Source organism: Ustilaginoidea virens, chromosome 1, assembly GCF_000687475.1.
Source record: "Ustilaginoidea virens chromosome 1, complete sequence".
NCBI classification, from domain to species: Eukaryota; Fungi; Ascomycota; class Sordariomycetes; order Hypocreales; family Clavicipitaceae; genus Ustilaginoidea; species Ustilaginoidea virens.
This window is the reverse complement of record NC_057316.1, coordinates 1,121,099-1,192,457: the sequence shown is the minus strand read 5'-3', so window position 1 is coordinate 1,192,457 and position 71,359 is coordinate 1,121,099. Positions and strand designations below refer to the sequence as shown.

Genomic DNA, 71,359 nt, shown 5'->3' with positions numbered 1-71,359 from the left:
TCTCATTTTTAAGGTATCTTCCCATGTCCCACATGGACGCTCTAGAGGCCTATGTGAGAGCCATGGCTCCTACGCAATTGAACCCGCAAACCACGCTACACACCTCCTTACAAGCTATTCAATCTACGATACAAGCAATCCTGACATCGCTATCAAGGCCTGCCACGCTAATCGGGCATATTAGGGCCGCTAAAAGGGAGGTTGACAGGAATGACGGCTCAGTCGGCCGCTCATCCAGGTGGCCCTTAGGTCTACTGGATGAAACGAGACAGAGGTTGCAAGATGGGAAAGAGAAGAGGGCCAGGAAATCCCGCGAAGAAGCAGAATATCTGGCAAAAGAGCTAAGGTATACCCAGCAGACAGTTGCTGGAGAACTTGCGGGATGGCAGGATATGCATGATAAAATGAGCCGACGGGCAATCAGAGAATTCGCGCGGGGTATGGTAATTCAGGAACGCATGAGACTTGAAGGTATGGCTCGGGCACTTCGAAAGGTCAGATCCAAAGAAAGAGAAGCCTGATTATGCTGCTCCGGCGAGCACATCATCATTTACGGAGGTGGGGAGAGGGGGTGGAGAGAGGGCAATGCAAGAACGTGAGATAGTAACCTGCCTATCCAGCGGGGGAGTAAGAAAAGGCCAGAACTCGTTCACCGTTGCTACATAGCAAGTCAGGGGCATAATTAAAAAGACAATTGATTTACTTTTTTTTATTGAATTTAAAAAAGAGTTCAAAGAAGTTATTTTCCACGTATATAGACGTTCACACAAGTACAAATATGCACTTTTTGAGGAATCTGGTTCTAGTGGGATTAAAATTCGTTAGATCGTGACAGAGAGTCTCGGCTTTAAATCAGTTGACTCGTCAAGTCTCATCACCGGCGTAAGATGATCAGCTGCGACACCCACAGACATGGTCAAATCTGTATGCCGCCGTACCTGACTCCCCTCTTGCCCAGCTCCTTTCTTCCGATGGCGTCCTCGGGCCATACCCATCCACGACTCCGCTTTGCCTCACGCTTCTCAGCTAGTTGCGGTTGCGGCATCCAAGGATCGCGAGGTTTTGCCTTTCGTCGGGTACCTTCAGCAGGAGCTCCAATCTCAGTCTTCCAGTGAGCGTGACCAGCCGGAGCGTCATCGCCAGCCAGTTGGCATAAACCCCATAGCGCCAGACAGGCTGTCAATGCTGACTCCGAAGACCCGATGCCGTCGATATCTTTGGGAGAAAAAATCACGGATAACTGAACAGATGTAATCTCGAGATCGCCAAAAAAGGGCGTGGACTCTGTTCCGCAACGAACCAGAACCAGTTCAATTTCGGTCATGATAAACCCATATCGACAGCTATGCTCGCGCATAGCCTGGTGCAAAGCAGCAAGACCACGAAGATATTCCACGCGCTTGATATTACTCTCTACTCTCATTCCAGTGTTGAAGCGGTCAAAGCAACGAACGAGCCCGACAACGCGAGCTAGGGGCTTTCCGCCGAAGATGGTAGTGGCACTGCTTGTTTCTCCCGCCGCATTAGCAATGAAGAGCAGGTCTTTGATGCTGTTGGCCGATTTGGAAGGGACGAAAAATTGTAGAGGGCGGGTCGACGAGACGGCAAGAGCTGAATTGAGCTTCGGGAGATAATATGATGCGTATATATCATGGAGACATGCCTCTGTTTCTGGATTGCGAGCGGACATGTGTGGCTGTGGTAGGACCGAGGCGGAGACTGGAGTCGTGAGCAAAGCGGACACCCCCGGCAGCGCAAATATGGATTTGGCGGTGAAGGAGTTCCATGATCTAATGTTGCGAATGTCCCACCAGAAATTCTTGACGCTGGAATCTCTCATCGGGAAGGAGATGGTGCGGACGAGAGTCGCGGCGGTGTTGTACTGGGTCAAGTAGGCGATGAGAGTGGTGGAAGGGGTCGCTGTTGCAACGGGTACAGGGGATCTGGCAAGGCTCAAGGGTGATTGGGCTCGAGCAACGTAGGACGGGAAAGGAAAGTCTGGTGGTGGCGTGGGGGTGCACATTGTTGGGGGCGTAGATGACGCCGCCATCAGTGGCAGTTGACGATACGTGGGATAGCCATACTTGCGAATAACGGGAGCATCAAGGCTGAAGCGGTTTGACGCTCTGCGGGAAGCTGTCATTACTTCATGATCTGCGGTCATGATTCCCGAGTTGCTGCAGTTGTTCCAGTTCAACGTACTGAAATTAACAGGCGAGGACAGAAGAGGGGCCGGATTGGACATGGACGACGAGTTCTCTTCAGAGGAGCCACCAGTGGGGAAGGATGACAAGTGAGCGTAGGCCATGTTGAGAGTCTCTGGATTGGTATAGCTTCTGGCATGGCCACCTGGGCGGAACGACCTTGCGGAAGATGCTCTGACAGGAGTTGTGTTCCTGGACCGGCTATGCTTCTTCATAGAAATAGAAGCCTGACCAAGTTGGCAGTCGTCAATATTTTGATCCTGCGAGCGAATCTTTGGTAACAAAGCGGGTCCATGATGGCGAATAGGAGGGCTAACTCGAGGCGGCGTCGTCAAGCGTGTAGATACAGAGTCGGGTGTTGACTCTACAGTCGAAACAACAGAGTAAACTGAGGACGCCTTTGACGAAGAACGTACATGGCGGCGGATATGTGGCAAGTCCAAGAAGGATGGATCAAAGTTACAGAGTGAATCCGGTACGAAATCCTGTTGACATGGCGATGGCGGCGTGGAAGGAGAGAGAAAGGTGAAGTCAAAGGAGAGGTCTGCTTCCAGACTGTATGGCGGATTAGCGACTCTCCAATCAGCCAGTCCAGAGTAGCAATCAAACTTACGTAGACATGGTTTATGGAAATCCCCCGAGGCCAAACAAAGAATACGTGTCAAGGAGAGAGTATTGTTAGTTGGGCGAGCAAGAGTCCAGCTCCAGCAAGCCAGTCAGTCAGTACAGAACGGTGTGATGGGGAAAAGTCGAGGTATTATCGACCGGAGATGAAGCAGAATGAAGGGACAGCTTAGAAAACAAGAAGTAGGCTCTCAAGTCAAAACAAGCTGCGCCCAGCGCTTCAGATTTTGCCCAGGGGAAGATGCGCTTGAAAGTATAGACAAGAAACCAATGCAGAAACGATGGGTCAAGTGCAAGGCCAATATAGCGCGGGCTTGCCGCAGGAGGACGCACTAGGGATCGAAAGGTTGACTAGGAAGACGAGATGAATGTCATGCACAAAAAAGAAAAGCAAAGAATAGGAAAGGAAAGAAAAGAGAAAAATGGAATAGGGAAACAACAGAGGTTGGTTTGCGGGATGAGGTTGGCTTCTTATCCCCCGCAATAGCTCAGCGGAGAAACAGGCAGTTGTGGTTTCCAAAGGTCGAGCAGGGGTGCAGGTATACATTGTGTAGTCTAATCCGTGATCGGGGACAGAACAAAAAAAAAAAAAAAAAAAAAAAAAAAAAAGAAGCAGGGTTCGCAATATCCGCATACATACGTATCGCGGATATGTTGTGAAGCTGTCTCCGCCACGCTAACGCGAGTAAGACGGTGATTGAACACGAGCAGCTTCCTTGTATCTCGCGTCCACACGTGTGCAGAAGACAAGCGCGTTTAGCCAAACTGACGATGAATACGGCGCGACGTGCTTTGGCTGCTTTTGGCCCAAGGTGGCGGCGGCATGGTATAAGTCGGAAAGATCTGAAACTAAGCCACGGACCATGCGCCGCGCGGTGAGATGCATTTGCGCTGCGCGTTGACGGTGCCACGATGGGAGACGTGAAGCGAAAGGGATAGAGGGCGTGTCTGCATTACTGCATGCAAAGAAACAAACTGGCTATGCATGCGGGGGAAGTGCCGAAGATCGGGAAAGGAAAGGCTTCTTGATTGGTGTCTGTCGGATTGATGACGATGATTGACGGCCGAGGGTTGGTTGTGGTCGATGCGAGGCCGAAAGGGGTCAACCGTAGGGCCGCGGGCGAGCTTGGACCTGTGGAGCAGCGTCGTTTTGAGGTCAAGCAGGTTGCTGCAGGCGCCGGTCTTCTGATTGGCCAGTCCGTGGCGCGACTGGTTTTAGGTGCCGTCGTCTAGTCCTGGCGAGCCCTGATTTGTCGACACGGCGCTCTGCTCAAGTCAGACGTGATTCGTGAACAGGGCGTGACGCGCGCGTCCATGTTCCGCTGCGCCTTCTCCTGGGCCATGCCGCCCACCCTTTCGCGCTTCACGCACCGCCAACCGCGTCGAACAAAGTCGGGGGGGTTGTGGGGGGGGGGGGGGCTGGGGGCCGGAGGGGCGAGTTACGAACTCCCCTCTCCATCTCTTGTGCACGCACTGTCTGCGTCGTCGTCACCTTGGTCCATCTTGACGCCACGACGACGTGAATGAGGCACCTGCCTCGCCTAAGCCAAGTGCAACGTTATGCTGCTAACCCGCAGGTTGCAGGAGCTTTAGGAAGGCCCATGCCGGCGGCTACGTAGGTACTTAACATGGAAACAATCGAGGTGTCGCATGGAATATGGGGGTCCTCAGCCGTCTATAGAGGTAGTTATGGCGTGGAAGGACAAAGCTTCTGCGCTACTAGGCTACGTACATGGTCGTTTCAATTGTTGCACGTGGGCATATCGTTTACTAGGTCCGACGTGCCGGTTTTATTGGCAACGTAGGAGACGCAAAGCTGTGGTAGCCCTATGCAAGAAATGATTGGTCGGCCTAGCCCCACTTTAAAAAAAAAAAAAACATAGGGCACACACAGGATTCGAATGCACAACCTTTCAAGGTGTGCAAGCTATTGACGCGCAATAGTGATAAATTCCTTATTTCACGTGCGATATATTGGAGATATTTTGCACTTATATTCGCAATAGAGAATCTATTCTCTGCAGACTATTTATACCGATATAATGTGATTGAAGGGTTACTGCTATAAAAAAAAGTGGCTACTCTCACTATGTTGTGTGATATATTAATTAGGCGGCTAGCTAGGACTTGACGCTGTATTGCTATAACCGCCTTAGGCACCAGTCTGACGACCCGAAGGCAATACATCACACAACCTAGATTACTATATAACCGAAAGCCCTAGTACGCATAGAATATTAATTAGGTTAGTAGAATAGTCTTAATTATTTCGGTCGGTCGGTTCGGTCGGTCGGTCGGTCGGTCGGTTAGCGATAATCGGTATAGGGCGTTAGGCGTTAGTTAGCGTTTATTGTCGTCAGTCGTATTATTAGTTATTATCGGTTATTATTGGTTATTATTAGTTATCGTCGGTTATTATTGGTCGTTATCGGTCGTTATCGGTCGTATTCTATTATATATTAGTATCACAGCGGAAGGCATATTTAATTACTATCTAAGCTAATCTAATTATATATAATACCCTACTATCACTAATCTAATCTATTATCCTCAACTTCTAACCGTGGCGGGGGGGGGTTTCTTCTTTTTGAACTAGGCAAAAAAGCAGCCTTAATCCCTGTACACTTATAAAGAGGTCTACTACATAAGGGCCGGTCTTATGCAGCGTTTATTAGCGAATTGGTAATACCAGCCTTACTACCAACTGCGTTAAAATACGACCTCTTTACTCGTGGCTTAGGTTAAATACCAATTTACTAATTTTAGTATATAATATATTGATACTAATTGGAATAGAGGGAGGGGAAAGGGGTAAGGGGGGGGGATACAAATGAGGTTATCGCGATACCATACCACACTATATATATATCACGATATATCGAGACATAATAATAATTAAGCACTCTATAATTGACTGTACAGTTTAATCCTATATTGATTTTGACCGTCTCTTAGATACTTATTATCTACCCCTTCTGTTGAAGAAGAAATAATATACCGCCTAGATGGCGCAGTCGCTTATTATTATAACGCCCGACTCTTAGATACCTATTATCTACCCCTTCTATTAAAGAAGAAATAATATACTGCCTAGATGGTATAATCGCTTATTAATATAATGCTTAAGCGATATACTACCTCTTCTGTTAAAGAAGAAATAATATACCGCCTAGATAGTATAGTCGCTTATCAATATGATACCCAAGTGATATACTACCCCTTCTATTAAAGAAGAAATAATATACCGCCTAGATAGCGTAATCGCTTTATATTAATTCTATTGAAGAAGAAATAATATACCGCCTAAATAGCGCAGTCGCTTACTATAATATCTAGTTAATACAATACTTATAATCCTTTTGCCTATCGCTACTATAGGCGCTTCCCCTAATATTAGAATGATTGAAAGCAGCATCAAATATAATGCCCTAAAGAGATATAATGCGTAAAATAGCGATATATAAGAGTCTGGCTTGGAAGTCCTACTGCGAGATATCGACTACTACTCTCTCGAGTATAATACCCTATAATTTATATATAGTAATACTATATATAATAGTTAAAGGGAACTACAAGCATGAATATAGTGCTATACCCTTAAGGAAATCGCAAGTAGAATAAAAGATAGGAACTATATTAGCAAGACCTAGGTCTTTAAAGCATTAGGGTCTATTATATCGCTTAAATTGGACTAATATAAATATAGGCTGCTCTATACGTAGATCGGTAACTATAGCATCCCATATAATATCGTGAATAGTGCTAATTGCTCTATTAACGAGACTAATAGCAGTCTAAATATTCTCTATTAGCATAATACGAGCTCTAATATATAAAGGAATGCGTTAATGTAAATTACCAGCAGTTATTGAATTAACATCGGCCGCACCTAGGCTAATATTAGTTGCCATAGCTAGTATATATAGCATGCGTAGTCGCTCTATATATTCGAGGTTATATTTTTTGACCTGTGCATTTATTAGATAGATGCGTATAGCCTTATTAAATTTAGCGATCTTATTATCCAGAAGAAGAGCTTAAATATAAGTATAGAATAGCTTCTAATCCTTAGTAGTTAGACTATTATATTGGAGTCCTTCTAAGGCTTAATAAAAAGCAGCCTGTTCGTCTCCCTACTGCCGAACAACCTGATCTAGAATAATAGTCTTATTAAAGGCGCAATAAGCATTACGCCTTAGAAGCTTAGTCGGGCTCTTAAGTGCAATCATACTATAAAGTGGCTTTTCTATAATAGGCGGAAGCTAGTAAAAATCGCCAAGAAGTAGCATACTAAGGCCACCGAAATAATAGTCCTAATAGCATGAAAAGACCTAATACAGTTGTGAATTAATATAGCTAAGAGTCTTAAGGCCGATTATTAACTTCTCATTAAGAATTAGATATTAAATATGGCGAAGCTTAGCCTAAAGGTCGGATAGATTACTACCTTATAGGGGCGATATAGTCAAAGTGTTTCTTAAGACTAGCAGATAAAGAAGAGCGTATATTATAGACCTATTAATAGCATTCGCAGCTACACTAATTAGCGCTGCTCGAATAATATACTTTAGCTTTAGTTATTCTAGTTGTTAATATAGGGTATGAATTATAAACGATTTTTTAGTCCCTCTTTATCTATCAACCTACACTAATAGTTAAGTAGGAGTTAGTATTGTTTCGTCTAAGGCATCCGTAAGATAATTAATAAAGAGATCGAATACTAAGCGCTATTTTATATTCAATCGATTATAAATATTATCAGATAAGTTATATTCTGAAATATCGATATAGTCTCGCTTTATAATACGCTAAAACTTGCGGCTAATTAATATAATATCTAGATACCTTCCAATATAAGCAACCTAGGACGCTTATAGGTCAATATTACGGTTTCCTAGTAGCTTAATATCTTTAGTTTTAAGACCACGCTAGGGAAGCTATATAGCAAGCTCTTCCCACTTAGCATTCGTAATACTATAGTCATCATAAGGGCCATCCTTAAACTTATCTGGCTCCACCTTAGGAAGGTCTTAATAGTAATTATCAGGGTGAAGACTATTATACATAGCACAATAGTAACTATACGCATTAATATATATATTAAACTTAGTACCTTTAACCTCCTTCAGTTTATCTAGATATCGATATTTATAGTAGAAGAGCAGCTTTACGCAATAAAAGTTTTTATAATCTATATAACTAGGAATAGCTTTATATCGAGGGAAGTAGGCTAGCACCCGATTAAGCGTATTATTAAAATATCGCTAGGTTAAAGGAGTAAAATTGACTTTAGTTAAGAACTTAAAGTATATTAGATCCTCCCATTCAGTACCGCGATATAGATACTTCTAATATAGGTTTTTTGTCGCTTAAACCTTATTGCTATCGATCTTTATGCTATAAAACTATTTATTAAGAGGGCGATAGTTAATATTACACACAGTTCGAGTACTGACTTATAAAGGTAAGTTAAGCAGCAAATAATATATTTCTATTGCTGGCTAATCTCTCTTAGCTGTAAGCTTATTTATAAAGCGTGCTATAAATCCTTAAAGTTTTCGCGATTGATTGACTAAAGGAAGCAATTCTCGAGCAATAGCTTAATAACTTTGACTCTAGGTTTCCACCTTACTGCAATACTTCGCAATATACTAAATAACTGCGTGTATTAAGGTGTATGGTGATATATTATGATTAGCAAGCCAGCTAATAGCTAATATATTATTATAGTTGTTCAAGTGCGAGTTATTACGCGCACTATTAAAGGTATAATAATTGGCATTAAATAATCGATGAACTTAAGGGCTAGGATAATACTGACGCGGGAAATAAAAGCGGCATTTAGGCTAAGCATTAGGACTAACACTACGGCGTTTTCGCAAGCAATAAGTTAAGTTGCATTAGTGGCGTTAAACGCAATTAACGATATTAGAGAGAACCTTATAAGTTAGACCTTTAGTATGAAAGGATATTAATGGATCTCTATTGCCTTAATAACCGATTCGATAAGGCTTAGGATTAAAGGCTATTATAAACTAACCCTAAAAGTCTGCGAAGGCCTAGATTCTCTTAGCGTTAAATAGATTAAGTAATAGATTATCCTCTATCTAAAAGATACTATAAATATATATGCTTCTACGGGCCTGCTACTTATATCGAAACTAGCTATTATTAAAGTAGAACTTCTTAATTAATACTTCCTTTAAAAATATAGTAAATCGATAGTGGAAGTAATAGGCAGTAATATAAGGGTTATCGCATAAGTTTGCGCTTAAGATATTAAGCTTATAATAAAAGTCTGCCTCTAGCTAATCCTAATATAGCGGGAAGTATTTATAAAAACTTACCTAGTGTAAATCCGCAATAGAAAAGGTTAGGAAAAGTGCTAGATATCTAAGAGTATATACTTAAGCCTCTAATTGATATCGTTTACCACCCTAGAAAGTATAAGTTCCCTATAAGCTCCCAGAGAATCGCATAATAGAGTTTAATAATATATAAGACTCGGGTATATCTTTATTAAAAGCTTCTTATATAGCGCTAATATCAATAGGTTTTTAATAATTAGATTTCTTTATAAAGAACGAGCTGCGAGTATTAACCTATTATCGCATTAGTGTATTAAATACTATATATCGAAAATGTAGGTGCCGTATAAAACGTCTGTCGTGCTACTTTATAGTATGCTTAAGATACTCGCTATATTCGATAGAGCAAGCCCGAGGTGCAATAAAGTCTGCCTCACTATAGGGATATAGCATAGGGAAAGCAAGTGATAAAAGAGCTTATGATCTATTAAACTTATTGAGTGGCGTTAAGCGAATATTAGGCATCTTAATATAAGGCTGTATAGGGACTTGCTCTACTAGCTCCTGCCCTTAGAGTTGATTATAGAGGCGTTTAAGATCTAACTGAGCTGTAATAAATATTGGAACAGCTGCCTGATCATATGTGTGTGCGTTATCTTTAGTTGTATAAGCCTCTTCCTTATCTATAGGCTGCTTAAAGTTAATATCTTCGATATCCTGAATAGCTAATTATGCTATAATATCGCTATCCTTAGGAAGTTCATCAATATAAGTATAGTTAATTATAATATTACGATATCCAGGATAGTAGCGCCGTAGAAACTCCAACCAAATCTTAATATACTACTTTCGTATACGAAACTGGTTTTTAAACTAACGAATTATATAAGGTTGATTATTAGCATTCCGAGGTCGAAGAATAATTATATCTAGGTCCTTTAGAAGTAAAGGGAGTTATAAATAAACTATCCTAATATCCCGAAGGAAGTTAATAATATAACCGCGATACTAATATTGCTGGCTACGATATTGGAACACCTAGATATGCATATAAATTCGTGCAATTAGCATTTCTTTAACTTATGATAAAGGTGGAAGAAAGTCTGGAATAATACTAAAGTTAAGGTTGTTTTCTTATGAAAAGAAAGGGGGTTTATTTAGGCCTTTATTTATATCACGTCGGCAGCATCTGCGGCAAATATAATTGCATAGGTCGAGGCCGAACCACTTTATTTTGCATTAAACGTAATACTCTATCTCGCAGTTATTAATCTTTGCATTCTAATTGGTAAGGAGAAGAATATCAGATTCGTTAATTGCTATTAAAGATAGATAACCTATAAATATAGGGTTTCCAATAAACTCCCTAGGTTATACTACTAAGGTAGCTGCTTACTATGAACTTTAACCCTATTGAGACGAGAATATAAATAGATTATTAGTACTACTGCTAAAGAAGGATGATCTTGGCGTAGAATTAGCAGTAGAATGCTTATACCTATAATTATAGCAATGAGGAACCTCGTTACTATTCGCTATGAAATATTAAGACCTAGGCCAAATGCTGTAATAATTTAAGCAGATTTGTTGTTCATCTTGATCGTTTGTACTATTAATAGTGCTAGCACACTAAATGTATAGGCTATTAGGATATCGATATATAGTAGCACGAGCAATTCTATATACGCTGCAAATAAAGAAACTAATATTATTATTATTACTATTATTATCTCGAGATAGAGGCCGAGATAGAGGCTGAAGTAGAGGCTGATTATATTGATTTAGTTGTAGAAGGGCTGATAATAGAGGAGTAACTAAAGGCTACTCGCCGGCTTAGCATCGAACCTAATATTCACACCGAATAATATCCTATATATATATATATATTAGAGTTTATATGATATATCTACTAATGGTAAGAGTAAATACCTACTGCCGATGTGCCTATATCTAAGTAGGAGTATTATTAAGGCAAATGCTTCTACGGAAGAACTATAATATTAATCGTCTAGCCCTATTGACGAATTGACCGATACGTATAAAAGATATACCTAAAGCTTATAATAGAAGAATTAGTCGAAATAGCAATATAGGATCTTATGGCGTATCTGGTCGAGGCATAATAGGAATACCGTATATGACTTCTTAACGCTCTGGAGATGCTAGCTTAGTAATATTATGCTTCTGCCTGTATGATATACTCCTAATTCGCTCTATAATATTTGATAACCGGCTTATCTATAAAAAGAAGAGAAGTATTAGAATCGTTCTCTAAAAAGTAGTAAAAAAAATATACTGAAGAGATTCGCTACTGATAGTCTAGATAATTCTAGATAAGCTTATTTAGATTTCTCGCCCCTTTAAACTTAGATAAGGGCTTATTTCTCTTATAACGGCTATATTGCTTGTGAGGCTTAGAAAGATTAGGATCATCAGGCTGTGCTAATAATGGTAAGGGGGGGGGTGGAGGCGGTTCTAGATTTGCTGCTAATGCAGCTATTATACGACGATAATACTGATAATTACTTAATGATAAGGCTGTTTGTGTTGACGAGGCTGCTTGTATTGACGAGGCTGCTTATATTAACGAGGCTGCTTGTGTTGATGAGGCTTATATTGATGAGACTGCTTATATTAATAAGGCTTATATTGATGAGGTTGTGGCGATAGCTAGGCTAGGATCACGCATAAGGGAATTAGAGGCGGGTGTCATTACGCTATAAATCAAAGTAATTCCTCGTTATTTTACACTAATAGGATAAGATAGGCTCTATGAGGATTCATCTATATATCTTTCTATTGGACCTAGCTTTCTGCGCCTCTTTTCCGCCACTTCATCATAATCAAGAATAAACCCGACCTCTTGCAATACTAAATGCTATAGCAACAGCCTTATTTACGCCTCTTCAGAGTACGTACCGGATCCACAAAGATACGTACCGGCTCTATTTTTTCAGCCAATAAGGGCGTTTTAGTGCCCTCTAGACCAATTAGATGGCTTGCTTGAATGACATGTGGCTAGTGATTGTGGTGGCTTAGCACCCCTGGCCTCTCATTAAAGAAGCAAAGCTGGAAGGCACGCTTTACGCACTTACGTAGCGCACGCTGCACCTTCGGCACAGCTTTGCTTAAAAACCGCAGTACAAATTCCGCTGGACCCCGCAATAAATACCAGATGTCTTATGGAATCGCGCCGGGGGTCAGGGCGGGTAAAGCGGTCGGCGGCGCTTAACAGGTAGTGAGTATTTGTACTATGTAGCCTCTGGTACCTCGGGCTGCTACCTGAGGCCCGTTAGAACAGTCTAGTAGGTGTTAGGTACCCGCAAGCGGGTCGGGTCGTCGTGCTACCTTCGGCTAGTATTGACTTTAGCTATGGGGTCGGAACACCAACCATAAAGCCTAGCTGGGAGACAGCAAGTATCTATCGCGGTGTGCGGGGCTCACTTGCAAAGGTTGCATAATAGCCCTTGGTTACTACATATGTACCTAGGTACCTAAGAAAGGGCGAATTGTGCTCCTATATGTAGCGCTCTATAGCATACAAATGTGATAGTGCATATAAAGCAAAGGAAAGCTAAGCCAAGGCCTACCTAGGAAAGACTTACGCATAAGTCTTACGTGGCCTTTGCTACGCATAATACAAATGAGTGGACTAGCTCTAGTGGAGCGTTGCTAGGGCCGCTGATATGTATCTCTATTCTCGTGTATCAGACCCCAATGAAATCCCTTCCCCCGCTATCGCTTCAAGTCCCGTGTCTGGAGCGTCGAGGCCGACTGGACGGGAAATCGGAAATGATATCCGTCGCGCAGTCAACTGTCAACTGTCTAGCAGGTAGGTAACGCGACACCTGTCAACGCCTCTTGAGTCGTCTCAAGCGGAAGTGCGAAGCAAGTTTCGCCTTGGCAACGCACCATGAACGAAACCTCCCTAAAGAACGCCCCAGCAGACCAGAGGTCCCGCCATCCCAACTGCGCTTTGAACGTCTCAAATGTCCGTGCTTCCTTCAGCGAAGTCCGCGGGTTTTAGCTGTGCTATATACCGAGTAAAGCCCTGGGTACATGGCCAGTTTGCTGTTGCCGCCGTTGCTTGTTTCGAAACGGTCATATCCTGGTCTGGGAATCCTCTGGATTCTGCAGGTCAATTATCGCCCGCGTTCATCCGGTACTGCCCAGATATGCTCATATGAAACCAGGCTTTATCCACTTGGAATAAGTGAACTGTTGAGTCGAAAAGACCGTTTGGACCATTGCATGTGCCATACAACTACTTCGGGGGATATTGCTGCCTCTACGGAGTACAAGGCATACATTTTAGCAGCTTTGTGCACGTCTTCATGCCCTAGCAAAACGGCATCCTAGCCCTGTCTACCAAGTACAGTCGCCGTTGTTGAGTTTGATCGGGCTGTGGCGGCTGTGGTTGTGCGTTCCCTTTCTCTTCCGTTGGGCCGCAATCGTGTTCCGTTCTATACCACACAACAACAATTATACCACCCCTTACTAACGATGGCTTCAGTGTCGTCTCGACTTTTCGCATTTCCTCCGCAGCATTGACATTTTCGGTCAAACAGTGACAATCCCCGTCGACTCATGCCCTCTCCCCATTCCGCCCAAGGTCGCGCGCAGCTCTGGAGCTGCTGCTGCCACAATGTCCAGGTGCGAGCGAAAGCCCGGTCGATGACACAAAATGTGGACTGTCATCCCCATTTCAGAATACCATGGTCGATAGCCGCCATGCATGTTAGCCATGTCCCGTTTCAATACGGACACTGGTCAAGTCACAGAGCGGAATAGACCACCCTGCTATATTGCCATCAAGCATGCCGGTTGTGCAGGTTTCTCCCACGCCAAGTCTTGTCAGATGCTTTGAACCTACAAGACACTCCACAGTTTCTCCCACAAGGGTACTTTACTGCTGCTTGGCCGTGCCTCATCCCCCGAGACAACTCCCTTACCGTCTAAATCAGCCCTCCTTCCACTGTCGAGATCCATCTCACAGCTTCTCTTCAACCTGTCCTCACCTCTCCAATACAACTTACCACAGAGGTACATCACTCCAAAAAGCGGCAGCAGAATATATGCGTCGACAAACGCGCCTGCGTCAAAAGGAGATAATGTCGTCCATCCTTGAACAAGAGCAAGGAACACATTGGCTGCTAGACCAAAGTAGGCAATAAAAGGATAGAACATGCTCTTGAAGGGAATCGCTCCCAGGCTTCGATCCTGCGCGACCCAAGCTCGACGGAAGCGGATATGTATGAAGCTAATGCTTCCCCATACCAAAAAAGTGCTCACGCCCGACAAGTTGACAATGTAACCATAGGCCCTGGATGCTCCCGTGGAGACGTTCATCATTGAAATGGAGCCAACGGCGTTGGTAATGAGTATGGCCCAAACGGGAACTCCCTGTTTGTTAGTCCAGCCAATGAAACGAGGTGCTTTGCCGGACTGTGCCATGTACAAGATAGTTCGAGAACCAATGTAAATTGAGGAGTTGATGGCAGATAGACAGGTGACCAGAATGAATGCATTGACGAGATGAACACCTGGAAAGAGTTTATCAGCCATACGTACTCCCTAGGGGTTATGTGATTACTGAGAAGCACCGTCTCGTCTCGTCTTACCTGCTTGCCAGCCGGCATTCTGTATGGCAATCGTCATTGGGCTCTGCAGTGCTTTCGCGCCGCCGTTCAACAGTCCATCAGCATTCGCAGGGCAAGTCATGCCGAAAAAGAGGGCTGATCCCATGTACACGAAGATGATTCTCCAGAAGACCTGCCGAATTGCCTGGGGTACGGCAACACCAGGATTCCTTGTCTCAGTAGCTGCGACAGCAACGGATTCCACACCAGCGTAAAAGGTTGAGCAAAAAACGAAAACAGTTGCCACGCCACGAAATCCATTCCCGTTGAATGCACCAGGATCGTGCCAATAACGAAACCCAATAGGCTCCTCTTGGCCAACTAGACCACCGGCAGCATACACAATCGAAAAGATAAAGTACACTGTCAGGCCAAGGATCTTGAGAAGCGCCAGCCAGAACTCCGCTTCACCAAAAGCCTCGACGCCAAGTAGCTGAAACCCGGTGAAGACGAACCAGAGGATGATGAAGAATCCCCACAAGGGAACTTTTGGAGCCCAGAAAGTGAGGATGCTGCAAATGACGTTGTATTCACTGGCTAACACTGTTGCCCATATGATGAAGTAGTTCCAACCGACGGCAACGGAGAAGGATTTGTCCACAGTGCGCTCGGCTAGGGAAACAAAAGATCCCCCCCCAGGATACAGAGTTGTTATCTCACCTAGGGACTGCATGACTGAAAATGCGATGACGCCTGTTCAAGTCGAAACTTGTTAGCAAATAAAAAGCCGTTACCTCCGCAACCAGGTCGCCGGTGTCCATCCGAGCAGATTCGCCCACCAATGACTGCGAATCCTATGAGCAGTGAGGCAGGGCCACCATTGTTTAATGCGCCACCCGCGCCAACCAACAAACCAGGCCCAATGATGCCGGCCAAAGCCATCATTGACAGATGTCTGTTCTGGAGTCCTCTTTTGACACCGGAGTCTGGATCCATAGAGCCGTCATCGCTGGTGGCCGGATGGGACACACAGACGTTGCAATGCGCGTTCTCGACGTCATCATCGAAATTGTCCACCAAAACGCTGTCAGAATGCGGCCCCCGGACAATTTTATTAGCAGTGTATTTGCTATGCTGAGACATGGTGGTGGTGTGTTGGATGAGGACCAGTCTTCTGGCTATTCCGAGCCCAGGATGGGGGGAGAGTTAACAAGTACCGAGCCACCAGGATGGAAATGGAAGAACAAGTGAAGGGCGGACCAGGGAAACAGTCAATGAAGTCCCAGGTCGTGGACATAAGCGGGAAAAGATGGGACTGGGGGGGGGGAACTGCTTAGAGACGAGAGGCTCAGTGCCTGATTAGCACCTTACACCGGACTATATAATAAAAGACTCAATCATTAGGCCATGGCATTCGAGACGTGACTAGAGTGTCGAGACTCTTCTTCTGCTGACGAACTACCAACAGGGGATGTCTGTTGTGGAAGCTAGTAGTTAACAGGCACCATGTTTGGAACATGGGATGCAGTTGCGTGCAATAAAAATCGAGATAGATGGTGTGCTTCGACCGACTTATGGAGTTCTTTACACTTAACGCTCTTTGGCGCCTTTGTTTTCGGCCTTCTCTCATCGCGTCATCGGAAAGTATCCACTGGGTATTTATATTATGTAGTGCATGTGAGTACGGATCCACCCGCATGTCCACTGCATTGATGGCACGATATAAAGGAATCCTCACTACCACCTGGCTGTGATGGTGTTGTTTTTAACTTATGGCCGTGAACGCTGAGTAGATACTATGCTCGTGACATGACATTCAGGTACGCAGTAAAAGAATGTCCAAGGCTCATTCGAAATCATCCATATTTGCCGAGAGTCAGTAATACAAAGTTACTGGATTTAAGGTCAAAATAGGGTATCAGTTGATATGGAAGGGAAGATACAAGCTCGACCAAGCATGCAAGCTCCAACTATTTCCAATGAGCATCAGTTGCTCAATAAGTCAAGTCCGCCGGCAATTCAGCCGCTTTCACCATTAGTTTCAAAATTTCGAGGTATGAGTTCTGGGGCCATCTCGATTGCCCCCAGCATGTCATTTTTGTTGAACAGGAATAAGCCCTGAATAGCCGCGGTGCTGGTGTGTCTCTTCGAAGAAGAACCGTCGGGATATGATCCGAATAGCCCCAAGTCTTCAAGGCGAAGCAGGAATCGCTCTCTTCCAGAGCCATCACGATCTTTGTCGCCATAGAATCGATCCCACATCTGCGAGGCTTGGAACCTGGTAGCTTCCCCAATCCTCAACAACATATCCACACGACCGGGTCGGATCAGCGCCGGGTCGAGGCGATCTATGTGGTTTGTTGTCAGGAAGGCAATACGCTCTTCGCCCGCGGCAACACCGTCCAGGGCATTTAGTAACCCGGAAAAGGTGACGCTTGCGCCACTATACCCATCGGCATCCCGCTGACGGCGATTTACAAAGGCAGCGTCGGCATCTTCCAGAAGTAGGAGACACTGCTTCGGTAGCTTCGTCAACAGGTAAGCCAGCTTATCATCGGTCATTCCCGTTTCACTGAGGTTCACCATTGCGACACCAAAGTCAAGCTCTCCTGCCAATGCTAAAATGAAGGAGCTCTTGCCACTGCCCGGTGCACCATATAAAAGATAGCCACGCCTGTATGGAATTCCGCGATCCACGTACCATTGCTGGCGCGAGAGGAAATCTTTCACATCGGCCACGATGCTCTCTTTCACTCCCTTGTCCAGTATCACCGAGCCAAGCGGCCTTTTCTTTCTCGGCTCGCCCAGGGAAACCCATTCCATCCCACGAGCACAGTACACCACAGTCTTGCCCTCGTTAGCTTTGGCAGCGAGCCTGTGTGCCGCCGTGAATATACCTTCGAATGCGTGTCGATGAGCCCAGAGGGTTGTGAGCTGAATTACTTCGTGCGGTTCGCCCGTGTTCATGTTCGCCGTACTATGCTTTTCCCTATTAACAGCGATATACGAGTTTCCATATTTGACAATATGCCGTCCATATCCTGGCTGAAGAAAAAAGTTGGCATCAATTGCGCCCCCCGCGCCATGGCTTCGGGTGTTTGACGTAGTTGTCACCGATAGGTTGTGAATTCTTGTCAATCGTGATGCAATAAAACCAGGAGCTTCGCGAGGTTGGGACAACCAAGCTAAAACCCAAGGATAGGCTGCATCTTGCTTGCTTATTTCGACATTAACAAGTAGCCGTCGACGCATAGTACCAAGAGTCATGATGGCGCCTTTGCGAGCGAAGGCAGCCGCTGCGCCTAAGCTGGCAAGGCCGATGCCTCCAGCAAATAATGGATTCTCAAAGAGCACATCGAGGCTGGAAAGCGAGCCAGAAGTCTTTGGTGACTCCATGTCAAATTTTCGAGGGATACGAGGGAAAGATGGCAATCAGTCGGTAGCGATTATCTGGATATCCATCGTCTCTGGAGTCTGCGTGACATTTAAAAGATGACTACTCTGTCCGGATGGACTTTGTATTTGTCAAATCTCCTCTGAAAATAGTCCGTGCGACTTCGCATTTAAATAAATGATAAGGGTCGTGATCTTATACACTTCGACTGAAACTGTCTTGACATAATACCAGGGTGCCTCCGAGTTCTTCAGTATCAAAAGCACAGGGAAAGCGGAGTAACCCGGCGGGTAAATATTAGTCCGACTTAGCTGCTGCCTTATTTTACCGCCTTTTTACTGCCTTTTTAACTATCTTATTTTAGCGCCTTTTTACGTCCTCTAGTAGGTAATAGTAAGGGGAAGGGTTATATAAATACTTTAATAGGCGGGATACTGCTAGAGCAGTATTAGGTCGGATTATAATTGTTGAAATTATACTAAATTTCTTAAGCATTAGCCATAGCAAATATTGATTGCGAAAAGCAGAGCTATTGACTATATTTTAATTTATTAGAATTAATACATTACTACATAAATTGTGGCTATTTGAATTGTTACGCGATAATGTGGTGATGGCGTTGATGTGGGGGTTGTTGCAATACTTTTGAACACCTAGTTTATATAGAAACTTTTATTAGCCACACTTTCTTGTTCACAGCGGCCATTACAGTAAAATGTTCCGAATAGGCGCTGGGCGAAGTCCACCATGGTTTGAAGGGAGCCTTCGTGAAACCAAGCGGCAACTGATGAGCCGGGAACTCGTTGAAGTTGGTCACTTCGATGATATGTAGGAAACGGTCTCTGGGGCCGAAGACGCTGAAACGATGAGAGGACAGAACCATCGAGGTCTTTAGATATGACGCAAAGCGCAAATTATCAGTGTCGTACAGATAACTGTTGAACAATGCTGTTCCGCAGCGGGTACTAGCTCTGGTCGTTCCATGCACATGGAAGCTGAACGCTTAATCATACAAGGAAACAAGTCTTGCCATGAGATTAACAACAAGTCCAAGCGGTTGTTATTGCCCGTGGTGCACCTTGGCCTCCACCTTTCTCTGCTGGTATATACCGACCCCCGGTGCTTGTCCACAGTAATGGTCATATTCCGTTTTCAATATCTTACAAGACTGATGATATCCCACGCGTTATACATAATGTACATGGTTTATTGAACATGAATCGTCCCAGTGAACCAAGGCAAAGTAAGACAAGAAATATTGACGCACCTCATCTGCAACGATTTAATGCCACTCCCTACCGCTCTTTTGCATTTCAATCAGGCGCCAACCTCGAGTTTCGGGATTATTAACATCTTCTGCCATTCGAGTAATGCCGATAGCATATGTGACCAGTTGCACCTTGTCCTCCATTCCCGCTGCAAGCTCATTCGATTTGGCGTTACGATAAACGTGAACCTCTTGAGTCCGGCAAGTTATGATGAAAACTGGGACCTCACCCGGATCCAGAATTCTGGCTCGGAGAATATCGACATTGCGAATGTCCAAAATACGACCATCGGACTTCATACCAGCCTGGAGATATTGCTTCGTCAAGGCTTCATAAACGGAGAATTGAGCCGCAGACAGCCACAGCTTCAACGTTTCAGCATCACCCTTCACGTAGGCATCGAGAACTTCTGGTAATATGTACTCCCGTAGTTCCTGCAAAAATGGCTCCACCTGAAAGTTGGGATCCATGGATCGGAATTTCTTGATAACCATCGCAGTTTCGTTCTCAGCAAAGAAGCCTCCGATTCGGTCAGTGATACTGCGAGCTGTCGAAATTAAAGGATTCTCCGACTCCTCATATCGCCCCTTCATAGTGAAGAGCCCCTGAACGAACTTATTGGTGTCTCGGAAACCTCTCCATGCCTCCTTCCAAGCGGCATCTTTGTGAAGAGTGACATTTGTTCCAGCACTGACATCATGTTAGATCTGTGAGACTCGAAACTTAAATTCGAATCAAACCCCGAAACACAGACATCTTGGGGGAGGTGGGGCTTACTTCGGGTCCTCTTCTAGTACTTGACCGCGATCAAGATTTTGCTGTTCCATCATTGCTCTCTTCCTGCGGCGCTCCTCCTTTTCTACCCATCCGCCATATCGCGACGAACTGCCATCATCAATGACGTTCTTGACATTTCGGTACGCTTCAGTGTCGCGGATGGGCTTCGTGGCCTTGTCCATGGCATCTCCGGTGACATTAGCCGCCTTGCGGACCCCTTTCATTACTGGCGTTTCCCAAGTCCAGGCTGCCCCTTTTCCAATGGCCCCAGCAGTAGTTTTGACTGCCTTTGAAGTGGTGGATGAAATGGCCCCGGTCGACTTCTCATAGGCCTCTCGGGCACGGCGTACCGATTCACTCTCGGAAAATTGGTGTGCTGCGGCACCAATCTGTTTGGTTGACTCATTCCATTCCTTAGAAGCCTGAAATTCAGTGTTCATGGTTTCCATAAACACCTGCCAAGGCGTCTTATCGCCGTGAGGAGGGGGAGGAGGCATCTCCTCTTTCTTCTCACTGTGTTCCTTTTCATTAGACTTCTCGCCACTTTCACCTTCTTCTGATTTTTTGGAATGTTCTTCGTCGGGTTTTGTTTCGGACTTGGCGAATTCTGTTTTCGTCTTTTCTTCAAAATACAAAGCTCTGCTCAAGTGCAACTGGCGGTTTTGTCCAATATAGTTCGAGGTCAGTCGCACTTCGAAAGGTAAGGATTGCAATCGAAGAAGGGAAGTATTAAAAACAGCGGCGCAAGTCTGTCTCGAAACAGGAAGTAGGGAAGTCGAGGTGGGATGGGAGGCTAACCTCCTATACGCTGGAGATCTGCCGTGAGAGTGGAAAATGCGGTTAGATGCTCTAAAAAACGCATTTTCGGGAGGTACGGCGCTGCGAACAAAGGGGATCATGCTGTGCAAGATTTGTGAAGAAGGACAACTAAATGTGTCTTTCTTGTGGACAGGGTCAATAGAGACGGAGCTGCGACAGGACGAAATAGAAATTTTGGTCTGGCGATGTCGGCTGTATGTAATGTCGGGAAAACCCCGGTTGTCTTTTTTGCCTATCAGTTCTGTCTGGGATGTACTCCATTCATATGTCCCATCATCGTTTGCCGATACCGAAATCTAGTGAAAGCTGCAAATCACGAAGTTCTCAACTTTTTGCTTACAAGATGAGCCGATCACTGTCAAGATGTGTAACGACCCTACCCTTTCTTCGACTTGCACAATCTTCTCTATCAAACCTCCCTTCGCAGACTGTACGATTCCTTTCCCAATCGTCGGCAAAGTCAAATGATTCGAAAATCGACAATTCCAGGAGGGTGCAGGCTCGACCCAAGACTGAGTTCTTCTTGGACACTTATCTGAGTAACTCTTCGCCGTCACGAAATCGGGCGACGCAGCAGTCTACCAACATGGACGACTTAACACAAAGCATGGTTTCTCAGGCATTAGATATGAAAGCCAATATCGACACAAGCGCGCTTACCGGGAAGTCCTTCGAACCAACACGCAGAGAGGATGATAAGGAACCATACCACTTCCACGTCTACTCGCATAAGCACAACACGCACATCACTTGCACAAAACCGAATCGAGAGCCCATTATCTCCATGTCTTGTGGTAACATTGGCTATCGCAAAGCTCGTCGCGGAACTTTCGACTCGGCGTATTCGTTAACGAAATATGTCCTCGAGCGTCTCATCCATACTAACTGGCCAAGGGAGATTAACAGACTGGAATTAGTTTTACGAGGATTCGGGCCGGGCCGAGAGGCTGCTGTTAAGGTGTTGATGAGTCCCGAAGGCAAAATTTTCCGAGACAAAATTGTCCGTGTCGCGGATTCGACCCGTATCAAGTTTGGTGGCACAAGGAGCGAAAAACCGAGACGACTGTAAAGCAACAAAGGTAAACTTTGGTTTGGATCATGGGGAGCATATAGTCAAACTCGAAACGCAATTTGTACTTTACCGCTGTATGAGTTATCCTTCATAGAGCTCTTCATAGAACCAGTATCTAGCACCTGGGACGATGAGTAGGAACCGCAATGCAGCTTAGCTACATCTAACGAGATGGGGATCAATGGTATCGAACTATATCCGGAACGCCATGCCAATTCAACGGATGGAAACAAATACCTAACCAGCCATTCGTGCATCCCAACTACACTATTGCGGAGCCTGTTCTGCTGCTGGAAGATTTCGCCCAGATGTGTCCTGCATAACCCGTTTACCCTTTCCGTTCCCTCCTTTGCGTCGCTCTTCCTCGCTATCCCACTCGCCACCACTGCTTCCAGCTTCCGCTAAGAGCTGTGGCCTCGATTCACCAAGCATACGAGACGATTCGTGCGCAATCTCATCATCTTCGTCCAAGAGTTCTCCATCCGCAGTTTCGTACTCTGGTGGTTCGATCCATTCTCGGGGTACAACACAAGGTAGGGCGACACCAATAGTCGCAGCTCTATTAAGCCAACTTGGCCCTGGATTTCCCGTCAATTTCTGGCAGAGATGTGACGTGAAGTGGTTGCAATTTCTTGTTAAAAGATTGTACGATGTGCCAAGAAACTCTTCTGAAGCCGTTCGTAGCAGAGAATCAATCTCCGGCTGAGTAGCAAGAGTAAAACCATGCAGTATCTCACATCGAAATGTGCCCCCGGGGAGTTCGGTCTTCGGTTTAGTCCAGTAAACACCAGTCACGCAGCGTTTATTGTGCCCTCCGTAAGCGTACTCTTTGTCGTTGATGACGACGCTAGAATGAAGCAGTGACGCACCGACTGTCCAGAGAATGGACGAAAGCCTGCCCGGCTGCCAATGATTAGGCCCAGTCAGCAATTGTCTGATTGATTTGTACACCATGACTTCGCCTTAAATGGGAATGGATGACGAACTGGGAGCAAATCGTAAATACGAATTTTGACCTCCGTCTTTTGTAAAGATAGAGTGCTTCTATGCCCCCTCGTAGGCTGACTCGTACTTTGTCGAGGTGTTGACATTCTGAAAATGAAAGACAACAAACCTCGCAGGTCAAGATGTCTAAGCGGGTTTGGTGCACGTCAAAAGTGGCGAAGGAGTGTTCCACGTAGAGACAACGAGATGCTATGTCATTTAAACAGGAGATAGTTGGCGCAAGCACTACGAAAGAATATGAAGACGATGAACATAAATGAGAGTAAAGACCCAAGGCAGACAGTCGCGAAACGGTCCTGAAGTTGTTCAAATCAGCTATCTTAGTCGTGAATAGCTCCCACCGTTTGAACAAGCGATGAATAAATAGACAGTGTGAACAGCCACTCCGGAGAAAGAACAAGCCGCACCTCCAGCGTCCTGCACCCAATACGCTGCTAACCACGCCAGTTAATAGATCGATGTTGGAGGTGTGTTACTCGGAGCTACCCTCCTCAATTACCAGACACCTCGACTGGTTCAGCTGAAAGCAGGAGGGCGGAAAAACCTCCTCCGGTCATTGCTGGGTCACAACCCACGCACGAGGTGTGGTGGGGGGAAGGAAAGTAGTACAAAAATTCTTCTTGCGCACTCCTTTTCTCCTTTGTCATAAACCCAATCCCTAATGACGGGCACCGCCTGTCTTTTATGAGCGAAACTCCTCTAAAATCTTTTTTTTTGCCAACAACAATTGATATTGGCTGTTTTTCAGCCACGTCGTTCACGACGACGTTCTTTACTGTTTCTTCTTACTCCTTCTCTTCTTTGATACCACATTTTCTCTCTGGCCCAGCCAGGTCTGCAGCCTTTGGACAATCTCCACCCGCCCGACGCGTTCCCCTCATTTTACACACCCGGTATTACGCCAGATCCAGAAAGATGCCTCCTAAGAAGGCGGCTGTGGAGGAAAAGATTCCCCTGGGCCGACCTGGCAATAATCTGAAAAGTGGTATTGTATGTGCTGGTTCGTTCTTTCTTTTTAAAATTGTTTTACTTGCCATGGGACAAAACAGTAATGCTAACTGCCGAATTGCAGGTTGGCCTCGCCAATGTTGGCAAATCCACCTTATTTCAGGCAATTACAAAATGTGATCTTGGCAACCCAGCTGTATGAGGCCCCCTCGTTCTTCGCCCTAGATTCGGGGTGCTGACAGCTTGCAAGAACTTCCCCTATGCCACCATTGATCCCGAAGAGGCTCGTGTCATTGTACCTGATGCTAGATTTGACTGGCTTTGCGAGAAATATAAGCCAAAATCTCGAGTCCCTGCCAACTTGACGGTCTATGACATTGCTGGTTTGACACGAGGTTCCTCCACCGGAGCTGGTCTTGGAAACGCTTTCTTGTCGCATATTCGCGCAGTAGATGCTATCTTCCAAGTCGTTCGATGCTTTGATGATGCCGAAATCATCCACATTGAGGGCGATGTGAATCCCACCCGGGATTTGGACATCATTTCGGAAGAGTTGAGACTAAAGGACATTGAGTTCGTCGAGAAGGCTCTTGAAAACCAGAAGAAGAAGACTCGCATGGGTGGTCAAAGTTTAGAACTCAAAAAGGCTAAAGCGGAACAAGATATAATTGAGAAAATCCTGGCGTGGCTACAGGATGGCAAAGACGTCCGCAAGGGCGACTGGAATCCTAAGGAGGTAAGCAGCTTCACTTTTTTTTTTTCCCCTCACCTGTTGTGCGATACACTTCTTGTGATGACAAAAGGCTTTTTGGCCTGAATCTAATCCCAGCTCGTCGAATGCCTCACCAAAACAACGCTTAGAGTGCATTATGTGATAGACTATATTCTGATAGAAGCCTTCACCCCTTTTTTTTTGCACACCATCATGAAGACTTGTCAAGCTCGAACCAGTAAAGCTAACACCTTATCCAGGTTGAGGTTATCAACCCTCTCTTCCTCTTAACGGCTAAGCCGGTTGTATACCTTGTAAACTTATCCGAAAAGGATTACGTGCGTAAAAAAAACAAACATCTACCCAAGATCGTTGAATGGGTTAAGGAGCACGCCACTGGTGACCCAATTATTCCGATCTCTGTTTCGTACGAAGAACGTCTGACGCGGTTTGAGACGGAGGAGGCCGCGAAGGAGGAGCAAAAAGCGGTCGGCGCTGAATCCGTCTTGCCCAAGCTTGTGACACAGATGCGGAAGACCTTGCAATTGGGCAGTTTCTTCACATCAGGTGCTGATGAAGTCCGTCAATGGACGATTCGTAACGGCACAAAGGCTCCCCAGGCTGCTGGCGTGATCCACACGGATTTCGAAAAGACATTTATTCAGGCCATTGTATACAATTTCGAGGTTCTGAAGGAACTTGGCGACGAGTCCGAAGTGAAGGCCAAGGGGAAGATGATGACCAAAGGCAAAGATTATGTTGTGGAGGACGGTGACATATTGCTTATCAAGGCAGGTGCGGCTAAGGGTTAGGCGGACGCTCACCGCAGGCATACATATGAACGGTTCACGTTTCACGACTTGACTGTGTCAAATTAAAATAACAATGAATTCTTTAACAAACTAATGTACAGTTGTAATTGCTACGCATTGAAAATACTGTTGAAAACACAGGAGATGGGAGTGAAACAGCATCAAGGTACTGACCTCGGAGAGCAGTAACAATGGACAGTTTATTACACAGCTAGGATCTATGGCAAGGCATTGTGAATGTCTTTCTTTCCAAGCATTTCAAGTGAAATTCCAAATAAATGTACCTTTTTGGGGCAAGATAACGCATTATCCCCTATGTTGCCGCCCAAAACCATCAACCTCGCAGAACATTAAGTTTGTGTTGCCATCTAAAGTCTGTATAAAGTGAAACACTTATTAGTCGGCCCAGCGGGTAAGTGGTAAGTGCTGAGAGTCGAGAGATCTCTGATCAATGGTCCCACCAAACATACACACGGCCCTTGTTTTTTAGAGACGAATTATGATACGCATGGGTGCACTGAATGCAAACGAATGGAACGATGAAATATTGCTCAACTTTCCGGCCCTTCATTGCCCAGTTATTACGGTAGTTGGCTCCTGGTTATACTCCAACGCGGGAAATCTCTACGGAGAGCCTGCTTACGGAGTATTAGGTACTCGATATAGCATTGACGGCTAACCAGGGACCCACAAAAAGCCCCTCCAGATTACCAGAAAACCCCGCTGCTTGGAGATTGCCCGAATTACCCCTCTGATCCGATTTATATCACAAACTTTTGACTCGTAAAGTAATCAAATCATATGCTAAAGAAGCTCGTGCTATCTAAAAGGACATATTCAATTAGAACTCGTGAGTTTCTTCTCCGCTTCATTATCTTGTCAGCATCTATATTCTTGCGGTACATACTCACACCTCCCGGTGCAGACGTGCCTTCAAAGCTTGGAGCACTCGACCTCAAATATCTACCAAGATGGGTGTTACTGATGTGCTTAGCCGAAAGTCTGGCGTCATTGTCGGAGATGATGTCCTGAAGCTTTTCGCGTACGCCCGCGAGAAACAATTCGCCGTTCCTGCCATTGTGCGTCTGTCATGCGAAACTTGGGAACTTCATCTGTTCCTACTGCTAAACGCGGTTTCATAATAGAATGTCACGTCTTCCTCGACCGTCGTCGCGTCCCTCGAGGCAGCTCGCGATGCCAAGTCTCCCATCATTCTGCAGATGTCACAAGGTGGTGCTGCCTACTTCGCCGGCAAGGTACGCAAAAGCGATACGGGATCAACGAGACGGCGTCTTTTTCTAATGCCAAAAAATATAGGGCCTAAGCAACACTGAACAGGCTGCCTCAATTGCTGGCGCTGTTGCTGGGGCCACGTATATCCGCTCCATTGCACCGTCTTACGGTATTCCGGTCATTCTCCATACAGACCACTGTGCCAAGAAGCTCCTGCCATGGCTCGACGGCATGCTCGATGCCGACGAAGCTTATTTCAAGACTCATGGCGAGCCGCTTTTCAGCTCACATATGATTGATCTCTCTGAAGAGCCCGTTGACTGGAATGTCGAGACTACCGCAAAGTACCTGAAGCGAGCCGCCCCCATGAAGCAGTGGCTCGAGATGGAAATAGGTATTACTGGAGGTGAAGAAGATGGCGTCAACAATGAAGACGTCGACAATGCCTCTTTGTACACCCAGCCGGAAGATATCCTCAACATCTACAACATCCTGGAACCCATCTCTCCTTACTTTTCCATTGCTGCCGGATTCGGAAATGTCCATGGCGTTTACAAACCTGGCAATGTCAAGCTCCATCCTGAGCTTCTCGGCAAGCATCAAAGTCACGTAAAAGCCGCCATCAATGTCAAGGAGGATAAGCCCGTCTTTTTTGTTTTCCATGGTGGCTCCGGTTCCAGCAAGACAGAATACCTCGATGCCATTAGCCACGGGGTTGTCAAGGTCAACATGGACACCGACATGCAATTTGCCTACATGTCCGGCATCCGCGATTACATGTTGAACAAAAAGGACTACCTTCTTACCGCCGTTGGCAACCCTGACGGCGAGGACAAACCCAACAAGAAATTCTTTGATGTGAGGTTGACCCTCCGCACTAAATACTTACGAAGAGTTAGCTGAAGAATAGTTACTGACGATGTCAACTCCAGCCACGTGTTTGGGTTCGAGAGGGTGAGAAAACCATGTCTGCCCGTGTTTCCGAGGCTCTTAAAGACTTCAACTGCGCCAACCAACTGTAAGTTTTACCGAACCGTACACTACACTATTCCATCAGACCAGGAAACTGGGACTGCATGGCGATATATTTCGAAGGTTCGGAAAGTGCGGGTCAACTGAGAGTAGGAGCCAATGAACGGAAGTGGAAAAACGAAGGTCAAAATTGAATATTCTTACAACATGGCCTTGCTCTTCGTTTTTATATTTCCTGTGACAGTGACATTCTCTTCGTAACCGGGCAAAACCGCAGTATAATGCGAGCGTGAAATACCATGCCAACGTGAACGATTACGGTACATGGTAAAGCCTTATTAAACGGCACTCAGAAACTCTTGCTCTCCAGCTTCGTTTCGTAGGAACTTCAAAAAAAATCTTCATATCGAATAGCAAGGCTACTGTCCCAAGACGTCTCTCTCTATTGTATGAACCTCTTCGTCATTCAGGATTTGCGATGCCGCCATAGCCGCCTTGGCTGGATCGAACCTCCACAAACCACCTGTCTTATCCTGATCACCATCAAGCGGCAATCCCACAACATGACCCAGAGCTTTGAGAACTTCGTCTTCGCCCGTTTCAGCGGAGAAGTAACGCCGCTCCCAGGAGCGGTTTTCTGATCGTTCCTTGTTGCGCAAGTTGCGTTGAGCTCTCTCTATTTTCCCCTTTTCGATTGAAACAGTATCCATATCGCCTACCTGGATAGCTCCAGCAACCTTGGCCCAAGCTCTGCGAGATTCGAGGGGATGTTGCTTATCTAGCGCAAGAAGACGGAGCTCAGTCTGGGGTGTTGCCGCAACGTCGTAAGTAGCGATCAATGTTGACGGTGAGTTGTTCTTGGCAGCACCTTGATAAATTTCCAACTGCTTCGTCCACTGGCCTGTTACATTGTACAGCACATCCTTCTCTTTACCAGTGGGATAAAGCGTAGCAAGAACGCTATTCTTCTTGCCAGACAGCCAGCCTTTACCACTGTAATCTATTTTGGCAGTATAGCCACTAGAGCTGGTTATGTAGCTCGACCCATCTAGCTCGACAAAAGGGCATCCGAAAATTAAGCCCTCGATATGGAGGGAGGGCAGGGTGATGAGATAGTGCTCCGCTCGCGGCTCATCTCCAGACCCGACGGGAATTGTAAGCACGGCGTGGCCGATCTGCTTGACGATTATGGTGCTTTTAAATGTAGCTTTTTGCGCATTGTACCCCTCCAGTTGAACTCCAGACTTGTTGTTGCGGATGCAGTAGGCAGTCGTCGGAGGATGGTGGCTCACTTGTTCGGAAATCAGCGTAGTTTCTCCAGCTTCGTCCGTCCAGGTACCCAAGAAAAGTTCTCCGAGAAAGGGATTCAGAGGTTTCTTTTCATTCCCGAATTTTTCGCTCCGGCTGGCGTATTGGTATTTGAGGGTAGAGAGGAACCATCTCAAAACCAACATGGCTCGCTTAGCTGAGTCGGATTCCGCCGCAGGGGCGGAGAAGACTGGCGGATGTGTTGCCCAATACGATGAGAACTCGGTCAGGGACTGTGAGGATAGGATAAACGGCGGAGCGGTAAGCGAAGATAGATCCCCACTGAAGGAAGCAATAGACTGTGATGTGCCATGGAGTCAGTGGTGTCTTAAAAGGTCGCATTGTCTGCAAGCGTTTCGTCTTCGCTTTTACCTTTAAGAAAGCCGACCAACTTCCACTGCTTGCCTGAGAGGCAGCAGAACTGGCAGATCCAGACATGCTGATATTCAAAGAAGAGTTAATTGATGATACGGTCCCGAGAAAACGTTTCCATCAAAGGACCACGTCAACGTAGGTAGCAATAACCGCTAGGTATGCCTCAGCAGTGCGATAAAATTCGGGCGGCGGACTGTTTATCTTTTCTTTATCCTTGCCGGGCACTATAAGTTGCTCGGCAGGAATTCGTGACGAACAAGAGTGTCTCGGTAGATGATGATGTGTTCTAAAGAGCGAGGACTTGCTGCGTATAAAGAACATGTACACAGCTGAAAGCAGGAACAAGAAGTCTTAGAACATTTTTCTTTGATAACTGAAAGAACGCAAAAGGCAAGAGGTGGCACAAAGAAGCACGGGGATAATGTCAGGTCCAGCCAACTCTAGTAGGTCAGATGAGTACGGAGTATGTGGCATTGGGCGATGTGGAAGTGGGCGACAAGGTTTCGTTCGCGGGGCGACGAGCCCCACACGACCCGCTCTCTTATTGGCATCCTGGACTAATCGAATTACTAGCGCTAAAACGTTCGAGGCTTCTCTCCAAACTCAAAGCAACCTTGAAGGCCCCATCTACCTACCTACGCGCGCCACCCCTGATTTTTTTTTTTTTTTTTTTTTTTTTTTTTGAGACGGTTCCCTTTGTATGTTACCAACAGTAATAAGACAGCAATAGTCACCGAGAACCCTACAACAGGTATGTCTACTGTCTTCTCAGAGCCGACGAGTGGGTGACTGTCACCAGAAACCAGCCTGGCGCGCAATGACAGGTAGGGGTACGGAGTACATACCCTGTTGCAACCGTCACGTTTCTTACATGTCAACTGGTATCTTCTAGAGAAGATGTATTCTGGTCGTTGTCTGCTAATAGCTGGAGACGATTTCTTCTTCTTTGCCACTTGAGTGTGGATGGTGTGGTCCATCAGATGCTCCTATTGATCCCTCCTTTCAATGTATAAATCGGGAGGAACACCGATTGACTACGTCTATCCTTCCCGCTAACATTCCAACATGTCACTAGCCGTCAATCGTAGACAAAACCTCATCCCACCCACCCCGATTGCTATGGTATGCCCTGCTAGTGCTATGCAAAATGGGGATGTATTATGCTTGTTAGTATCTTAGGTACTTACTGGGTACCAAGGTATCTTGGGTTGGTGGGATGGTAGGTTGGTACCTAGGCAAGTGCTAGATAACCAGTAAGTCGATTCATTCATATCGTTAGGGTAAGGTATGTTAATATCTAGGACCCATTCATCTTCGAAGTTACAAGCCGTTCACAGTTCTTTGGGGGCTAGTAGTTGCGCGTGTCACAAAATACGTCGAATCAGGAGAGGAAGCAGATGAGATGAATGGGAAAGTATCCCCAGAAGAGAAGATTATATGCGAAGCAAATAAAGAAGGGTCGCCGCGGCCGATTCATAAACATATGTCTGTCAATTCGAGGAACCAGACTCCTGAATATGCTCCCAGCCAGTTGTTACACAACAAGTCTTGCACATTTTATCGAGATCAAACCCTTAGCTGATATCACCTCTGTGCCAGATGATTGGCTTCAAATCAGCAATTGGTCGATCTTTATGGCTTGCAGATCCTATATATTTGAAAATTAAACAATCTGCGCTTACGCGCAGTGCTCGACACTTGGTATGTTTCTTCGTGGTTTTTCACGTCTCGACATCAACCCGTTCGGGTGCCCTGGGTCTGGCCATGCCATTTGATGTATCACGCCGCCTTCCAGACTCGCGCAGCCCGTCTTTCCCATGTCGGAACAAGATCGCAGATTATATGGTATATTATACTGACCAGCTCACAACTATGTGAGGGACGCTACCGATTCTTTACCTTGCGAATAATCACTTTACCCTCCATCAACTCCCATCCAACTCCATCTTTTGCTCTTAAATCGTTCCAACTTGATTCTGTAATAGTCTCTAGAAACTTCAGGTCTACGGAGTGATAGGTTCGGCCCAAACATTTGAGACTATGCAACCGCATGTCCTTATCTGCCCATTCCATGAGCCTCGCTTTGTACCCGTCTATGCGTCGCTGTATGCGCCTGAAAGCAGCATAGTTGTCGTGTATGACTGCATGGAGAGCCTCTTTCACATAATTGTCTCGCAGTCCATACTGGTGACGGAGGCTGACGGCTTCGGCCAGCTGCCTCCTTCGGCACGCCGCGTCCAGCACCAGATACCCGGCGACTTCGTCGACCTCTGAGGGTGTAAGAGAGGCTCGAGGCTGAATAACGCGTAGCAAATGGAGAATGGCGGGGTGGTAAGATTCAGGATCTCGGGCGAGAATCGACGTCCTTATGGAGAATAAATACACCTGCGCCGCAAATACATCCATCCGTTTCGCCGCGACAACCCCTTCTCTCAGTTTCCGCAACGCCGTGAGGATGTTTGGAAGGTTTTTGGATCTAGCAGTTCCTTCCGTGAATTTTCCAGAAATCGCACCAGTGCAATCGCTCACAGCACCCGAAGCGCCGGAGCAACTCTGGACATTCAGTGAGTCAAGAATACGAAGGGATGAGAATCGTCGCAGCAGTTCGACGCCTTGACCTGCATCTGAGCAAATGGCCATGTATCGATCCACAATCTTGGTGTAAAACGCCTCCTGAACCTTGAAGTCAAGTAGCCTTTTGATCTTATCGTTAGCAATCTGTAACCAGGACAATTTCAGTGCTGGCTGATTGTTTGGCTGAGGGGGGAAAGAGGCTGACCTCATATCACCCTTTGACGGTAATCCCATGCTTTCTAGTGGATCTTGCTGCAGAGACTTCAGCCGGCCCCAGGGACCTGAAGTCTCTTTCATGGCTCGATTGTTGGCCATGTTACTCCGCAAGCTCTTGTCGATATCGTTTTGTTTCTCGGCGCCAGGCAGGCGGACCGCGGCGTTGACGGAGGCACATTACATGGTGCTGCTGCCCCTCACCCTCCTGTGCCTGTACCCTTCTAAATCTGCCCCTAATGATTTCCCCCGACCAAAAACGGAATAACTGGAATAACTGGGTAGGTACGTAATATATATCCTGTTACGAGATTTAGAAGGAAAAGAATACTCATTCTTCTCCCAGGAAGTATTTAATAATATATACAATCCGATGACATGACTCGTGACATTGCTCGAGAAAGAAAGAAATAAGAGAGAGAAAAAAAAGGGAAAATTCCAACCAAATTGACGAAAGGGGGTATCACTTCTCTCAGTTCTTGCGCACACACTGTTCCACGTAGTTGCTACTATTCAAAGCGTTGAACAACATGCCATTGCGATTCATTACACAGAGATAATTCTGTTAGCGTCTCCGGTATTCCAATTCGCAGGCCCCTCTGCCTCAAAAATCCCCCGCTTGGAAATTACTCTCCCCAGACCCTGATGAACCTCAGCCTGGAATGGCTCAAAGGGTACTCGTTCGCCATCAATGCTGATGTACCCGTCCTTTTGATCTCTCGGTGTAATGCGATACGCCGATACTTTTTTGTATTGCACGTGGGCATTGTCAAAGAATTTCCCATTATCGACCGAGTAGAGAAGCTTGGTTGCTGTAATAGGAGAGAGATCACCGTTTATAGTTACAAGATCCATGCAGCCGTCGTTGGCTACTGCTGCAGAGAAGAAATTTGCGTCTGGTGCCATGTAAGCCATCTAAATCAACGTCAGCGTCCTCATAGGCGGATGCAGGGAAATTGCAAACAGTGGAGGTGTTGAAAGGGCTGGCATGCTTACATTTCCACAATAGAAATTGCCAATCTTGTCACACTTTATCACGTCCCATTCATCTGGTAGTTGATCCTGCACAGTACCATACTTCAGTGCTGGAAGACCCAGGTTGTTGCCATCCTGGTGAATTTCAGGTGGAAGCATCTCTTTGAGTCTGGACCGATTCGTATGCTCTTTATAATGGACTCTAATGTCCTCCTTGTTGACGACCTCCGCTTTGACGGCCAAGTCGCACGGATAGCATCGACGGCGGAAAATCCTCATCAAGACGCCGACCTCAAATCGCGAGTCCCCCATCCATCTGAGATTCTCTGTTCCAAGGTCACTCTCGGCGACGATTCCAAGGGACTGAGACAGGAAAGATATCGAGCGCCGGCCACCCTGTGTAATTGAGATGAGGTCCAGGGCTGTGACACAACCCTTGATGATTGCCAAAGCAGCCAAGGCGGCCCTGTGTGTTCCATAGAGGTTGCAGGACATTGCATTACCTGACCCACATGGAATGTGACTTATAGCGATTCTTGATAAAGCCCGGGAGGCATCTGGACGCCTCGCTAAGCCATTGAAAATTTCATGCGGAGTGCCGTCTCCGGAACATGCCATAATGGTATCGTACCTGTCAATGTCGACTTTCTCCGCGAGTTCGATAGCCTCTCCCCCTCGTTTCAGCGTGACGACGTCAAGCTTCATCCTAGCAGCTTCAAGGAGTGGTTGAACGTTAATGTGCCACTTCCGCAGGGCGGCCCCCGGGCCCGAGTGAGGATTAATGAGCACGTAAGCCCTTCTGCGGACTTGAGAGCCGCTGTACGCCTGTGCAAGAACAGCAGCTACAAAATGCTCCGGCTCCGGCGATTCCGGAGACTCAGGCCTTTGCGACAGGTCGAAGGTCCACTTCTCGAGTTTGATCGATGCCTTCGACGGTTGCGCAGCATAGTCCACCACTAGTTTACCAACAGAGACTTCTATCCATAACACGTTGTATAGAGGAATGACGCTGTTGCCAGACGAGTCTACATGTCATTAGTTGTAAAAAAAAAAAACCGACCAGCGTGTCCCCGAGTTCGCAATCGTTTCTAACCTTTCAAAATTAACTTGCATGCAGAGCGAAGTCTGTTTCTGGGATTTGGTTCTGTTTCAACGAGTTGGTAAGAATGCTGAGCCAGGCCATGGGATATGAGCTACCGTAGAGTTTGAGACTGTTATCGTTGGTGAAGAGTGCAATGATCCTCTCGTCCCCAAGGACCAGGTGTGTGCAATCGGTGCTCGCTTGTCCGTTGGCATTCTCCATGATGGCTAGTTTCTCGTGATTCGCAACTTGGTGATTATTCAATTCAAATGGACCCTTAGTTGATATTGCACAATAAGGAGGTGGCTGGTTACGACAGAATACCGTTTCCCATTCCACAGGCGATTGATTGACGTCGAAGGGGAAATGAACTGCTGCTATGCACTGCGAGCTCGCGATCTTTAATTCATTAATTTGATTCGATATATTTGTCAGCGATTTAGTGGACTAGAAGCAAAGAGACAAAAATTAGATATAGCTACGACAGTATCAGACGTAAGTAGGGTCGTTCGGACTTAACCACTTGTGCACTATTTGATATTGTGGTATGCGGAGCTTACTAATAAAAGACATCTAACATTCTTTAATTACTACTTAAATAAGAGTAAAATATACCCTTTATATATAGTACTTTATAGTATATATATAATAAATATATAAAATAAATAATACTTATTGTGTCGGAATCGCTGTCGCAAGGTGCCCAATTGGGCACATTGCGACGGATGTGCCGCGCATACCCATTGCGCACGATGTAGCCACTTTTGCCCCTTTACCCCTAAGCCCGGTAGGGCACGCGGGCAGCCCGGCCCGACTGCGCCGATGCACGTAACCATAGTACGCACAAAAAGGCCATATCGTATAATTACCCTCTTTTGCTTCCTTTCTTTCCTTTTAGATAGTCAGTTATTAGTAAAGCAATCAAATCCTTTACTTAGTAACCTCACGGTACATAATACCACACGCGCGACCCTACATACAACTAGGTACCCCGAGTTTATATCAATATTAATCAGTGGTAGTAATATCACCACTCATAGGATAATTACATCCCATAAAGACGGTGCATTATAGATCAGCAAGATTACTCTCGAAGAGACGATTTCTATTGCAAATCGTACTAATTAGGAAGGCAGATAACCTATTCCATTAAATAGTTATACTACCGACTAATTAGAAAAACGATATAGACCTCTTCTACCTCTGTCTATCACAAAAGAAGAAAATATACTAACTATTACGATCTTTAAAGATACCCTTAGTATTTAAGAGGCGGCTAACCTATTCTATTAAATAGTCACCTACTTACTATAGGAGGCAAATAGCCTATTCTATTAAATAGTTATCTTACTAACTAACCCCTTTCTTTCTTTCTTTTACCCTTATAGATATCCTTATAGATACCCTTATAGATAAAAGCCCTCTTAAATCTTATACTCCTTATAAAATCGAATCTTATACTCCTTATAAGAGTAAATATTATACTCTTTGCAATATATCCCCCCCCCCTCTTAAACCCTCCTCTTAACACTATAATACGATTACGATTATTAATATTATAGCTAGCACTACCTAAAAGGCTATAACGATTTGCCCCCTTACTCGATAATAATTAGGCTACTGCAATAGAGCTAATTACCCCTAATACTACCACTATAGTATTATATAACCGCTTAGCCTTCTTAATTTATACCTATAAGAAAGACCGTATAATTAACGATAACCTATAGGAACTATTCTACGATGACTATAGTAAATAGGATAAACAACTATTTAACTGCGTTAATCCTCTATTCCTATGCGAATTCCGTATATACCTATAGGATCACGGTGTATATATCGGAGCATTAGGTTCTATTATAATACCTACCTTAATAGAATACCTTTAATAATAATAGAACCTTAAATAGCCTTAAGAAGAGATAGACTATTAATTAAGGCATAAAATATTCCGATTACGACTTAACCCTTATAGGGAAGCATTAGTACCTATCGGCAATTTCGACTAAGAAGTTATAGGCTTATATACAGGCTTACGGTATTTATTATAAGCGCCTATAATAATTATAGGAATATTATTAAGAAGATCCTTATAAGCCTTAATATTAAGGGACTTCATAATACTAAGGGTGGTATAATTATAGTTATAATAACCTATTGTCCCCCCTTTAATATTAAAGAAGCCTTTTGCCCTTATCCCTACCGAAAAAGAAAGGGGCCAGTCTTAATAACTAAAAGGGAAAACGCCTATTTATAATAAGTCGCTATTCGAAGCAGGGGAAAGCTCCCGCTATTAATAATATGCAATAGCCGACGAAGACTATAGCCCGACCGACTAAATATTATACCCTAGGGGTTATACCTTTAGCCGGGCTAGCCGAAGCGGCTACCTTAATACCCCTCGAGGTTATAGTATACCCAATAAAGCTTAGGTTATAGGCCCTAATAATATGCTTCCTTCTATAGAAGACCCCAATAATAATACCTTCTAAGCTAATACCGCCTTTAATACTAGATATCATAAACCGCAGTATTGCGGCCTATAGGCCCTAACGCCTTATCCGATAATACTAAAAATAGGCATGGCATCTAGCCCTTCCCGCTAATATCGGCCTATTTAGGCCGATAAATAGACGGTTTTAATAGGAGGACTAATATACCTAGGCTAACCTAGAGATCCTACTAGCCTACTATAAGGCTGCCGATAAGCTATTCTAAAATACCCTCTAGAATAATAATACTATTAAGAAGATTATTCCTAAACTAGGTTTAATAATATATTAAAAAAGATATCTGACCTTTTATATAGCTATTATATAGAGAATAGATATAATAGTAAGATAGATAACTTCCTTATACTAAAGATGGTATCCTTTAAAAGTAAATACCGCCTATTAGGACTACCTAATTATATATTCGCTAGAGCTTTTTAAATTATACTAATTAGCGATACTAAGACCTACTATTTTAATATTATCGAACGCATCCGTAATACCCTTACTTTTAATAATATAGTCCGCAAAGTTAAAAGCTATTTTAAAAATAAGAGCATAGAGCAATTCTATTTACACTATTAGAATAGAATAATACTCTAATTAACTATCGCAAAATATCCTAATAAGTTAAAGCTAAAATGCCTTAATATCCTATTAGAAGAACTTTAATGCCTATATTATAGTCTTTTCCCCCCCTTTATAGCTAATATAGAGCTTTACTAATAAGTCCTTAATACTATAAGGGATACCCCTAAGTATAGCCAGGCCTTATATCGTTATACCCTTATATTCGAAAGCCTCGCTACTAACCTATAGCGATCCCTTTCTATCTATAAAACTACCTATATAACTTAATAGCATTATTTCCTTTAATAATAGCCTTAATAATATTAGGATATTAAAGATATTAATATCGCTAATAATATAGTATTATTTATAGATTATAGATATAGTTAATCCTACAATTGGTATTAATGCCCCTAACAATATAGACCCTCTTAATGCCGCTTTAAATAATAAAATCGTGCCTTTTTAATTAAGCCTTATTAAAGAAGATACTTCGTTTGTAATAAAATAGGATATTAGTTATCTAACTACTCTACTAAAAAGTAATAAAAATCAAAGGACTAATAGATAAAGAACCGATCCTACTATACTGCCTTTAATAATAAGAAATTCTATATTTTCTTATAGAAATATAAAAAGCCTGGCCCCTAAGGCCTTAAAGAAAAAAATATAGAGGCTAACCTTAACGATATTATCGGTAATATCAAGGTAATAATAGCAGGGGATACATAATAGGATATAGAAAATACTATTATACTGCAAATCACAGCTATATAGTATTTCCTAGCCCTTAGGTAAGAACTATTACTATTATTATCTATTAAGACGTTATAAGTACTATAAGATAAATTATATTAATACGCCTTCTTATAGATTAACCCCTTCCGAATGCCTTTATCTAACTATAATTCTGCCCTTCTAGAAGAAGAATATTATAGCGATTATACTTTCTACAGAATCCTACTAGATACTAGCGCCTCTGGCCTATTAATAGTAGGCCTAGGTTAAGCAAGGGCCCTAATGAGATTAATAAAGACCCTAACTATTAAGGCGACTAATAAGAAGCATATAGTAAACTTTGGCGCTAGCTTTATTATATCCTCTAGTATACTGAATATCCTAATAATATTTAGTAATATCCCCTTCTACATTCTTAATAGTAGTATCCCCTTCCTATATTTTATTAGAGATATAGATAGAATAGGCGTAAAGCTTAATAATATTAATAACCTATTAATCTAAAGGGATACTAAAGTTCTAATTATTAGGAAATAGGGATATCTATAGTAGACTCTTAATGTTATAGATACTATAGCCTTCCATCTATCGTTATAGGAAATCTATTAGCTATATTATCGATTCGGGCACCCCTCTATTAATAGGCTCTCTAAATTACTTTAATAAGCTAGTTATAATAATATTAACCGCAATATCATCGAAAGCATCACCTATATATGCTATTAATACTAAATAAACGCAAAAGCACCCAGCCGATTTAAATTCACCCTTAAGGATAATAATACCTACTAATTTAATTATAAAATTATTATTAATATCCTTTATATTAATAATCGGCCGGTATTATATATTATAGATGCTGCAATAAGCTTCTAGGTAGCTAGGTTCTTTAAATTATAGAGATAAAAGGCCTAAGACGTTTAAAATGCCTTTAAAGAATACTAAATTAATACCTACCTTAACCCGCCAGACTAGATAGTTTATAATACTAGACCTAACTTCGCCTCTACCGAATTCTATTATAATGCCTGGCTTTTATCTATCAATATAGATAAAATCCCTATAGAAGCCTATAATAGTATTAGCAAAGTCGAAAGATATTACGCCCTATTACGCCAAGCCTATACCATTATTAATAATAAAATAGGCGACCTAATAATAAAGGAATAGAAGTTACAGCTTACTATAAAGGCTATTAACGATTCCGCTAGACCTAACGGTCTAGTGCCTATATTATTGGTCTTTAGAGTATATCCTCGACTTACAGATAATTTACCCCCTAGCTTACTAATATTATAATATGCCTTAATATTATGAAAGGCTACTAATAAAGCTAGGAAATGCCTCGTAAAGCGCTAGGTCTACGATGCCCTCGCCTAATAGAATGGCCTAAATATATAGTCTATCCACCGACTACCCCTATAGTTAGATATATAGGTATAGAGAGAAAAGGGTAGATAGTATAGGCTATACCAGCTAATTAGCCTCGATAGTAAGACCTATATCATATAGATACTATATAGCCCAATTAAATTCTAGTTAATAGTCGTTAAGCTATATAATTACGACCCTAACGATACTAAAGATATTATCTATACCGAAGGCCCGGCCTGCCCCGGCCGGATAGAAATCAAGATACTAGCTGCAGCCGCACCTTTAGCCGCAATAATACCTACAGCTAAGACATCATTAATGATACTTATAATCGCGACATTATCAATAATACCTATAATCGCAATATTATTAATACCTACAGCCGCGATATAACCGTCGCTAGCTACTGGGTCTGATTAAGCCAGGCAATTATCACTATCACCAGTAAGGGTAGTATCTAATATTATAATGAATAAGGACTAAAAAAAAGCTTTTATTAATGCTATAGCTTATAATACCATTATTAATATCTCTTTCCTTACCGCGAAAGAGTAAGCCGACCTATAGCTTACTAGCTAATTACGCTAGGAAGGGAAGATTATAACCCCTAGAGCCCCTTTTAAGCAGTCTAACCGTATAGAGATAAAAGCACTATAAGCCCGTAATATATTTAAATTTATTACCTTTAATATTAGTTAATATAGAGCCTAACGCCTATTCAACTTACGTATAGTATGGGAAATTAAAGGCAAAGGTATAAATACCCCGTACGAGAAGTCTAGGCTTATAATATAAAGTTATAGTAATAACGAGAAGCGATTAATATTAATTTAATCCCCTATAATTTAATAGGCAAATTAACGGCTACTAATATTAATAGCTCTATTACTATAATAGTCTTACGGCCTATTCCTCTAGATATATAATATTATATAGGCTTATATATAGTCATTTACCACCCTTAATAGATCGATTATCGCTAAACTACCTAAGCAGATAGCACATTAATACCCCGATAATACGATCATAAAAGTAGTAAAGCTATTATACGGAATAGCTGAGGTAGGCACCTACTGGTAGGCAATATACTTCCGGCACTATCGTGAGAAGTTAGGCATAACTACTTTAACCTATAACCCCTATTTATTAATATCCGACGATACTAGCGATATTATATACTTTAGTATTATAGGTATACAGACTGATAATACCCTTAGATTAAATAATAATGCCTTTTTCCAATAAGAGGAATTAGAGCTTATTAAGGCAGGCTTTAACGTAAAGCCTAAAACGAGGCTATTATTAACCATACCCTTAATATTTAATAGGTGCATCCTAATAGCTAATAATAACGGTATAACCTTATGCTAAAAAGGGTAAAATAAGAAGATTACGACCATCGATAAAAATATACTTATTATCAGAATGAAATTATTTATTGTTATTTTATTTTATTATTTTTAGATATCTATCGCCGACAATTTCTACGCATCGCCGCATTATCAGATTGAGAAAGATATTAAGTATTCAGTACTTATAATTATATGGCGGCTGCTAGTAAAGTTGAGTACCCAGTACTTACACACATTCCCTCACGCGCAAACATATGATGCATCACAAATTAATCACACCACTTTATCGTCGCAAATCTCGATGCACTACAAATGCACATTTCGCCACATATCTATGATATCACAGTATGGTCACGATATTCACGTCAGATTGATTTCACTAGGGATGTTCTATATTGGAATATTATGTATTTAAATCCCTAGATATTCCTACCCAAATAGTGGGAAGGAAGGAGGTATGCATGCAAGTAAGTATGCAGAATTAATGCACATCAGATTGTCCCTACGCCTTAGTCTCGTATCTTATCTATGCCGTTACTTTACCTTACTGCGATTTTACCATTCCACTGCCTTTATCCTTTGCATACTGCATTATCTTAGCAGGCAAAAACGTTTGACAGTTATAAGCCCGGTTTGCACCCGGTAAATCGCTTTATTCTATCTATTTTATCCTATCGATTTCTCTCCGACTATTATTCGCATGCATTTATTGCCAGCTGCACGCCAATAAATTACCAGCTGGTCCGACGGATTGCCAGCTGCTTCCCCCTTTTTTATTGTGCACGCAAACAGCTGCACATTAACATTAGCCAGCTGCACGCAGCTGTGCCTTGGTTGCAAGAGTGCAATTACGCATTCTATGCAATATTAATCTTTTCTTGCTGCTATATTTCTTATACCTCTATGCTAATACTATTACTAGGACCGTATAAACGCGTGATAAATAGCGTGCAAATCTGCATAATCGCGCAAATTCTATCACTTTATTCCGACCTTCGCCGCGCAATAGGCATACCGACTGCTTACCTACGCACCTTCTATTATATCATCGCTATCTTGCCAGACGATTTTCTACGATTAAATATTCTTTCCGACGAAGAAATCAGCCTTATATAAAAGTTCTGCTAGGGCACCCGTGCTGCCATATAAATTGCTAGTGCAAGGCATAGCCCAAAAGAACGCAGCAGTGCCGACACATTTGCCTACGCGAAACATTTCTTTTGACTTAGGAAGCCGGCAAGCGACTTTTGACTACTAAGGCCGGAAGACCATAAGTATGGTATATTGTGCCTAGATTGATCCCTTTTGCCTAGGACTATTTACCGGGACTATTTTGCCCTTTAGATTTACTTAGACCTTTATCCGTTGGATTTTCTTTGACTAAGGCTAGGTTATTATTTTTTCCTATTGTTATTCTTTCCTATCTACCTTACCTATCTTACCTATCCTGCCTTTCCTACCTATTCCACTATGGCTACTAATACCGACCTAGGGAACCCGGCAAACTTCCAACTGCTAGGCAGTAAAGACTGGTTTAAATGGATCTCGATTATTGAGAAGTTCGCAGTCAACGAAAATATCTGGGCCTATATCAACCCTTCTATGCAAGATAGGCCTACTTTATAACAACCCGTTGAGCCTACTGCTTCTACTATTAAGCCTCATGCTTCCTCTATCCTTGACCTCGACGATTCTGATTTTACTAGGTTGCAGTATATAACGAATGTCTATAGCACTGCCCTATAGGATTATAAGGATAAGAAAAAGGCTCTCGTCAATATCTAACGTTAGATTATCGCAACTATAGGCAACTACTACAATACTATAAGCCAGGAGAATGATATTGCCGCACAGCTATACCTGTTAAAACAACGCTTGCAGCCCACCACTTGGGACCATGAAAAAGATATCCGCCAACGCTATACAGCTGTACTGCGAAGTCCTAATAGGACTAAGATATCCAGCTGGATTACTTCCTACAAGAAAGTCCTTACAGAAGCTATTAATATCAATATACCAGATACATAAGGACTCCGACCAACCCAGGATTTTATCGACGCCGTGGAATCTATTGCACCAGCCTTTTCTAATTATTAGAAGAATAGAATCAAGGAAAAGCAATATAATAACAAAGAAGGATGGGAGAAGAAGATACCCGACGGTCATTATATTAGTGATTTATTCGAGCAAGAGTTTGCCTTACAACAACAAAGAGCACAAGGTGCCTTTGCCTCTTTCCAGGATATGGATACCAATAAAAATCAACAAAAAACAACTGACATTACTAAGCCAAAACAACCATGCATTTGTGGCCTTTTATATCGCTGGGAAGATTGTTATATTTTAAACCAGCAAAAGGCGCCCAAGGATTGGAAGCCCAATACCACTATACTTCATAAAATCCAATCCAAGTTTTCATCTGATCAGCGCTTTAAGGATATAGTTATCAAAGCATTACAAGCGAAAGGAATCACGATTAATCCTATTGTGTTACAGCCACCCTCTCCTTCTACATCACTTAGAATTGCGTTTGCTAGCAAGGATAGTAATACGTTACACAACCTTATGCAACCCGAACCGACTATATCGTCAATGACTATTACCAGCCCATAGGCAAGCCCACAGGCATCCCTATCTATTACCAGCCTACAGGCATCTCTCTCAACTACACCCTATCCACTTAAAGATTCCTGGATACTGGATAGTGGCTCCAATACTCACATCACCAATAATAAGGACCGGTTACTAGATTACGTTCCAAATATCGAGCCCGAAATAGCATTTGCTGGTGAATCTAATCCTTCTATATTAGGATATGGAAGAGTGCGATTAAATACTAATAAAGGCATCTTCGAGCTACTACACGTAGTATATATACCGACGTTTCATACTAATGTGGCAAGCTTGGAACGATTTATGCGTGCGAATTACTATTGGAACTCATAGACTGGCTGGATTACACACAATAAGGACCGTTTATTTTATACCAACCGGATGTTTGGCCAGCAGGTTATTGAGTATAGCGAAGTCGCTGTTGCTGCCACCACTACTACTACTGAGGATACTACGGTATCTTACCCTTCTGACGATACTACGGTATCTTGCCCTTCCACATCTAGTACCTCTGAGGATACTACGCCGCCTTCATCTATTATTAGTAGGGAAGACCCTACTATGTCAGATAAAAATATTATTTATTGTTATTTTATTTTATTATTTTTAGATATCTATCGCCGACAATTTCTACGCATCGCCGCATCATCAGATTGAGAAAGATATTAAGTATTCAGTACTTATAATTATATGGCGGCTGCTAGTAAAGTTGAGTACCCAGTACTTACACACATTCCCTCACGCGCAAACATATGATGCATCACAAATTAATCACACCACTTTATCGTCGCAAATCTCGATGCACTACAAATGCACATTTCGCCACATATCTATGATATCACAGTATGGTCACGATATTCACGTCAGATTGATTTCACTAGGGATGTTCTATGTTGGAATATTATGTATTTAAATCCCTAGATATTCCTACCCAAATAGTGGGAAGGAAGGAGGTATGCATGCAAGCAAGTATGCAGAATTAATGCACATCAGATTGTCCCTACGCCTTAGTCTCGTATCTTATCTGTGCCGTTACTTTACCTTACTGCGATTTTACCATTCCACTGCCTTTATCCTTTGCATACTGCATTATCTTAGCAGGCAAAAACGTTTGACATATCAGAATGAAATTATTTATTGTTATTTTATTTTATTATTTTTAGATATCTATCGCCGACAATTTCTATGCATCGCCGCATCATCAGATTGAGAAAGATATTAAGTATTCAGTACTTATAATTATATGGCGGCTGCTAGTAAAGTTGAGTACCCAGTACTTACACATATTCCCTTACGCGCAAACATATGATGCATCACAAATTAATCATACCACTTTATCGTTGTAAATCTCGATGCACTACAAATGCACATTTCGCCACATATCTATGATATCACAGTATGGTCACGATATTCACGTCAGATTGATTTCACTAGGGATATTCTATATTGGAATATTATATATTTAAATCCCTAGATATTCCTACCCAAATAGTGGGAAGGAAGGAGGTATGCATGCAAGTAAGTATGCAGAATTAATGCACATTAGATTGTCCCTACGCCTTAGTCTCATATCTTATCTGTGCCGTTACTTTACCTTACTGCGATTTTACTATTCCACTGCCTTTATCCTTTGCATACTGCATTATCTTAGCAGGCAAAAACGTTTGACAGTTATAAGCCCGGTTTGCACCTGGTAAATCGCTTTATTCTATCTATTTTATCCTATCGATTTCTCTCCGACTATTATTCGCATGCATTTATTGCCAGCTGCACGCCAATAAATTACCAACTGGTCCGACAGATTGCCAGCTACTTCCCCCTTTTTTATTATACACGCAAACAGCTGCACATTAATATTAGCCAGCTGCACGCAGCTGTGCCTTGGTTGCAAGAGTGTAATTACGCATTCTATGCAATATCAATCTTTTCTTGCTGCTATATTTCTTATACCTCTGTGCTAATACTGTTATTAGGACCGTATAAACGCGTGATAAATAGCGTATAAATCTGCACAATCGCGTAAATTCTATCACTTTATTCCGACCTTCGCCGCGCAATAGGCATACCGACTGCTTACCTACGCACTTTCTATTATATTATCGCTATCTTGCCAGACGATTTTCTACGATTAAATATTCTTTCCGACGAAGAAATTAGCCTTATGCAAAAGTTCTGCTAGGGCACCCGTGCTGCCATACAAATTGCTAGTGTAAGGTATAGCCCAAAAGAACGCAGTAGTGCCGACATATTTGCCTACGCAAAACATTTCTTCTGACTTAGGAAGCCGGCAAGCGACTTTTGACTACTAAGGCCGGAAGACCATAAGTGTGGTATATTGTGCCTGGATTGATCCCTTTTGCTTAGGACTATTTACCGGGACTATTTTGCCCTTTAGATTTACTTAGACCTTTATCCGTTAGATTTTCTTTGACTAAAGCTAGGTTGTTATTCTTTCCTATTGTTATTCTTTCCTATCTACCTTACCTATCTTACCTATCCTGCCTTTCCTACCTATTCTACTATAGCTACTAATACCGACCTAGGGAACCCGGCAAACTTCTAACTGCTAGGCAGTAAAGACTGGTTTAAATGGATCTCGATTATTAAGAAGTTCGCAGTCAACGAAAATATCTGGGCCTATATTAACCCTTCTATGCAAGATAGGCCTACTTTACAATAACCCGTTGAGCCTACTGCTTCTACCATTAAGCCTTATGCTTCCTCTATCCTTGACCTCGACGATTCTAATTTTACTAGGTTGCAGTATATAACGAATATCTATAGGACTGCCCTACAGGATTATAAGGATAAAAAAAAGGCTCTCGTTAATATCTAACGTTGGATTATCGCAACTATAGGCAACTACTACGATACCATAAGCCAGGAGAATGATATTGCCGCACAGCTATACCTATTAAAATAACGCTTGCAGCCCACCACTTAGGACTATAAAAAAGATATCCGCCAACGCTATACAGCTGTACTGCGAAGTCCTAATAGGACTAAGATATCCAGCTGGATTACTTCCTATAAGAAAGTCCTTATAGAAGCTATTAATATCAACATACCAGATATATAAGGACTCCGACCAACCTAGGATTTTATCGACGCCGTAGAATCTATTGCACCAGCCTTTTCTAATTATTGGAAGAATAGAATTAAAGAAAAGCAATATAATAATAAAGAAGGATAGGAGAAGAAGATACCCGACGGTCATTATATTAGTGATTTATTCGAGTAAGAGTTTGCCTTATAACAATAAAGAGCATAAGGTGCCTTTGCCTCTTTCCAGGATATGGATACCAATAAAAATCAACAAAAAACAACTGACATTACTAAGCCAAAACAACTATGCATTTGTGGCCTTTTATATCGCTGGGAAGATTGTTATGTTTTAAACCAGCAAAAGGCGCCTAAGGATTGGAAGCCTAATACCACTATACTTAATAAAATCCAATCCAAGTTTTCATCTGATTAGCGCTTTAAGGATATAGTTGTTAAAGCATTATAAGCGAAAGGAATTACGATTAATCCTATTGTGTTACAGCCACCCTCTCCTTCTACATCACTTGGAATTGCGTTTGCTAGCAAGGATAGTAATACGTTATATAATCTTGTGCAACCCGAACCGACTATATCGTCAATGACTATTACCAGCCCATAGGCAAGCCTACAGGCATCCCTATCTATTACTAGCCTATAGGCATCTCTCTTAACTACACCCTATCCACTTAAAGATTCCTAGATACTGGATAGTGGCTCCAATACTCATATCACCAATAATAAGGACCGGTTACTGGATTACGTTCCAAATATCGAGCCCGAAATAGCATTTGCTGGTGAATCTAATCCTTCTATACTAGGATATGGAAGAGTGCGATTAAATACTAATAAAGGCATCTTCGAGCTACTACACGTAGTATATATACCGACGTTTTATATTAATGTGGCAAGCTTGGAACGATTTATGCGTGCGAATTACTACTGGAACTTACAGACTGGCTGGATTATACACAATAAGGACCGTTTATTTTATACTAACCGGATGTTTGGCCAGTAGGTTATTGAGTATAGCGAAGTCGCTGTTGCTGCCACCACTATTACTACTGAGGATACTACGGTATCTTACCCTTCTGACGATACTATAGTATTTTGCCCTTCTATATCTAGTACCTCTGAGGATACTACGCCGCCTTCATCTATTATTAGTAGGGAAGACCCTACTATATCAGATAAAAATATGCCTCCATCAATCAATAATTCTGCGGCTATATAATATATATTATCTTATCCCATTCCAACCACTATAGCGCCTGCTACAGCAGTGGCTATCTTAAAGGATACCTATAATGCGTCTGCCTCGGAAGCTACGGCTACGATATGGCATAAGCGATTAGGCCACCCTAATAAGGAAGCCTTGGAAAGGATAGTCTAGTCGACTACCGGCGCTAAAATTAAGGGATTACTTACTATTGATTGTGAGTAGTGCTTACTATTTAAGGCCACTAGGATTATCAGCCGGCAGCCCTATCTACCTAGCCTAAGACTTTTCTGGCGGGTATATATTGATATATTTATACTGGACCAAGCTTATAATGGTGCTGTTGTAGTACTATTACTACGGGATGATGATACTAAATTTATCTTCTGTTATCCTTTATATTCTAGGACCTAGTCGGAAATCCTAGGAAAGCTAGCAGACCTTGATAACTATTTATAGCGCCAGTGGAACCTTGCTATCTCTATTGTTCATCGCGATAACGACCCTGCTTTCCAGCAATAATACCATAATTGGAAGACATCCTTAGGTATAGAGGATGAAGTCATAGCGCCTTATACCTTAGCCTAAAACGGCCCAGCTGAACGCTCGGGGGGTATTATAGGGACTAAAGCTAGGACCTTACGACTAGCTGCTAACCTACCTAAAGATCTATGGCCAGAGCTGTGGAAAGCCGCAACCTTCTTATATAATCGCACACTACAATAAGGCCTTTAATGGATTACACCATATCAACGACTTTATTCCTGGCTAGCTAATAACGCTAGGGATACCCAATATACTGACCCTAGGCCTTCTATATCATTCCTCAAGGCTTACGGTTGTAAGGCCTATCCATTAACAACAATAGCGTTAAAAGGCACTAATCGACGAGAATTAAAGCTAGTACTATACGCTAAGATAGGATATTTAGTAGGTTACGATTCTACTAATATCTATCGTGTGTGGATTCCCGACCCTTATGAAGTACGATGAATTCGCGATGTTACCTTTAATGAAAATAGTTACTATAATGGTAAATCCGCCGCTATACCACAACGACTTGAAATATAATTACCACAATATATCGATAACGCATCTGAGTATGAGGATATAGACGAGCTCTATATGTCTTACCCTTCTACTACTGTTATACCTGTTCCTACTACCCAGCCTTTAATGCCTAGCCTAACCTTACCTAGCCCAACCTTACCTTCGACTTCTATACCCACTAGTGAACAAGCTGTTCCTAGTAAACAACAATATCTTACAGTCCAGCTACCTACCCTAGCTTCCATACATCCTTCTGAAGAAAGTGCTGAGACTAATCCTATACTACGAAGGTTAGCTAGGCTGGCTAGTAAGAATGCTTCTAGTACGGCTTTTATTAGCAGTTTTTTTCTAGGCACTAAGGAACGCCTACACCGATTATCCCTACCGCCTGAACCTAGGTTTTGGAAAGACCTAAAAGGTCACCGTTTCGAACTAGAATTTAAAGAGGCCGCAAAGAGCGAATTCTGCGATAACTAGAATAAAGGAACCTTCAAGCCTATATAACTATTAGACCTTCCTAATAATTATAAGCCTATACCACTTACGTGGGTGTTTAAATACAAGTGTAATAAACACGGCTTTCTTACTAAATTTAAAGCCCGAATTTGTGTGTGTGGTGATCTTCAACCTTATAGTGATAAAGAGACCTATGCCGCTATACTAGCTGCTAAATCCTTCCGAATCTTAGTAGCTATTATAATGAAGTTCGACCTTGACACTATATAAATGGATGCTGTATCGGTATTTACTAATAGCCTATAAGACGAAGTCGTCTATATCGAATATCCAGATGGATTTAAAAGACCTGGATGGGCACTATTATTACAACGCGCCTTATATGGTCTTCGTAGGTCCCCTTACCTATGGCAATAAGAGCTTTTATCAACCCTTAAATCCCTCGACCTTACTCTTATCACAGAAGACCCTTGCATTATGATTACTACCACTATAGTAGTCTTTTATTTTATGGATGATATAGTAGTACTATTTCAACCAAAGAATCGTCCTAAAGCAGAATCCCTCGTTAATAAATTAAAAGCAGCCTATAAAATGAAGGACCTTGGTACTCTGAAATGGTTCTTAGGTATCCAAATTATACGGCATCGGCCTACTAAGACCTGGCTATTACAAGACTCTTATATGGAAAAGCTTGCGCACGACTTCTTAAAAGGAAGAAATATTACACATAAAAACTATCCAATTCCAGAACAGCCTCTTGATAAATATACTGGTATCGCTACAGCACACGAGATATACCAGTACCAAAAGCTTATGGGCTCTATAAATTACCCAACCACTATGACCCGACCTGATACTGCTGTAGTAGTCTCCCGCCTTTCAGAACATCTACATAACCCTTCTCCTTACCATTACCTACTAGCCATAGGGGTCACAATGTACCTCTATATCACACGTTACTTAGCTATTCAATATACTGCTATACAACAACCAAGTGATGATATCCAGTAGCAACCGTCTACTAAAGAGCTATTAATATCTTCTGATGCTGCTTTTGCCGATGATAAAGAGACCCGAAAGTCTACCTAGGGCTCTTTCTTCAGCCTATTTGGCGGACCTATTGGTTAGGAAGCCACTAAACAACATACCGTTACCACATCTTCCACCGAAGCAGAGCTACTAGCACTATCATCAACTGCTAAGACCACTATATCTGTAACCCGTCTTATGGAACAACTAGGACTTAAGCTTGATCATAAGGTTACTATTGAGTGTGATAACCTACAAGCTATACGCCTAGTAACAACAATAATGCCCCGTATTAATACTGCATTAAAGCATGTTAATATCCACAACAGCTGGCTGCGACAGGCTTATTAGCAGGGTTTATTCGACCTGACTTATATCCCTATTAATAATATAGTAGCGGATGGGCTCACAAAGGCTCTTATAGGTCAACGATTTACTACCTTCCGTAACCAACTAGGCTTAGTAGATATTGAGGACCTAGTACGAAAAACAGAAGATGACGAGAGTGATACCGACTAGCTAGATAGAGCTATATTCTAGCCTATCTAGGGGGGTATATCAGAATGAAATTATTTATTGTTATTTTATTTTATTATTTTTAGATATCTATCGCCGACAATTTCTACGCATCGCCGCATCATCAGATTGAGAAAGATATTAAGTATTCAGTACTTATAATTATATGGCGGCTGCTAGTAAAGTTGAGTACCCAGTACTTACACACATTCCCTCACGCGCAAACATATGATGCATCACAAATTAATCACACCACTTTATCGTCGCAAATCTCGATGCACTACAAATGCACATTTCGCCACATATCTATGATATCACAGTATGGTCACGATATTCACGTCAGATTGATTTCACTAGGGATGTTCTATGTTGGAATATTATGTATTTAAATCCCTAGATATTCCTACCCAAATAGTGGGAAGGAAGGAGGTATGCATGCAAGCAAGTATGCAGAATTAATGCACATCAGATTGTCCCTACGCCTTAGTCTCGTATCTTATCTGTGCCGTTACTTTACCTTACTGCGATTTTACCATTCCACTGCCTTTATCCTTTGCATACTGCATTATCTTAGCAGGCAAAAACGTTTGACACTTATAGCCTAGTGTAATTATATCGAATAATACGCTTATAGCGCTTATATGGCTATAGTCTGCTAGCCTGAGGCCTCTTTTAACCTATCTATTGCAATATAATACTAATAACCTAACCCTAAGGATATCGCGAGATTAAATAAGCGCCTTTAATAGTAACGCGATAACCAAGATCGTGGCTTATGGTACATCAATCTAGCCCTTACTATAGCCAAACTCTTTATATTTATTAACGGATCCTTTGCCAATAATAAAGATTTAAGCTCTTAGATTGGTTATGTAATTATGCTAGGGAACGAGGAAGATATAGTAGATAATGCCTTTAACTTAGTAGGTAATATCGTCATTTACAATTCTACAAAAAGTAAGCGTATAACGCGCAGCGCACTCGCTTCAGAGCTATATAGTATAATATAAGGGGTCGATATTGCATATGCGATATGTACGACCCTCAACATAATTACTGGTAGGTTGGGATTGCCGTAGATTCCTATCGTTATATATATAGATTCTTTTTCGTTATACGAATGCCTTATTAAGCTAGGCACTATAAAAGAGAAGAGGCTTATAATAGATATTATAGCCTTATAATAGTCATACGAGCGCTAGGAAATCTATAAGATTCGCTAGATCAATAGGAATAATAACTTCGCCAATACAATAACTAAGGGAATGCTAAATAAAGCCCTTAAGACCTTCATCGACTAAAATAGGGCTATTATATATATAAAGGAGTGGGTAAAAAGGCCGGTTAATATCTGACTGCATTTAGAAGATATTAGTGATATCATAGGTGGCAAGTATATAGATTTTCCTATGTTCAATATTGTATTTAACGCTACATTTGCTGCTTTTACTACGTTTACTACTGCCCCTTTTTGCCCCTTTGTTTTGGCTGCGATATTCAATATACCGGCTGCTGTACGGTATAAGGCTGCATAAGCCGGCCGCGTGGCGCAACAGCATTATCGGCGGCACAACCTGCCGAGACTAAGCCGCACTTTCTTTTCTATGTATACATCTTACATCCTAGCGATTCTGATATTTACTTCTATAAAAAGAGAAGCTGCCAGTATCGGAATCGCTGTCGCAAGGTGCCCAATTGGGCATATTGCGACAGATATGCCGCGTACACCCGTTGCGCACGATATAGCCACTTTTGCCCCTTTACTCCTAAGCCCGGTAGGGCACGCAGGCAGCCCGGCCCGACTGCGCCGATACACGTGACCACAGCACGCATAAAAAGGCCATATTATATAATTACCCTCTTTTGCTTCCTTTCTTTCCTTTTAGATAGTTAGTTATTAGTAAAGCAATCAAATCCTTTACTTGGTGACCTCACGGTACATAATACCACGCGCGCGACCCTACGTATAACTGGGTACCCCGAGTTTATATCAATATGTTGTGAAGGACTGGTCCTAGGGCGACTGCGAATAGGCGTCAATCGAATATATTAATAAAACTAAAGAGGAAGGAAGGGGAGCCTAAGTCGGGTCCCTTCTATAGTCTATATATACTCGTATATATTATAAGGCGGAGCCTTAGCGGTATCTTATTAGTGCCGCGCCTCTGCCCTACATAATCTATTCTGACTAGGCATAGGCGCAGCCCGAGTCCTAGCCAATCTTATAATATAGGCATAGCCCGAGTCTATAATATACCCCCCTTCTCTAGGAAAAACTTTATATATTTTTATATCGAGGTTACTATAGAGTTCGACTGGGCCTATTATACATCTGAATACTCCCCTATCTAACCTTAAATGCCTCCCGTGCTGTAATATCCTTGAAATTCTTAAAAGGCTCCTAAATCGGTAAATCGTACCCCTTCTATTTTACTAAAATATTATATTTTCCGCTATAACCCTAAGTGTTTTTCGTAGTTAATATCTCCTTAACCTTAAATTCTTTATATAGGATATTAGAGTCTTCTAATAGAGGGATTAGGCCTAATATTTATTAGCACCTAACACGGTAGTAGATTAAAAGTAGCTTACTCTATAAGATTAATATAAAAGACCGGGTAAATACTATTAAGAATATTAAGCTAGATATTAAGCGGGGATAGAACGGCTATAATAGTTGTTAATGTCAAGGATTCGGGCTACGCCCGTATCATGCTAAGGGCAAGCTTGCGCGCAGTATAGTGCCAAGGGGATATAGGTGTCAATTATACCAAGTATGGTAACTTGGTACAATATGTACTCTTTTATCTGGCTTAACGGTTAGACAGAAGATTAGGTTTTTACCTGGCAATGTGCGCAGACACCCGCTTAGGGCCCAATTGGGCCACTTTATTATAGTTAAAATCCTATGGTAGTCTACTAGACTGCTGGCCTTTCCACCGTCTCTTAGACTTACGACTGTCCCACCGGACATATAGTGGTCTTACCAACCTTAGGCCTTTACCGTTTTACTTCCGGATTTTCAGTAGATTAGTACTATATACCAAATAAGATAGGCCTTTATCGGGCCTTATTTTTGGTAAGGCTTGATATGACGTATCGGGCCTTATTTTTAAAATATATAGTAAGACGGCATATGACGTACCGGGCCTGATTTAAAAGATATTTGGTAAGGCCGGATATTACGTGGCACACCGGGCCTTATTTAAAAGATATTTAATACGGCTGGATATTACGTGGCACACCGGGCATTATTTAAAATATTTAATACGGCTGGATATTACGTGGCACACCGGGCATTATTTAAAATATTTAGTAAGACTTGATATGACGTATTAGACCTTATTTTTTTAAATATATGGTAAGGCTGAATATATCGTGGTATAATGAGTATTACAAGGAGCTCTTTTACTGGCTACCTTGGATGCCTGGGCCTACCCTTCTTTAGATATATTTAGAATAGCTTTTCCCCTTCTTTTTAGATAGTAGAATGGTAGCACAATCGAACTTATTGATACACTATATGCTTTTTGACTCTTTTCACCTTTCCTGCGTTTCTGGTTATTTATATTTGTCTTGCCTTTATACCGACTTCACTTTATATTTACTCTCAGAATTGTAACAATATGCCTCTTAACTTCCATCTTCCCTTCGTTTCTAGTTATATTATATATTTGTCTTATTTTTACATTTGCCTTGCTTTATAGCACTTATATAGTCTTAGGACTTAGTGACGAATCTAGTATTTATTCTAAGATTAAGTCACAGGTCGCAAACAGTCTTGTGTTATCTAGCTAGCTATTAAGGCTCTGCTTTTATAGTGACCTTTAGAACTGCAATATTACTGATTTAGAGCTTCTTCCTTTATATATAAGTAGAGAGCTTTCTCTTTTTTTTCTTCCTTCTTCTTTTTTTCTTCTATATAGCAGTTAAAGTATTTTACCAATTAATATACTATATGCCTTTTATTATCATAAGCACGGGCTACGCTTGCACCATAATATGGTTAAGACTCGGGCTGCACCTGTAACTAGTCTAGGAAGAGTCATATAAGGTAGCCGCATAAGGTTACGGAGCTATGCAAGAGCTCCGACCCGTACTATGCACGGATATAAATAGACTACATAAAAGCCCCTATTCGGACCCTCTTTCTCTTCCCTCTATTTTATTTAATATATTTATTTGACACGTATTTACAATAGCTTTAAGACCAGTCCTTTATATTTATTTATATCTTTAGTTTTATCTTTCCGATACACTACTAGTACTACTAGTATTAGTTACTTCTTTTATGTTTATCTTTATATTCGACCTTATCTTATTTTTTAAGCCTATTAACTTCTTGGCTTAGCTTTTAAATAGCCTTATATCTTATAATAACTACTATAAAAAATAAACTGTTTTTATTTAATAAAAAATTAGCTATATTTCTATATATCTGTAAAGGACTGGCCCTAGGGCTACTGCGAATAGGCGTCGAATGAATATATTAAATAGACTAAGGAGGAAAGAGAGAGGACCCGAATAAGGGCCTCTGAGTAGTCTATTTATGCCCGTACATAGCACAGGCCGATTCCTTAGCGAGGCCTCGTGACCCCGTGCCAATACTCCCTAGGCTAGTCGCAGGCGCAGCCCGAGCCCGTGACAATATCTTATATATCACGTCTTAAATCTATGCATTTATTTCAATATTAGTTTGAAAGCTCTAAATAAAGTACAATTTATATATATACGCAGATAAGAATTCCGTTATGTTGCCACAGTGCTTTTTATCTCTTATAGCCCTTGCATGTTATTAAGAAAAATTCACCGGCTATAAATACTAGCCGCTGCTTGACTTATAATATTTAACTTGGACTAAGAACCACTCCTTCATACATCCTGCTCCTAATATTTTCTAACGTTTGATAAAAGTGTTTTTTGCTAGTTTCAACAGCACTAGAATCCTGTTGGTTGCCGGCCAAGTTTGAGTGGATGAGCTCAATCAACCCATTCAAGTACTTTGTAGTAACCTAGCATAGCAAGTTAGTTTAATTTATCAACAATGCCGGGTTGCTTCCGCAATATCCCCGAGACTACTTACGGATTCATTCTGTTGGTCAAAGTAGTAGACATAACGATCCAAGATCTCCACAAACAGCTCAATTGACGTGGCAGTTTCCATACAAGAGTCAGCAACACGAAGAGCGCGCTGCAGACATTCTAATACGCGCTTTCCATCTCGATATAGCTACAAAGAGTGTCAATCTTCGTCCTGACGATTCTGCAGTGCCGGTATGAGGTGTCTTCCTTACCTCTGTTTCGTCTGTCTCTCCGTTGGATGCGATCGGAGTAGCCCACCAAAGGTGACTGGCCAGATATACCGCCCGACATTGGTCAGGCTTCCGTAGCAGTTTGCTTCCATGTTGAGCACATTTAGTGATAAGTGTGTCGTAGTTTTCTTTGCCGAAGTTACGCGTCTGGTGAAGAGAAGAAGCGATGACACACACAGCTTGAAACTGTGCCTTGGAGTCCGACACGGCGTCCTCGTACACTGTGAATGCTTGGGCATAGAACTCGTACGCCACCTCTTCAAACCCATTCATATCGGCTGTTTGTCCAGCGCTGCAGAATAAACGAAGAGCCAGTTCTGCAACACCAGGTCCATTCACGCGAGCGTACAGGTCGCTTAGCGCCGAATGCATGAATTTATACAGTGAATTGCTCTGAGTTTCCCAGTCATCGTCATAATGCTCTCTCAACTTGAACCTCTTCGCTAATTTGATGCAGGCTGTTATTAGAGGTGGTGTAGTAGTTCGCACACGATCGTCACCTTCGGCGTATGCCTTGCGTGTCATTTGTAGTAGCTTGAACTGGGTGTTGTTTTTCTCAGCTTGAAGCAAATGTACCATACGTGCAAGCCAGCCTTGCTCCTCCACGGACTCGTCAGTCTCTACTGAGCGTCTCTGTGAGGTTCCCGGATATCCTTGAGGTGCCTGTAAACCCTCCTTGATAAGAACTGACATGATTTCCAGGACACGTTCCAACTGTTCTGTTTTCGTTATCTTCGTACAGTCTTTAAGAAGTGTCCTGATGATGCCTCCGGCAATAGCACGACGAATCGAGTATGACTGACACTTGAAAAGAGGGACGTAGGTGGGCAGGGAAAGAGCCGTGAAGATTGAGACGTATCGTGATAGCGGTGCCTGTAAAAGAGCCAGGAGGTTTTGTTGGGCAGGAGGTGAGTGCAAGTCGGCGTTGTTGATATTATCCCGAGTCTTTTGGGCGGCAAAGACGAAAATCTGGTCAACATAGTCCAGTCGATCAGGATAATTATTCAGCGCCAGATTGCAGAGAGAAACGAGAAGTGCGAAAATGTCTTGAATGGGCAAATGCTGAGCTTCGACAAGATTTTTAACCTGACCAAAGAAAATTTCGTAAAGCCGAACATGGGAACCATCGCCCTCTTGTCCGTTGACCGCCGTGGTATCGCTTTCAGCATTTGAGGGGGCTGTCGATTCCGCAATTGTGGCCGCATCATCCGTGGTGGACGTGTCTGACTCATCTCCAGGAGTGGCAGAATATGCATCAAATGCAGAAAGTTTGGCGACGTCTGTCTCTGAGCCAGAACCCGGCTTTGACGAAACTCCAGCGGTAGGGGCGAACTTCTTTTGTAACTGAACATTTTCAAGAAGAGCTGCTAGTGCGGCTGCTTCGACCTTTTCTTGTTCTGGCCCCTTGGTCTTAGCACCTTCACGGTCGGCATATTCGGATAGGCGGTCCATGAGACCGATGACAATGGCTTTGACGTTAACATGAGGATTCAGCCGAGACACAGCGGCGAGAAATTGATCAAGGGTGTGGAGATGGAACTCATCGGGGAACACTTGTGTGATAACCTCCAAAAGATATTCCTGAGCGAGAACGTCGCGGCACTGGACTACTTGTTCCAACAAAGGCCCCAGAATGCTCGTTTTGTAAGTCTCAAGGTCGACGAGCTGGCTCAATCGAACTATATTGCTCCCCACTAGCAACTGGAGCTCTCTTCGTTCACGAATTCGTTGCTCCCGCTCTCTCGAGTGACCCTGGTGCTGAAGACGCACCCATAACTTGTTCATCTCCACAAAATTGGTGAGTATAAAATTGATGGAGTCCCCCAGATTACCCTCGGGCCCCTCGCTGTCTGTCGTGGGTAGGAAATCGCGGACTTGACCGGATAGATAGTAGCGCAGGAACAGCCCTCGGATGGGATATTGAACGCCGCGACTCATGTCCATCATATCCTTCATCAACTCTTTAACAGGCGCATCTTCAATGGACATATACGCAGTCCCAACAGTAATCATGAGATAAAGTCTAGGAATGATGTTGCCAGCATATTGGACCAATTCATACAGATCGGCCAGGTGATTGACGGGGTGATTTTCGCGGAGATGGACTGATAAATAGCGCAACGCATCGAAAACGGCCATGTATAGCTCATAATATTGTTTTGGCCCAAGACTGCTTGTTCGAAGTTCGGAAACGAGAGTAGAGCTGTTTCGATAAGTTAATTCGAAAATGATGGACCGCCAGAAAAGCAAACCTTACCAGCATTTCAGGGCATCCATGAGCTTCCCTGGAGTGTCGAGACATTTGCGCATAAGCGACGTCTGTTGCCTCACGGCTACCAGCGCATCCTCGAGCAGGCGAGCCTGGTCCTCGAGCGGCGCCGGCGTTGTCATGTTCAAGTATTGTCCAATGGAGTGGGGTAGCTTTCAAATCTAAGTAGTGGCCGACAAGATGCTTCGGTTGATCTGAATGGGGGGCTGAAGGGTGAAGATCTTCTATTATAGAATTACCCCCAGCGCAACGGAGAGTCGACACGAGGATGCAAGTTTTGGTTGACTGCAGTCAGTTTGGGTAGGAGTTCTGGACAGTGGATGTCATGAATCGATGGGTCTGGTTCCCGGTGACGACAGCGGTCGGGTCGTAAAGACTAAGAAGCTCCCCTACGTTTAGAATAACCTAGCTTGAAAATGGGTGTGGATTGGACTAGTTGAAAAGTCAATCCGGACGTGTAATTGGATATCACGTGCAGTAATTAGAGGCTTTACATATACTATTAAAAGCCGTTATAAAAAGCTAACTCTATAATAATATAAATAAGTATTAAGTAAGTATATAAAATAAATAATATATACTATATATTTTATAAGTAGTAAATATTTTAGAACTTTGTTTAATTTAATTACATAATAATGTATAGTAATTACTAGTGATATAAAAAACTAACACTAATGCATCTATATAAATATATTTAATACTCTAGCTAATATATTTAAGTGGCCCTATTTATACTAGTATTTAATGTCCCTATACTAATTTATATGGAAAACCTGAAGATTAGGAGAAAAACCTTTATATTATTATATAACTTTTATTGCCTTTATAGAGCTGTAGGGATATAGTATCTGTCAAACGTTTTTCGCCTGCTAATATAATGCAGTAAGCGAAGGATAAATGCAGTGAAATAGTAAAATTACGGTAAGGTAACGGCCCTGATAAGATACTATTGCAATTCTAAAAGTCACTATAAAGCAAAGCCTTACTAGCTAGCTAGATAGCATAAGACTGTCTACGACCTGTGACTTAATTTTAGTATAAATACTAGATTCGTCACTAAGTCCTAAGACTGTACAAGTGCTATAAAGCGAGGCAAGTGTAAAGGCAAGACAAATATAAGATAACCAGAATAACATAGGGAAGGTGGGAGTTAAGAGATATATAGTGCATTAATAGGTTCGATTGTGCTGCCCTTCTACTATCTGAAAAGAAGGGGGAAAGCTATCCTATATATACACAAAGAAGGGGTGAGCCCAGGCATCTAGGGTAGCCAGTAAGAAGGCTCCCCGTAATGCTCGCTATGCCACGTATTTAATATGTCAGCAACCCCACTATATCCAGCCTTCCCAACCACCCCAATAACCAGAATTACTAGCCACTACGCTAGTGACCAACCACTATACTAGTAGTCAACCACTACGCTAGTAAGCCACTACCACATTAGTAGGCCGCCACCACGCTAGTAGGCAACCGCACTAATTTAGCAATGCCACATCTTTTCAACAAGGCCTACTTTAAGGCCTACCTTACTTGATATACAATAATAATCTACTGAAAATCCTTAAGGTAAAAGGCAAAGGCCTAGGGTTAGTAAGACTACCGCAAGTTTAAAAAGCGGTATAAGGGTCAAAAGGTCAGTAAGTCAGTAGGACATTAGGCCAGCAGCTTAGTAGGCTACTATAGGATTTTAATAGTTGGATATGACGTAACAAGCCTTATTTAAAAAATATTTGGTAAGGCTGGATATAATGTGGTATAACGGGTATTACGAAGAGCTCTCTTACTGGTTACTTTGGATGCCTAGGCCTACCCTCCTTTAGATATATTTAGGATAGCTTTTCCCCTTCTTTTTAAATAATAGAAGGTCAGCACAATCAAGTCTGTTAATGCACTATATGCCTCTTAACTCTTTTCACCTTTCCTGCGTTTCTAGTTATTTATATTTGTCTTGCCTTTATACCGGCTTTATTTTATATCAACCCTTAAAATTGTAATAGTATCAGTATGTAAAAAATTGTTGCCCTACTACTCATCTTATTAGGCTGCGGAGCTAGGAGTGTATAAGTAGTAGTACAGGTGTTAGAAAGTTAAAGCTTATTGCCCGGATTTATTTAATTATTAAAGTGCAGTAATATTATTATTGTTTTAATAGGGCTTTAGGGCAGCTGCGGTACTATAATAAGATACACATATATTGCAATTTTTATAAAGGACTGGCCCTAGGGCTACTGCGAATAGGCGTCGAATAAATATATTAAATAGACTAAGGAGGAAAGAGAGAGAGCCTAAATAGGGGCCTCTAAGTAGCCTATTTATACCCATATATAGCACGGGCCGAGTCCTTAGCGAGCCCTCGTAACCCTATGCCGATACTCCTAAGGCTAGTCGTAGGCGCAGCTCGAGTCCTAGCTATATTATAGCGCGGGCGTAGCCCAAGCCTATAATATACCCCCCTTCTCCGCCTTAGAGTTGGAAAAATCGCCTTCCGTTATTAATCAATCCTCCGCTAAGGACCAATTATATCGCCGATTACTATATCGCTATATCCTTAAATCCGTATATAGGCTAATTGCCGGGTATAGGAAGGATTCGTCTATAACCGTAGCGGATATAGCTATATAATTGATAGGAGTCGTATAGTCATTAATTAGGAATAGTATAGTAGAAGCGCGTAGAAGTTTGTTATCGCGCCGCCAGCTAGAGGTTAACCAATACAGCTAGGAACATTATGAAAAAATTTTCGCTAACTGCTAGCTAGAAATCTCCCTATAGTCTTTATTTTTTTTTATTAGGGCTCTTTTTTTTCTTCCCTTCTTCTTATTAAGGCTATTAATAAGCATTAAAGGTCCCCATTATTGTAAGTTTTATCCCGTATTAAGCCTGTATTATATACTAATCGGTTGAAGTATTATTTCTATCCCGCTTGTATTAGTATTTCTTACCGAATTCTGTCTCTATTACAACCGGCTGCTAACTCCTTTTGTAGTAAGACCCGGTTTAGCTTATTATGAAGCCTATTAGTAAGTCTTAAGTCCCTATCTCTATCGCGAGCGTCTTATGCTAATCCTATTTAGAGCCTGAATATATCTTTATCTACTATTAGAAGTGCCCCTATTAGGGAGGGATCGAGCCCTACTTATCCCTAGAAGCTATACCGTACTGCTAACGATTATCTTTTAAAGGGGGACTCTTTAGATAAAGAGTATTAGTATACAAAAAATAAAGAGTTTCTATACAATAAATACACTAAGTATATATAGTCGACCGGAGAATTGCCTATATATAAGTATTATAGGAGAGCCAAAAGGTATAAGAGCTATACTAATTCTTATGCATCCTGCGTATAGCTTAATTAGCATCTCGCGGGGAACCTTATACTATAATATATCTTATATAGCTAGATTAAAGTAGTAAAGGAGGGGAGGGCCGTTATAGAGCCTACTTATCCTAAAATAGATACGCAGAAAGTATATACCGCTATCTTTACCCTTAAGTTTCGGGCTTTAAATAATTAATAGCATCGCGCTTTTGCTATTAAGTAAGTGGCCCCTAGCGTCCTACATTTAGCGTTCGGGCTAAGAGATACTGCCGGTATAGTTTTTACTATATCTACGGCATTAATACCTTTGCGGCGCTAGGCTGGGTCTATTGTGGATCTTACTTTTATTTTGAATATTATAAGGGAGACGCAAGTAGAAGCCTGGGAATATTATGCCAGGATAGAGTAGTATTAGGTTAAAGCTTAATATCCCCAATTGTTTTTACCCTTATCTCGGCCTGCCCTCCCTATATATTACATAAGGGGGGAACTATTATATAACTAAGGCGGCTGGTATTATACGGAGGCTCTGCCGCCGCTAGTATAAGGTTATTTAGTATAACCCCTATAATAGTAGGTAGACCCCGCTCTATAGCCCCCTATGCCCTCGCCGTTTTTATCGCAGCTGCCTCTATAGATACTATATCGTTTAGCCCTATCTTATTAAAAGGTCTTATCGTCTCCTAATACGCCCCTACTATATTTGCCTTACGGTATCCTATAGATTCTATTATATTATAGATATATAGAGAACTATCTTTATCTGATATATAGCCTATATGCATGCCCTACTCTATAAGGACCCCCGCCGCTATTAGCTTATATACTGCTGTAAGAGTAGGAAGAGGCTTAAGGAGATAGAGAATAGCCTTAAAAAGGGGCGTATTAAGGTTAAGCCTATATCGGCCCCGGTTTAGTTTATTATATTATATTTTTTTTTTTTTTAGGCGTGTTTTTATTATTTTATTTTATTTTTAGTAGTAGTAGGCATTTAGTATCGTTTACCGGTCTAATAGACCCCGTTTTAGGACCCAGCTAGGCCTATTATAAGTCTTAATATCCCCCTATTTAGCCTTAAATATTTCTTATATAATAGTATCCTCGAAGTTTTCTAGGGGTTTTTATATCGGTAAATTATACCTTTTCTACTTTATGAATATATTATATTTCTATCCTCGACCTTATATATTCTTTACCGCGAATATCTCTTTAACCTTATATTTTTCATATAGGTTTATAGAGTTTTAGGGGAGGATAAGTAAAAGCCTAGGTTATATATCGGTTATTACCTAATTAGATAATAGATTAGAAGCGGCCTATTCGATTAAATTAATATAGAAAACTAAATAGATGCCTTATAGGATATTAAGCTAGATATTAAGTAGTAATAAGATAGTAATAATAATATATTTAGTAGAGACCTAATCGAGCTTTTTATATAGGTAATTCGTTTTTATATTCTAGAGGTTTAACTATATCTAATCGCTAACCTAGAAGCATTCGGCCGGGCATTATAAATAGTTAATAATATTTTATTATTATTACTATGTAAAGGCGATAGCAGCTTAGGCTAATTCCTATCCCTTTTTAAGGTTACTAAGAAAGAGAGTTATATACCCTTTCGGAGTAATTAAGCTTAGGGTTATCTCTAGGAGTAGGGCGATAATCGGAATATTAAACCTATTAAGCAGCCGGTTTAGGCTAAACCTAATAATAAATAATATCTAGTTATTTAACGCGAATTAATATACCGCGAGATGGTTTAGCTAATCGTACTAATTAAAAGAAACTATAATATAGAGGACTGCCTATACCTTTTAGTTTATTTGCTTTATGCCGCTATTGGTTTAAAGATGGTATACTATAGAAAGAAGTTGCTTAATCCTAGCTAATTTATAAAGTATAGACTAAAATTAGCCTATTTAATCCGAACCTTAATTGCTAATAATCTCCTTAGGAAAACTATAAAAGCGCTATTAGTACTATTAGAACCACTCTATATAGTCTTCTGCTTTTATTAAGTATATAGCTTTTAGCTGGATATATTTTAATAAGCGGTCTATTATTACTATAAGGAATCGTGGGTCGGATATATTATAGGTAGGAAGGTTAATTATAAAGTCGATTGATATCTACGATTAAAAGCGGTCTGCAATTAATAGCGATTATAGTAAGCCTTAGCGTAATTAATAGCTCTTATATATCCTATAGTATTAGTAATTCCGAATATATCTCGCTACCTTAGACGATATATTATTAAAGTGATAATTTTATCGCAATAATTAGAAAATAGTATTTTTCCTTAGGTGGCCCGCAATAGGTAAGTTATAGCAATATTAGATTACTATAGTAGTTAGGGGCTTAAATGATAGGAGCTATACTTATACCTAGTAAAGGAGTATACTATATGCATTTAGGGTATAATTAGCAATTTATTCTTATATTACTACCTCTATTAGAAATCGTCGTTTTTTATTTACAATTACTATCTATTAAGCCTAATATATATTATCTTTAGATATCGCTTAATCCTAAATAGTTTAAAGGTAGGAGTCGGCGAAAATATATAAACTATAGGGTAAGGTGGTCTTTAGGGCTAAAGTTAGTATCTTCTTACTTTCTATTTTATTTATATCGAGTGCTAAAATAGATAGTGGTTTTAGGATCTAGCCGATTTATAGCTCTACCCTATTTGCTTTTTATTCCCGCCGAGAAAGTATATCGGGGCATTAGGCTTATAACTTAGGCCTATACTGAAGATAGAAGTTAAAAAGCGCTAAAGTCTCGGCCTATTAGGCTTATTACTTAGATATTTCTTATAGCTAGGCGAAGTACTCTAGGTTCTTATAGTCGGTAAGGATAGTAAAGGGGGAGGCTATTAAATAGAGTTCTATTAATTATGCCTTAAGGTAAGAGATAATAGTAAGGAGTTCCTTATTATATATAGTATAATTTTATTCTATATCCGATAAGTAAGCGGAATAATATATAATAGGGTAGAATATATTATCCTCTCTGATCTATAAAAGATAGCTATTAAGTGCTATATTAGAGCTATCTGCCTTAAGGACTATCTTTTTATTAAGGTCCTATTAAGCGAGAACTAAAGACAATATAAAATACTATTTAAGCACTTAGAATACCGCCTCTTTTTTATTTAACTATTAGAATAAGACCCCTTTCTTTATTAACCTAACTAAAAGGTTAATAAGGCAGAAGAAATCTAGGATAAAATCGCAGTAGAAGTTAGTAAAACTAAGGAAACTATAAACGCCTTTTAATTTTATAGATACTTCTTAATTTTAGATAGCCTTAATCTTTTCGGGGTCTAAATAGATTTCCTTTCCAGCCGTTATAATATATCCTAGGTATTAGACCTTTTTTACTACAAAATTACACTTATTAAGATCTAAATTTAAGCCGGCCTTTTGCAATTATCGAAAGACTTCTTTAATACGCCCTATATAGTCCGCCCTTAATCCCCTAATATAAATTAAAATATCATTAAGGTAGGTAGTTATAAAGTCTCTTAATATATTCCCTAAAGCCCCGTTAATATATCTTTAAAAGGTCGCAAGAGCCCTAATCAGACTAAATAGTATAATAAGCTATTTAAATAATCCGAATCGTATATAGAATACGGTTAAGTATTCATCGCCCTCTGTAATATATATCTTATAGAATACTGTATATATATCAACTTTAGTAAATTATTTCGCTTAGGAGAGGGATTATAAGGTCTCTTTAATTAAGGGGAGGGGGTATTAATTTTAGATTATAACTTTATTAAGGGCCCGATAGTCGACATAAAATCGCTACCTACTATTCCCCTTTCTAGCTAATAAGACTAATACTACTACCGATAAAGAGCTTGCTTAGATTTATCCTTTATCTATTAAATTAATTACTTATCTCTAAACCTTAAGTAACTAGTCTTATGGTATATTATATAATAGGCTTTAAGGTAAGTCTAGTTAGCTCCTATCTATAGTCTTTTTAAGTTAGATATAGTAGTCTAATATACCTTAATATAGAGGGAGACTAAAAGCCTTCTTTTTATCGAAGAGGTCAGCGAATTCTTATAATTCTATTAGGAGCACCTATAGCTCCTATAATTATAGGGCAGAGTCTTAATAAGGTAGTAGTATAATATAGAGGATGCATATTATCTCTTATAAGCTTATCGCTATAAAAAAAGTCGACTGATCCCTAAAATATTTCGCTCGCTTTAATATATTATAGAAGATTAAGCTAAAGATATTTACTATAGTTAGACCCTATTATCTTTTTATCGATTCCTTAACGATAAGGCCACCTATCGATCTAATCTTTAATTAGTAATACTTCGCCTATAGTATAATATTATAGTACTCTATCTAAAGCATCCTAAGGATAATATCGTATATAAGGCCTAAGATAATATAAAGTATAATTATAGATGGCTATCTATCGATATTGATCGCTATATAGACGATATAGGTAATAAAGGAATATATTACCTTACGTTCTTTTAAACGGCTTTAAATATCTACTGCTATTCCGATTTCCCTATATTATAATAGGCAGATAGGTTAGAGACCTAACTATTATACTATTTTTTCACTTATAGTGCTATAGCAATTATATCCCGAGTCGATTAAGGTATTAATAAAAGTATAAGATTTATATAAAATTAGTATTAAAAAGGGGTATTTATCTATTTATTTTGCGATCTCCTCTAATTCCTTTTATAATTAGGCTAGGGTCTATATATATATCTTAAGCCCTCTAATAAGATTAGGTTTAAGGGCTATTCTTTTTCCTAATCTTTATTACTACTTTTAACCTCTATAATTTATAAGTTAAGTAAGGCTACCTTGGCTATATTAAGTCGGATTGCTAGCAGTAGGTAATATATAAATATCTAATGCTTAGGAGAGCTATACTAAAGGCAGAGGCCTTTCTTCTTATAATCTTTATATTATTCTTTAGAGACCTATATCGCTTTAGGAGTACGCTAATTACCCTTTAAGTCTAGCTTATTAATGCCTAATATTTATATATCGCCTTTAGAATTTTAGGCGTATATTAGTTAGGAATAGGTTAAGCCCGATTAGTAGTTAATAGTTAGGCTAGTCTCGATATCGATAGTAATTTATTAGTAGCGGTCTACCGCCAAATAGTAATCGTAATAGGAGACCCTAAGACTAATAATCTTATTAGCTATACGAATATTAAGCGCCGATCGGAGGTATTCTAGTTTGACTTCCTTAGGCCAATCGAGACCGCTAATAAGTATAAGTTTTTCCTTAAATCGAACGAAAAAGGTAGTAAAAGGTTCCTTTAGGCCTTAGTATAAAAAGTGCTTAAGCTTAGTAATAGCATAATCCTGCCGATATAAGTCCTTAAAGAGACATTAGAGGTATTCGAAGAACCTTATTATATTATAATCGTAAGCTATACCGTTATCGAAGAAGGCTGCGATCTATAATTAGATTATAGACAAAAGGTTCTAGAAGATAAATATCTATTGGGTCTTTTCGTCTTTAATAAACTCCCTATCGACCTTAAGCTTATATTGCATAAAGGTCCGCTAGGCTGTAAATATAGCCTTTTTGCTATTAAAGGGGTTCCTTATCGGGATCGGCTTACGCTTTAGCTAGGTATCCTAAGTAGTAAGGAGGGGGGCGTTCTATTATACGACTAGAGCCGGTTAGGTAGCATTTTAGGAGCTATTTAACTGGTTCGCGAGAAAGGTCTGCAGCGAGGCAGTAATAGCAATAAGGTGCTGCGCATTAGTCTACATCTATGCCTCTATCTGCTATAATCCTACTGTAAGCTGCTCCACTCGGGTATATATATTATATCGGGGGCATTATAGCTTCGGGTTCTCTCTATTTAGTTCCCTGGGTGTACTCATCTCGATATCTTATATAGCCTGCATTATTGGCTCCATAATGTGAGGTTATAATAGTAAGGCTGAGAGAGTCTATTTAAATGTAAAGGACTGGCCCTAGGGCTACTGCGAATAGGCGTCGAATGAATATATTAAATAGACTAAGGAGGAAAGAGAGAGGGCCTGAATAGGGGCCTCTAAGTAGCCTATTTATGCCCGTATATAGTACGGGCCGAGTCCTTAGCGAGCCCTCGTGACCCCGTGCCGATACTCCTGAGGCTAGTCGCGGGCGCAGCCCGAGTCCTAGCCATATTATAGCGCGGGCGTAGCCCGAGCCCGTGATAATTTTATAGGTTTATATAAAGCAAAGCCTTAGCCAGCCTAAAATTTTCGCGATTTCGCCCGCGCCTAGGTAGCGGCATAGAACCGCCTCTAAAATTAATTCTAATATTTCTAATCGCTTTTTCTCGTCCGTTTACCCCCCTCACCTATAGCGTATCGCATTTAAAGAATAAGCGCGGTAGGCGCGAATAAAGTGATAGATATTGACAGAGGAAATAGGGGCGGCATAGCATATAGCCGCCATAACCTTAATATTACAATTGCAACTAGCATATAGTGTAACTAGACTGAGACTTATTGCAAAATAGTGATTCAGAATACTATTAGAAATGTACTAGATACCGACAGTAGCGTACAAGGCGTTTGCAGAATAAAATAAAGAGCTGATTAAAGATTTAAGTGCACGAGAGGTTAACCAGAGCAAAGATATCAGGGAAATCTGATTCTAATTGTTGGTGACTATTCTAGCTAGAAAGAGGGAATTTTGGATATATTTCTACCATTTTGAAAATGCGGTTGAAAATAATGAAAAACCGCAAAAATAGCAAAAAACCCGACGAAAAGTCGTCCTGCCCAATCGTGCCCAGTCTATGCCCAATATCCTACCCAATGCCTACCCAACCAAGCCCAATGGCTTATAGTGGTGTGCCGGATGCCCTATAACAGCCTGCCGTACGGGCTGGAAGCCTTATTGTTAAAATCCTATAGTAGTCTACTAGACTGCTGGCCCTTCCACCGTCTCTTGGACTTACGACTATCCCACCGGACTTACGGTGGTATTACCAATCTTGGGCCGTTACCGTTTACCTTCCGGATTTTCAGTAGATTAGTACTATATACCAAATAAGGTAAGCCTTTATCGGGCCTTATTTTTTGGTAAGGCTTGATATGACGTGGACACACCGGGCCTTATCTAAAAATATTTAATACGGCCGGATATTACGTGGGCACACCGGGCCTTATTTTAAAATATTTAATACGGCCGGATATTACGTAGGCATACCGGGCCTTATTTTAAAAATATTTAATACGACCGGATATTACGTAGGCATACTGAGTCTTATTTAAAAATATTTAATACGGCCGGATATTACGTGGGCACACCGGGCCTTATTTGAAAGATATTTCATACGGCTGGATATTACGTGGCACACCGGGTATTATTTTAAATATTAAATATGGCTGGATATTACGTGGCATACCGGGCATTATTTAAAATATTTAGTAAGGCTTGATATAACGTATCAGACCTTATTTTTAAATATATAGTAAGGCTGGATATATCGTAGTATAATGGGTATTACGAGGAGCTCTCTTACTGGCTACCTTAGATGCCTAGGCCTACCCTCTCTCTTAGATAAATTTAAGATAGCTTTTCCCTTTCTTTCTAGATAGTAGAAAGGTAGCACAATCGAACTTATTAATACACTATATGCCTCTTAATGTAAAGGATTGGCCCTAGGGCTACTGCGAATAGGCGTCGAATAAATATATTAAATAGACTAAGGAGGAAGAGAGAGGACCCGAATAGGGGGCTCTCGATAGTCTATTTAACCATACGTTAGCATGGGTCGGGGTCTTGGCATAGTCCCGTGACCCTATGCCGCTAACTTATATAACCCTACCTAGGCTAGGCATAAGCGCAGCCCGAGTCCTAGCCATATTATAGCGCAGGCGTAGCCCGAGCCTATAATATACCCCCCTCCTCCGCCTCGCAATCGAATTAATTGCGTTCTAAAACCCGCCCCTCCTCTGCGTGGGCCTAATTAGGTCGCCTAGGTTTTTATCGCGATAACCTTAAGTCTATTCGTCGGGTCCGGTTTATATATATAGGGGGTATCGTAGAGTGGCTAATTCGATAGTAGTATAGTAGAAGCGTATAGAAGGCCGGCGTTATATCGCTAGTTGGAAGCTGTCTATGGCAGCCGTTAGTATTATAAAAATTTTTTCGCTAGCTATTAGTAGGTAATCCCCTTAGGTAAAGGTATATTTTCTCTCGCGCTTTTTTTATTACCTTTTTTCTTCCCTTCTTTTTCCTTCTTATAGCCGATTTAATTATTATTAGCGTCCTACTATAAGTATTATCCCTTTTGCCTAAGGTCGTAATAGATGCTAATGTTAATAGACTAATTACCTATATATTCTCTAAAGGCTATACCCTATCTCCGCTTATATTTAATATATATATTAGTTCGAGCCTAATACGACTTTATATTCCCCTAATTAACTATATTAGGACCCTAAATATATCCGAGCCGAATCCTAGTAGCGGCTAAGCTATAGGCAGCGCGATAACCTTTATAGAACCTAATATTATAGAAATCTTGCGACCTACGAGTGGTCTAACCGCCCTATCTGCCAAGCGCTCTAGCCCTTTAGAGCGTAGATATAAGCTATAGTATACCGTAGGCGACTATTTATTAGAGGGTGATTCCTCTAATGAGGAGCATAAATACGCCTATAATAAAGAGTTTTTATGCAAGCGATATAACCGAAAAATATAGGCGATTAGTATTCTCCCTATTTGCATACGAAAAGGCAAAAGTAAAGGCTACTCTTACTACTAAGATATATATAGCTTATGCGTATAGCTTAACTTTAAGTTTGCCGGCAATTTTAGACTCTAGTAGATTTATTAGGTATAGATTAAAGTATATAAGGATAATACTACTGTTATTAAACTTATATATCTTGCGACCGAGACGATTAAGGCTTAGGCTGCTATCCTTTTGCCCTCTTTTCGGGCCCTTAATAACTAATAGCGGTATACTATAGCCGCCGACTAAATAACTCCTTACGTCCTATATCTTACTTTTAGTCCTTATAGTACTACTGGTAAAGCATTAACTGATATCTCTTAGGCTATAACTCCCTCCCGCTGCTAAGCTAGGTCGGTCGTCGATTTAGCCCCTATATTAAGCGTGATACGGGATATATAACGAGAGGCTTAGGAGTATTATGCCTAGATAGACTAGTATCTGGCGGCTTTTACCCGGCCTTATCTAGCCCCCCCTCCCGCCCGCTTTTTGCTAACCTATTACGCCGGGGAACCGCCTGCCTATAAGTAGGGTGCATAAGTTCCCCTAAAGGCCTAGCCGTACTACCCGCCGCAGAATGCCCTAGTGCTATAGTAGCCCTAACCGCCGCTACTATAGACCCCGTAGCGTCTTTATCGGGCCCTATTATAGCCCCCCCTATATTCCCTATATAGTATGTCCCCTAAAATGCTATTATATCGGGGTCGTATGGGTAACCGTCTGCATTAGGCCTACTCGCTATATATACATCCGACCCCCTATAGATACTACTATAGGGGTTATATACAGCCGCCCCCGCTACCACCGCCCCTATAGTAGCTGCCGCTATAGGGGTATGCCGATCCTAATAGTGCCAAAGAGGGCCTATATAACGATAAGTATAGTAGTTATAATATAGGAAAGGGGGGAGGATAGTATTAGCCCGAGAGAGAGGCATATAAGCTTAATAGTTTATTTTTTTTTTTTTTAATATTTTAAGGGTTTTTTTTTTTTTT

At 41.7% G+C, this 71,359-nt stretch overlaps 14 protein-coding genes across 14 annotated transcripts in view; 4 read left to right on the top strand and 10 right to left on the bottom strand.

Annotated features, from left to right (window-relative positions):
* Positions 1-521, top strand: part of UV8b_00163 (uncharacterized protein) — a gene marked incomplete at both ends in the record, with an annotated part of 4,025 nt that extends 3,504 nt beyond the window's left edge. Inside the window, one exon of the mRNA XM_043137661.1 lies at positions 1-521. This exon is cut by the window's left edge and continues 36 nt beyond it. Within this exon, the coding sequence (XP_042993595.1) occupies positions 1-521 (521 nt within the window).
* A 395-nt stretch (positions 522-916) lies between these two features.
* UV8b_00162 (uncharacterized protein) lies at positions 917-2,825 on the bottom strand (the record flags this gene model as incomplete). Its single annotated transcript, XM_043137660.1, has 2 exons — positions 917-2,759; positions 2,818-2,825. 2 exons carry the CDS (start codon positions 2,823-2,825, stop codon positions 917-919), a joined length of 1,851 nt encoding a protein of 616 aa, XP_042993594.1.
* A 99-nt stretch (positions 2,826-2,924) lies between these two features.
* UV8b_00161 (uncharacterized protein) lies at positions 2,925-3,714 on the bottom strand (the record flags this gene model as incomplete). Its single annotated transcript, XM_043137659.1, has 2 exons — positions 2,925-3,179; positions 3,691-3,714. The coding sequence occupies 2 exons, from the start codon at positions 3,712-3,714 to the stop codon at positions 2,925-2,927; spliced, it is 279 nt and encodes a 92-aa protein (XP_042993593.1).
* A 10,291-nt stretch (positions 3,715-14,005) lies between these two features.
* On the bottom strand, positions 14,006-15,858 carry UV8b_00160 (uncharacterized protein; the record flags this gene model as incomplete). Its single annotated transcript, XM_043137658.1, has 3 exons — positions 14,006-14,679; positions 14,758-15,468; positions 15,555-15,858. The coding sequence occupies 3 exons, from the start codon at positions 15,856-15,858 to the stop codon at positions 14,006-14,008; spliced, it is 1,689 nt and encodes a 562-aa protein (XP_042993592.1).
* Positions 15,859-16,620: 762 nt separating this feature from the next.
* On the bottom strand, positions 16,621-18,111 carry UV8b_00159 (uncharacterized protein; the record flags this gene model as incomplete). The annotated part of the gene is made up of 2 exons (XM_043137657.1): positions 16,621-16,685; positions 16,749-18,111. 2 exons carry the CDS (start codon positions 18,109-18,111, stop codon positions 16,621-16,623), a joined length of 1,428 nt encoding a protein of 475 aa, XP_042993591.1.
* Positions 18,112-19,391: 1,280 nt separating this feature from the next.
* On the bottom strand, positions 19,392-21,053 carry UV8b_00158 (uncharacterized protein; the record flags this gene model as incomplete). The annotated part of the gene is made up of 2 exons (XM_043137656.1): positions 19,392-20,067; positions 20,155-21,053. The coding sequence occupies 2 exons, from the start codon at positions 21,051-21,053 to the stop codon at positions 19,392-19,394; spliced, it is 1,575 nt and encodes a 524-aa protein (XP_042993590.1).
* A 506-nt stretch (positions 21,054-21,559) lies between these two features.
* On the top strand, positions 21,560-22,042 carry UV8b_00157 (uncharacterized protein; the record flags this gene model as incomplete). The annotated part of the gene is made up of 1 exon (XM_043137655.1): positions 21,560-22,042. The coding sequence occupies one exon, from the start codon at positions 21,560-21,562 to the stop codon at positions 22,040-22,042; it is 483 nt and encodes a 160-aa protein (XP_042993589.1).
* Positions 22,043-22,312: 270 nt separating this feature from the next.
* Positions 22,313-23,136, bottom strand: UV8b_00156 (uncharacterized protein; the record flags this gene model as incomplete). The annotated part of the gene is made up of 2 exons (XM_043137654.1): positions 22,313-22,948; positions 23,032-23,136. The coding sequence occupies 2 exons, from the start codon at positions 23,134-23,136 to the stop codon at positions 22,313-22,315; spliced, it is 741 nt and encodes a 246-aa protein (XP_042993588.1).
* Positions 23,137-23,965: 829 nt separating this feature from the next.
* UV8b_00155 (uncharacterized protein) lies at positions 23,966-25,522 on the top strand (the record flags this gene model as incomplete). The annotated part of the gene is made up of 4 exons (XM_043137653.1): positions 23,966-24,040; positions 24,123-24,194; positions 24,249-24,734; positions 24,971-25,522. The coding sequence occupies 4 exons, from the start codon at positions 23,966-23,968 to the stop codon at positions 25,520-25,522; spliced, it is 1,185 nt and encodes a 394-aa protein (XP_042993587.1).
* A 971-nt stretch (positions 25,523-26,493) lies between these two features.
* Positions 26,494-27,777, top strand: UV8b_00154 (uncharacterized protein; the record flags this gene model as incomplete). The annotated part of the gene is made up of 4 exons (XM_043137652.1): positions 26,494-26,601; positions 26,668-26,778; positions 26,840-27,613; positions 27,688-27,777. 4 exons carry the CDS (start codon positions 26,494-26,496, stop codon positions 27,775-27,777), a joined length of 1,083 nt encoding a protein of 360 aa, XP_042993586.1.
* Positions 27,778-28,146: 369 nt separating this feature from the next.
* On the bottom strand, positions 28,147-29,473 carry UV8b_00153 (uncharacterized protein; the record flags this gene model as incomplete). The annotated part of the gene is made up of 2 exons (XM_043137651.1): positions 28,147-29,334; positions 29,408-29,473. 2 exons carry the CDS (start codon positions 29,471-29,473, stop codon positions 28,147-28,149), a joined length of 1,254 nt encoding a protein of 417 aa, XP_042993585.1.
* A 1,821-nt stretch (positions 29,474-31,294) lies between these two features.
* Positions 31,295-32,218, bottom strand: UV8b_00152 (uncharacterized protein; the record flags this gene model as incomplete). The annotated part of the gene is made up of 2 exons (XM_043137650.1): positions 31,295-32,105; positions 32,190-32,218. The coding sequence occupies 2 exons, from the start codon at positions 32,216-32,218 to the stop codon at positions 31,295-31,297; spliced, it is 840 nt and encodes a 279-aa protein (XP_042993584.1).
* Positions 32,219-32,743: 525 nt separating this feature from the next.
* UV8b_00151 (uncharacterized protein) lies at positions 32,744-34,475 on the bottom strand (the record flags this gene model as incomplete). The annotated part of the gene is made up of 4 exons (XM_043137649.1): positions 32,744-33,112; positions 33,194-34,197; positions 34,266-34,316; positions 34,370-34,475. The coding sequence occupies 4 exons, from the start codon at positions 34,473-34,475 to the stop codon at positions 32,744-32,746; spliced, it is 1,530 nt and encodes a 509-aa protein (XP_042993583.1).
* A 21,079-nt stretch (positions 34,476-55,554) lies between these two features.
* Positions 55,555-58,410, bottom strand: UV8b_00150 (uncharacterized protein; the record flags this gene model as incomplete). The annotated part of the gene is made up of 4 exons (XM_043137648.1): positions 55,555-55,719; positions 55,791-55,937; positions 56,002-58,222; positions 58,277-58,410. The coding sequence occupies 4 exons, from the start codon at positions 58,408-58,410 to the stop codon at positions 55,555-55,557; spliced, it is 2,667 nt and encodes an 888-aa protein (XP_042993582.1).
* Between the last annotated feature and the right edge of the window lie 12,949 nt (positions 58,411-71,359).